We start from the raw sequence: 54,512 nt of genomic DNA on the forward strand, positions 1-54,512 counted from the left end.
TTGGGAGCGTGGCTGGAGCGACCCCAGCCATGACCAGCACCCCATCCCTGGGGCTGACGGGAGCACTGTCCTGTGCCGGAGCCAGGCGCCGGGGGCTGGGGAAGGGCTGGGGGGAGAGTGTGTGAGGGTCGGTGGCACCAGGAAGGCTGGAGGCCATGCTGTGGGGTGACATGTGGGGGCTTTAATGACCAGTGTGTCCCCAGGAGCCTGGGGGACCATGATGGAGCGGGTGACGATGGTGCCCATGGGTGTCCCTGGGGTCCAGCCGTGGCGAGGCTCATGGGACCCTGCTCTTCCTCCCCCAATAGCCAGCTCTGGCCCTGGCTTCGACACGGGGGCGGAAGCGATGCCGAGCGGCTGCGCCCGTCACCGCTCCCACCCCGGCCACGCGGACCGAGAGTTGGGAGCCTGGAGCGTGGCCGGGCGTCACCGTGGGGCCATTGTGATGTCACTGATGAGGTCAGCCCATGTCACACAAGGCGGCGCCCCTACAAAAGGGGACGGGGTCGCAGAGCTGCAGTCCCCCTCGGCAGGACACGGCAGCTGCACACCAGCGTCACCCGCCCCACCATGGCCCGGGCCCAGCACACCAAGACACGAAGCAGGAGCCGCCGCCGCCGCAGTCCAGGCCGCTACGGGCGCCGTCCTCGCCGCCAATATGGGAGGAGCCCACTGCAGGCTGTGGCACAAAAGCGCCGGCACACAAGCAGCCGTCGCCGGCGGGTGACACGCAGCCGCCGCCGCCGCTGAGCTGACCCCAGCACTGGGGGACTGCGGAGCCAGGGTCGCCGAGGTGCCCGGCCACCACCTCCGTGCCACAGCACCAGTGTGGCCCCGGCTCCAGTAAAGCTGCAATGAACAAATGAAGACTCTGTGTCCCTGGTGTGCCTGTGCGCCGGCTGTGTGTCCCCTGGTGTCGTGTCCCCCATGGGTGGGTGTGCGTGCCTGCTGGGGCTCTTTGTCCCATGGGTGGTTTTCTGTGTCTGCTGGAGGTGTGTGTCCAACGGGTGGGCATGTCCAGGACCAGCACACGTCTCTAGAGATTCATATGCCTCATCCTGCCTGCTCCTTGACTGAGTCTCCTTGTCCCAGCCCATTTCCATGTCTCCAACCCATCTCCACGTCACAGCCCATCTCCAAAACCCAGTCCATCTCCATGTCCCTTTCCATCTCCGTGTCCTCATTTCCTCTCCATGTCCCCACCCCATCTCCTTGTTCCCAGCCCATCTTCAAGTCCCCAACCCATAGCCATGGCCCAAACCCATCCCCATGTCCCCAGCCCATCTCTAAGCCCCAACCCATCTCCACGGCCCAGCCCTTCTCCATGACCCCAGTTCATCTCCATGTCCCCAGCCCATCTCTGCCTCCCACGCACATTTCCGCCTGCAGCCCATGGAGGTCCCTAGTGGAGCGAAATCCACCTATAGCCCATGGAGCTCCATGGTGGAGCAGATATCCACGTGCAGTTCATGGAGGACCCCATGCCGGAGCAGGGGGATGGGCCCAAAGGAGGCTGTGACCCTGTGGAGAGCGCGCGCTGGAGCAGGCTCCTGGCAGGTCCTGGGGCCCCCTGGGGGAGCCATGCTGGAGCCGCTGTGGGAGGACTGTCTCCCATGGGTGGACCCCACTGTGGGGGAACACAAAATGGCAGATGAATATCTCAAAGTTTGCAGTTGTGTACAACATTTTCTGAACCAAGAAGTTAGTCGTCAACTAGGGGTGAGTGACGTCTCCGCCCTGCAGCCCTCCACCCTCTCCGGAGAGACCCATCCGGGATATCGGGGAACAGCCTGGCAATGGGCCAATCCTATGGTGCAGGAACCAGACCTGTCACGCCCTCGGGATTGTGAGTGGTGCGAACTGTGGCTGGCGGCTCCACGTCAGCGTGACTCTGCAAAAATTCTCTAAAAAAGAGGCCGTTTTGCCCCGCCACGCGCGCGCCCACCCCTGACAGCCGAGAATCAACGAGGACCGACGGCACACCGCTGGGTCCGTGGTGGTGACTAGCCCTGCTGCTCTCTCCGCTCTCCTGCTTAGTTTTCTCCTCTCACTTCCCAACTTTCCTGTCGCTTCATTTTCTCTCTGCCCTCTCGTTCAATAAAGCGGTCTGAGTGGCAGCATCTGACCTCGTTTGTGTCTCAGTGTCGCTCTCTGGGGTGGCAAAGAACCTTCTCAGAGCCCAGAATCTAACTCGGGCCCTGACACCCACGCAGGAGCAGGGCACGAGTGTGAGGAGGAGGGAGCGGCAGAGACAGCGTCTGACAAAGTGTCCACAGGCCCCATTCCCCATCCCCCTAAGCTGCTCGGGGGGAGGAGGAAGAGAATTGTGGTGGGAAGCTGAGCCCGGGAAGAAGGGAGGGCTGTGGGGAAGGGCTTTGTGGGTTTCTTCTTATTTCTCATTATCCTACTTCACAAGAAATTGCATTAATGCCCTCGAGTCGAGCCTGTTTTGCCGTGACAGCTTCTTGGGCAGTGTCTCCCTGCCCTTGTCTCCACCCACAAGCCGTTCCTCGTGTTTTCTCCCCCATCTGGCTGTGGAGGGCACTGACGGAGCAGCTGGGTGGGCACCAGCGCGCAGCCAAGGTCAACCCACCGCAGCGGCTTTGCCGGCTGCGCCAAAGCCCTCGGCATCACCCTCCGGTCATGGCGGTGCACGGTGTCCCCCAGCAGCAGCTCCCCGCTGCCCCCCGCCCCCTCTCTCCTCCCTGCCTGCTGGGTGCAGCAGCCCCCGCTTGGGAGCGTGGCTGGAGCGACCCCAGCCATGACCAGCACCCCATCCCTGGGGCTGACAGGAGCACTGTCCTGTGCCGGGGCCAGGTGCCGGGGGCTGGGGAAGGGCTGGGGGGAGAGTGTGTGGGGGTCGGTGGCACCAGGAAGGCTGGAGGCCATGCTGTGGGGTGACATGTGGGGGCTTTAATGACCAGTGTGTCCCCAGGAGCCTGGGGGACCATGATGGAGCGGGTGACGATGGCACCCATGGGTGTCCCTGGGGTCCAGCCGTGGCGAGGCTCATGGGACCCTGCTCTTCCTCCCCCAATAGCCAGCTCTGGCCCTGGCTTCGACATGGGGGCGGAAGCGATGCCGAGCGGCTGCGCCCGTCACCGCTCCCACCCCGGCCACGCGGACCAAGAGTTGGGAGCTGGAGCGTGGCCGGGCGTCACCGTGGGGCCATTGTGATGTCACTGATGAGGTCAGCCCATGTCACACAAGGCGGCGCCCCTACAAAAGGGGACGGGGTCGCAGAGCTGCAGTCCCCCTCGGCAGGACACGGCAGCTGCACACCAGCGTCACCCGCCCCACCATGGCCCGGGCCCAGCACACCAAGACACGAAGCAGGAGCCGCCGCCGCCGCAGTCCAGGCCGCTACGGGCGCCGTCCTCGCCGCCAATATGGGAGGAGCCCACTGCAGGCTGTGGCACAAAAGCGCCGGCACACAAGCAGCCGTCGCCGGCGGGTGACACGCAGCCGCCGCCGCCGCTGAGCTGACCCCAGCACTGGGGGACTGCGGAGCCAGGGTCGCCGAGGTGCCCGGCCACCACCTCCGTGCCACAGCACCAGTGTGGCCCTGGCTCCAGTAAAGCTGCAATGAACAAATGAACAGACTCTGTGTCCCTGGTGTGCCTGTGCGCCGGCTGTGTGTCCCCTGGTGTCGTGTCCCCCATGGGTGGGTGTGCGTGCCTGCTGGGGCTCTTTGTCCCATGGGTGGTTTTCTGTGTCTGCTGGAGGTATGTGTCCAACGGGTGGGCATGTCCAGGACCAGCACACGTCTCTAGAGATTCATATGCCTCATCCTGCCTGCTCCTTGGCTGAGTCTCCTTGTCCCAGCCCATTTCCATGTCTCCAACCCATCTCCACGTCACAGCCCATCTCCAAAACCCAGTCCGTCTCCATGTCCCTTTCCATCTCCGTGTCCTCATTTCCTCTCCATGTCCCCACCCCATCTCCTTGTTCCCAGCCCATCTTCAAGTCCCCAACCCATAGCCATGGCCCAAACCCATCCCCATGTCCCCAGCCCATCTCTAAGCCCCAACCCATCTCCACGGCCCAGCCCTTCTCCATGACCCCAGTTCATCTCCATGTCCCCAGCCCATCTCTGCCTCCCACGCACATTTCCGCCTGCAGCCCATGGAGGTCCATAGTGGAGCGAAATCCACCTATAGCCCATGGAGCTCCATGGTGGAGCAGATATCCACGTGCAGTTCATGGAGGACCCCATGCCGGAGCAGGGGGATGGGCCCAAAGGAGGCTGTGACCCTGTGGAGAGCGCGCGCTGGAGCAGGCTCCTGGCAGGTCCTGGGGCCCCCTGGGGGAGCCATGCTGGAGCCGCTGTGGGAGGACTGTCTCCCATGGGTGGACCCCACTGTGGGGGAACACAAAATGGCAGGTGAATATCTCAAAGTTTGCAGTTGTGTACAACATTTTCTGAGCCAAGAAGTTAGTCGTCAACTAGGGGTGAGTGACGTCTCCGCCCTGCAGCCCTCCACCCTCTCCGGAGAGACCCATCCGGGATATCGGGGAACAGCCTGGCAATGGGCCAATCCTATGGTGCAGGAACCAGACCTGTCACGCCCTCGGGATTGTGAGTGGTGCGAACTGTGGCTGGCGGCTCCACGTCAGCGTGACTCTGCAAAAATTCTCTAAAAAAGAGGCCGTTTTGCCCCGCCACGCGCGCGCCCACCCCTGACAGCCGAGAATCAACGAGGACCGACGGCACACCGCTGGGTCCGTGGTGGTGACTAGCCCTGCTGCTCTCTCCGCTCTCCTGCTTAGTTTTCTCCTCTCACTTCCCAACTTTCCTGTCGCTTCATTTTCTCTCTGCCCTCTCGTTCAATAAAGCGGTCTGAGTGGCAGCATCTGACCTCGTTTGTGTCTCAGTGTCGCTCTCTGGGGTGGCAAAGAACCTTCTCAGAGCCCAGAATCTAACTCGGGCCCTGACACCCACGCAGGAGCAGGGCACGAGTGTGAGGAGGAGGGAGCGGCAGAGACAGCGTCTGACAAAGTGTCCACAGGCCCCATTCCCCATCCCCCTAAGCTGCTCGGGGGGAGGAGGAAGAGAATTGTGGTGGGAAGCTGAGCCCGGGAAGAAGGGAGGGCTGTGGGGAAGGGCTTTGTGGGTTTCTTCTTATTTCTCATTATCCTACTTCACAAGAAATTGCATTAATGCCCTCGAGTCGAGCCTGTTTTGCCGTGACAGTTCTTGGGCAGTGTCTCCCTGCCCTTGTCTCCACCCACAAGCCGTTCCTCGTGTTTTCTCCCCCATCTGGCTGTGGAGGGCACTGACGGAGCAGCTGGGTGGGCACCAGCGCGCAGCCAAGGTCAACCCACCGCAGCGGCTTTGCCGGCTGCGCCAAAGCCCTCGGCATCACCCTCCGGTCATGGCGGTGCACGGTGTCCCCCAGCAGCAGCTCCCCGCTGCCCCCCGCCCCCTCTCTCCTCCCTGCCTGCTGGGTGCAGCAGCCCCCGCTTGGGAGCGTGGCTGGAGCGACCCCAGCCATGACCAGCACCCCATCCCTGGGGCTGACAGGAGCACTGTCCTGTGCCGGGGCCAGGTGCCGGGGGCTGGGGAAGGGCTGGGGGGAGAGTGTGTGGGGGTCGGTGGCACCAGGAAGGCTGGAGGCCATGCTGTGGGGTGACATGTGGGGGCTTTAATGACCAGTGTGTCCCCAGGAGCCTGGGGGACCATGATGGAGCGGGTGACGATGGCACCCATGGGTGTCCCTGGGGTCCAGCCGTGGCGAGGCTCATGGGACCCTGCTCTTCCTCCCCCAATAGCCAGCTCTGGCCCTGGCTTCGACACGGGGGCGGAAGCGATGCCGAGCGGCTGCGCCCGTCACCGCTCCCACCCCGGCCACGCGGACCGAGAGTTGGGAGCCGGAGCGTGGCCAGACGTCACCGTGGGGCCATTGTGATGTCACTGATGAGGTCAGCCCATGTCACACAAGGCAGCGCCCCTACAAAAGGGGACGGGGTCGCAGAGCTGCAGTCCCCCTCGGCAGGACACGGCAGCTGCACACCAGCGTCACCCGCCCCACCATGGCCCGGGCCCAGCACACCAAGACACGAAGCAGGAGCCGCCGCCGCCGCAGTCCAGGCCGCTACGGGCGCCGTCCTCGCCGCCAATATGGGAGGAGCCCACTGCAGGCTGTGGCACAAAAGCGCCGGCACACAAGCAGCCGTCGCCGGCGGGTGACACGCAGCCGCCGCCGCCGCTGAGCTGACCCCAGCACTGGGGGACTGCGGAGCCAGGGTCGCCGAGGTGCCCGGCCACCACCTCTGTGCCACAGCACCAGTGTGGCCCTGGCTCCAGTAAAGCTGCAATGAACAAATGAACAGACTCTGTGTCCCTGGTGTGCCTGTGCGCCGGCTGTGTGTCCCCTGGTGTCGTGTCCCCCATGGGTGGGTGTGCGTGCCTGCTGGGGCTCTTTGTCCCATGGGTGGTTTTCTGTGTCTGCTGGAGGTATGTGTCCAACGGGTGGGCATGTCCAGGACCAGCACACGTCTCTAGAGATTCATATGCCTCATCCTGCCTGCTCCTTGGCTGAGTCTCCTTGTCCCAGCCCATTTCCATGTCTCCAACCCATCTCCACGTCACAGCCCATCTCCAAAACCCAGTCCGTCTCCATGTCCCTTTCCATCTCCGTGTCCTCATTTCCTCTCCATGTCCCCACCCCATCTCCTTGTTCCCAGCCCATCTTCAAGTCCCCAACCCATAGCCATGGCCCAAACCCATCCCCATGTCCCCAGCCCATCTCTAAGCCCCAACCCATCTCCACGGCCCAGCCCTTCTCCATGACCCCAGTTCATCTCCATGTCCCCAGCCCATCTCTGCCTCCCACGCACATTTCCGCCTGCAGCCCATGGAGGTCCATAGTGGAGCGAAATCCACCTATAGCCCATGGAGCTCCATGGTGGAGCAGATATCCACGTGCAGTTCATGGAGGACCCCATGCCGGAGCAGGGGGATGGGCCCAAAGGAGGCTGTGACCCTGTGGAGAGCGTGCGCTGGAGCAGGCTCCTGGCAGGACTTGAGGCCCCCTGGGGGACCCATGCTGGAGCCATTGTGGGAGGACCAGCACACCATCCGTGTTCTTCCTTTAGCCGGGGAGCACACCCAGCATGCTGAGCATACAGTGTCACAATTTAGCTCCTGGCTAACCAGGGACGTCTCAGTTGACTGGAGGTTAGTAAATGTAATGCCCTTCTACAAGAAGGGCCGGAAGGAGGGTCTGGGGAACTATAGGCCTGTCAGGCTGACCTCGGTGTTGAGGAAGGTTATGGAGCAGATCATCTTGAATGCCATCACATGTCACGTACAGGACAACCATGCCATCAGGCCCAGTCAGCATGCGTTTATGAAAGGCAGGTCCTGCTTGACTAACCTGATCTTCTATGTCAAGACCCGCTTACTGGATGAGGGAATGTCTGTGGATATTGTCTACCTGGACTTTAGTAAAGCCTTTGACACCGTCTGCCACAGTATTCCACTAGAGAAACTGACTGCTCATGGCTTGGACGGGCATAAGCTTCGCTGGGTAAAAAAACTGTCTGGATGGCCGAGCCCAAAGAGTTGTGGTGGATGGAGTTAAATCCAGTGGGTGGCCGGTCACAAGTGGTGTTCCCCAGGGCTCAGTGGTGGGGCCAGTTCTGTTCAATATCTGGATGAGGGGATCGAGTGCACCCTCCATAATTTCACAGACGACACCAAGTTGGGCGGGAGTGTTGATATGCTGGAGGGTAGGAAGGCTCTGCAGAGGCATCTGGACAGGCTGGATCGATGGGCCGAGGGCACTGTATGAGGTTCAACAAGGCTCAGTGTTGGGTCCTGCGCTTGGGGCACAACAACCCCACGCACCGCTACAGGCTTGGGGAAGAGTGGCTGGAAAGTGCCTGGTGGAAAAAGACCTGGGTGTGTTGGTCGATGGCCGGCTGACTATGAGCCAGCAGTGTGCCCATGTGGCCAAGAAGGCCATCAGCATCCTGGTTTGTATCAGCACTAGTGTGGCCAGCAGGACTAGGGCAGGGATCGTCCCCCTGTACTCGGCACTGGTGAAGCCTCACCTCCAAATCCTGTGTTCAGTTTTGGGACCCTCACTACAAGACAGATGTTGAGGTGCTGGAGTGAGTTCAGAGAAGGGCAACAAAGCTGGTGAAGGGTCTGGAGCACAAGTGTGATGAGAAGTGGCTGAGGGAACTGGGGGTGTTTAGCCTGGAGAAAAGGAGGCTGAGGGGAGACCTTCTCGCTCCCTACAACTGCCTGAAAGGAGGGTGTAGCGAGGTGGGGCCCCTTCTCCCAAGTCACAGCCGACAGGAGAGAGGAAACGGCCTGAAGTTGTGCCAGGGGAGGTTTAGATTGGAGACCAGGGAGAATTCCTTCAATGAAAGGGTTGTCAAGCATTGGAACAGACTGCCCAGGGCAGTGGTAGAGTCTTAAAGGTCCTTTCCAACAAGAGTGATTCTATGATTCCTGGCCTCTACTGCCAGAGGGAGGATGTCAAATCCCCAGCAGCAGAGAGCTCCTCACCACCCTTGGCCAGCAGCTCCCCGCTATGAGGCCAAGCAGGTCAGTCGCCTCGGGGCCCCTGGGAAGCCTCTGCTGTGCCAGGGCTGGGCTGGAGGTCCCCTTGTGGGGGTGGGACTACCTCTTCCAGACCTTAGAAGAGGAAAAGTTTGGACCATAGGGATGTTCCTCGTTCCTTCTCTATGGCCTGGAGAACTTTGTGAGCCAGTGGAAAAGGAGAACCACGTCAGCCTCTCCGTCTTCTCCTTATCCAGTTTGGGTTACTTCGGAGTAGCACAACATGTCAAAAGACCAGCTGGAAATGTAAGAATAGGAGGTCCTGCTTAGGAGTATGGAGCCAATGGCTCCCGTGTTAATGACAGGGGTTTTCTGGATGTGCTCCACAGCTGACAGCTCATGAGAACTGCAGCTCTCCTCACAGCTGAACCAGGAAGCAGGCGCATGCCCTGTAGCTGGCCAGGACTCCTGACAGGCACCTGACAAAGTGTTTTGTCCTGCTGTGGGGGAAGCTGAAGTCCTGGGGAGCAGCCCCAGGCTCCACCAGGGTAGATACTCAAGAGCTTGGTGCATGTTGGAGGCAGGTCCATGCCCAGTAGCTCTCTGGAACTCCTCCCAGGAATGTCCCAGTGTCTTTCAGTTTCCTCTGGAAACGAGCAAATTACCAGGAAGAAGCCCCAGAATCTTCTAAGGCAGATAGCCAAAGAGCATTGTGTGTGTTGGGGGCAGGTCCATTCCTGTTTTCTCTTCAGGACCTTTCCCGTCCATCTGCCAGAGAGGTTTGATTATCCATGCAGACAGCTGCAGTCCCAGGTCGCAGCAGCACGGGCTAAGGGTTCCTGTGATGTACCGAGGCGGGAGAGGGGAAGCCTTTCTGTGTCGTCATGAGGCAGCACAGGGAAAGCCTTTCTGAGTCTGAATCCGCAGCGTGCGGGAAGCCTTTCTGTGTCATGGGGAGGCAGCGCAGGGGGAAGGGGCTCTGCACTTGTTTGGCCACCTCACCCTCACGTGTCCCCTCACCCAGCCAGAGCCCAGGTCCAAAACGGACACCCACCACCTCGAGCTCCCGCACCCAAGTGGCCAGCACTGAAAGCTGTTGCTGACTGTAACCGTCCCACAGCAGCCCTTTCACGGCCCCAACAACAACGGGGCTCTGCACTTGCAGAGGTCTGTTTTGGACCCCTGTCAGCAGAGACTGGGCCTTGTCCCAGTACAAACTGAATCCCCTGGCCCCCTGCAACTATAGACTGGGCTCCCTCCCAGTACTTTTTGGACCCCCTGGCAACTTCCCAGTACAGACTGGGCTCTGTCCAGTACAAACAGGATCTCCTTGGCATGTCTTAGTATGCACTGGCCCCCTCCCAGTACAAACTGGATCCCCTGGCCCTTTCCTGGTACAGACTTGGCCTCATCCCTGTGCTAACTGAATGCCCTGCCCTTGTCCAAGTATAGACTGGGCCCTGTTCCAGTACAAACAGGATGCCTTGGCCTTGTCTCTGTACAGACTGGGCCCTGTCCCAGTACAAACTGGAACCCCTTGGCCCCCTCCCAGTACAGATTGGACCCCATCCCAGTACAAACTGGATCCTCTAGCCCCTTCCCAGTACATTCTGGCAGCTGTAGCCCCAAGCCTGAGGCCAGCACAGAGGGTGCTGATGTTTGGTTCAGTGTGAGGCGTGGGGCTCTGGGATGTTTAGCTACGCAAATGTCCAAACCTTTCTCACGCTCTCTAAAAACCAAAAGAGCCGAGAGCCCAGTTCAAGGGTGCGAACGTCCGCAGATTGCTCCCCCAACAAAGGTGCCAGCCCTGAAAGCTATTCCCGGCTGTAAGCATCCCCTGGCAGCCCTTTCACGGCCCCAACAACAACGGGGCCCTGCGCTTGCAGAGGTCTGTTTTGAACCCCTGTCAGCAGAGACTGGGCCTTGTCCCAGTACAAACTGAATCCCCTGGCCCCCTGTAAGTATAGACTGGGCTCCCTCCCAGTACTTTTTGGACCCACTGGCCACTTCCCAGTACAGACTGGACTCTGTCCAGTACAAAGAGAATCTCCTTGGCATGTCTTAGTACCCACTGGCCCCCCTCCCAGTACAAACTGGATCCCCTGGCCCTTTCCTGGTACAGACTGGGCCTCATCCCTGTGCAAAGTGAATGCCCTGGCCTTGTGCAGTACAGACTGGACCCTGTCCCAGTACAAATTGGATCCCCTGGTCTTGTCTCAGCACAGACTGGGCCCTGTCCCAGTACAAACTGGAACGCCTTTGACCCCCTCCCAGTACAGACTGGCCCATGTCCCACTACAACTAGATGCCCTGGCCTCATGCCAGTACAGACTGGGCCCCATCCCGGTACAAACTGGATCCCCTTTGGCCCCCTCCCAGTAAAGACAGGGCCCTGTCCCAGTAAAAATGGGATCCCTTGACCTTGGCTCTGTACAGACTGGGCCCCGTCCCAGTACAAACTGGATCCCCTGGCCCTTTCCTGGTACAGACTGGGCCTCATCCCTGTGCAAAGTGAATGCCCTGGCCTTGTGCAGTACAGACTGGACCCTGTCCCAGTACAAATTGGATCCCCTGGTCTTGTCTCAGCACAGACTGGGCCCTGTCCCAGTACAAACTGGAACGCCTTTGACCCCCTCCCAGTACAGACTGGCCCATGTCCCACTGCAACTAGATGCCCTGGCCTCATGCCAGTACAGACTGGGCCCCATCCCGGTACAAACTGGATCCCCTTTGGCCCCCTCCCAGTAAAGACAGGGCCCTGTCCCAGTAAAAATGGGATCCCTTGACCTTGGCTCTGTACAGACTGGGCCCCGTCCCAGTACAAACTAGATCTTCTATCCCCTTCCCAGTACAGACAGGGCCCAGCCCTGGTACAAACAGGATCCCTTGGCCTTGTCTCTGTACAGACTGGGCCCTGTCCCAGTACAAACTGGATCTTCTATCCCCTTCCCAGTACAGACAGGGTGTGGGGATCTGTTCCTTGTCCCCCTTTTTTATTTCTGCATTGTCTCAGAAACAGTCCTATCCCACATGCTCAGACGCCATCTTCTGGGGTACAGGACTACCTGACCTTGACGACATTTTGTGAGGCAAGAAGTTAGTCGTCAACTAGGGGTGAGTGACGTCTCCGCCCTGCAGCCCTCCACCCCCTCCAGAGAGACCCATCTGGGACATTGGGCGACAGCCTGGCAATGGGCCAATCCTACAGCGCAGGAACCGGACCTGTCCCGCCCTCGGGCCTGTGAGTGGTGCGAACTGTGACTGGCAGCTCCATGTCACATGACTCTGCAAAAATTCTCTATAAAGAGGCGGTTTTTGCCCGACCACGTGCGCGCCTGCCCCCGACTGCCGAGAATCAACAAAGGACCCACGGGACGCCGCGGGATCCAGGGTGGTGACTATCCTTTCCCTCTCAACTGATCTCTTTTCCTCTCTTCCTTTTAGTTACTTCTCTCTCTCTCTCCCTCCCTCTCTCTCTCTCCCTTCCTTGCTCACTAAGTTGCCTCATTGTTGGACTTAATAAAGTCAAAGTTAAGTTCATTGATACTGTGCCTCGGTTGTGCTTTGTCCGAACTCAAGGATCACGAATCTATTTTATTTCTGGTCAGGATTTTGGGGGTGCTTTACCTGCAGGCAGGTAAAGCATACCGGGTGATTTACACCAGGTGATTAATCAGGCGGATCCCATGTGGACTGACTACATTGAACCAGGCGGGTCCCACGTGGACTAACTGCACTGGAGTTACTAATCAGGCAGGTCCTTCTCAGGACTGACTGCATTTAATTTCTAGATTTACTTTTACTAATCAGGCGGGTCCTTTTCAGGACTGACTGCATTTAATTTCTAGATTTGCTTTTACCAATAAGGCGGGTCCCTATAGGGACTGACTGCATTTAATTTCTAGATTTACTAATAAGGCAGATCTTAATCCGGAACCTGTCACAGGGCCCAGCCCTGGTACAAACAGGATCCCTTGGCCTTGTCTCAGTACACACTGGGCCCTGTCAAAGTACAAACTGGAACCCCTTTGACCCCCCTCCCAGTAAAGACACAGCCCCATCCCAGTACAAATGGGATCCCTTGGCCTTGTCTCTGTACAGACTGGGCCCCATCCCAGTACAAACTGGATCTTCTATCCCCTTCCCCGTACAGGAAGGGCCCAGCCCTGGTACAAACAGGATCCCTTGGCCTTGTCTCAGTACACACTGGGCCCTGTCAAAGTACAAACTGGAACCCCTTTTACCCCTCCCAGTACAGACAGGGCCCCGTCCCAGTAAAAATGGGATCCCTTGGCCTTGGCTCTGTACAGACTGGGCCCCGTCCCAGTACAAACTGGATCTTCTGTCCCCTTCCCAGTACAGGCAGGGCCCAGCCCTGGTACAAACTGGATCCCCTGGCCTTGTCTCAGTTCAGACCGGGCCCTGTCCCAGTACAAACTGGAACCCCTTTGGCCCCCTCCCAGTACAGACTAGCCAATGTGCCACTACAACTAGATGCCCTGGTCCCATGCCAGTACAGACTGGGCCCCATCCCGGTACAAACTTGATGCCCTGTGGCTCCCTCCCAGTACAGACAGAGCCCCGTCCCAGCACAAATGGGATCCTGTTGGTGTTTGCGAGAGGGCACGGAGTAACTGCACGCAGACCAATATGATCATTAAGCTGATCTCGTTTATTTACGTATCTGAGGGTACATTTATACTATTCTATTTCCGTGCACGCTCCGTGTACGTGTCATTTCTATTATGATTGGTTAGTATACCTTACTTGTGCTAACATGATCGGTGAGCATGCTTTGTCCACGCGCCTCTATATTAGTTCTGATTGGCTTATGCTAATAAGCTATATCTTGCAGCTGCAGCATTCTTTCTTATTTTTCAGCTTCCCCATATCTTGTTTGTCTCATAGCCAAGGTCCTCAACTTCCCCATATCTTGTTGGTCTCATAGCCAACGTCCTTGTTCTGTATTATGATTGGCTAGTTCATCACCACGCCATTACCACCCCCTGGACATGCCTGGACATAGCTCGTTCAGTACGTGACCATTGTCTCGTGGGAACCCCACAAATCCCTCTTTTTGTTTTTGAACGAGCTATGTCCTATCTTGTCCTTTTTGTCTTTGTTTCTTACTCAAACCCGGTTCCCTGTGTCTCGCAGAGCCCGGTCAGAGAATCCCAGCCTTGGTTACCCATAAATCCTGCTCTCTGTTGTTGTGCCAAAAAGGCTGTATTGACCATTCGTCGTACAGTTTTCTGCAAACATGCAAACAAACAGGGTAACACAAGTAGGATAATGCCTATTATAAACAGTCCCATTAAAATCAATTTTACCCATCCCATTAACCAGTCTGAAATGCCTAAGTCCCCAAGCCACTCATCTAAGAATCCATGCCGTTCCCTTATTTTCTGTGTTGACTCCATTAGTTCCTCAATTTGTTTATGGATTGATTTTGAACTATCATTAATATTCATACAACACATCCCGTCAAAATCCTGACATCCATGACCGTGTGCAAGCAGCAAAAAATCTATAGCAGCTCTATTTTGTAACGTGGCATGTCTAATACTGTCTACATCATTGGCTAATGCTTCCAAAATCTTTGATGTTTGACTAACGCTTTTAATGCTAAAGCATGCTAACTTCTTTAACTGGGATATGGCATGAGCGGTAGCGACACCCGGGGTAAATAAAGAAGCAAAGATAATTTCTGTCTTAGACCATAGTTGCACATTAACATCACAACTCTCTTCCATTGGCCTGCTGTTTCTCCTCTGCCTGATATGATGTAGGTGAGTGTGATTTAGGATAAGCTTTTGCGAAGGCATTAGTAAACTTAACTTGCCTATGGTACACGGGCCTCCCACTTTTCTGCTGGGTAGCCCTGGCCAAGCCCTATCTCCACAGATTAGAAACAATCCTCTCGGTAATTTTCTGGGCCTGGCCAGATCCGGTGCGGGCTGTGCTCGGCTGCATCCTAGGTGCGTGCACCGGATCGATTCATTTTTCCACAATGAATTACTGGGCGTAACATCTTGCAATCCTAGCTCTTTACTCTGGTAAATATTTGCATGTGAGTTCCTGTACTCAAAAAAATACACAAGATTCTGCTCCTAGAGTCCCCAATATGTCAAGTTCCTGAGGTTCTAGAGGACTGACAGGTAAGCTATCCTCCCATGAATCCCAGTTTTCGACACATTTTTTTGCATTCGCACAGAGGTTCTGTGTCAGCCTACTCAACCCAGCCGCTATCTCTTGACTTTCAGATCCGTTTAGGGGAACCCCCACTAAACAAGTGTGAAAGGGTTGTTCAGGCTGAGCCAGGGAGGCACAAAAATGTGTCTGATTTAAGCTCTTCATCAGAGTCACCCAGATATTATTACTCCCTTCCCATGGCATTTCGGGGTGATGTATCACGCCTGATCCAAGGGTTGTGATACACAAGACCATCGCGATAGCTGTCGATCCCAGTCCTCGGGAGAAACTTCCCATGGTCGTGGTATGTTAATTTGTTCCCCACACTGTACCTTCACACCCGCCACTTATTTTCCCGCAGACACTACAGTTTTTTAGAATCCACGGTCTGCAACAATGTCCATGTCCATTGCAGCCCCGTGCCAATTTCTCTTCTTCTTCAGCTGCGGCATGTAAAGGTGGTAGTGATGTGTAGATATCCTCAAGGTGGCTGAACGATGGTGTCACAATCTCCAGAGTCTTTAGGTACGGAGCCAATATCCTCAGTGCTCGGTGCTGCTCTCTCTGTCGGATCTCTGGATCTGGTTTCCACCTCCACATATGGTTTAATACACTTGATCGGAAACCATCGTACGCCTGTGCCTGTAGAGACAGAAGCATAACCTTGACCCATTAGTAATAGTTCCCCTGGTCCCAACCACTCGTTAGTACCTGGTTCCCTAACCACGCTTTGCCTTTGTTTTGCACATAGCTTGCTCCCTGTCGAACTGCCTCCCAATGTATTACAATTGGGGGTCACTCCTTATCTCCTGTGAAAGTTAAATGGCTAAGTACATAAACAGCTTTTGTAAGTCTCTCAGAAGGTTCAGTCTCCTCTCCCCCTTTTTGTTTTTGCAGAAGCTGTTTCAATGTACCATGAGCACGTTCCACAATCGCCTGACCTGTAGGCGAATGAGGAATCCCAGTGACATGTGTAATACCCCATAGTTGACAAAATTGATGAAAAATCTGTGAACAGTATGCTGGCCCATTATCAGTCTTAAGTTGTTGTGGAACCCCAAGACTCCCAAAGCAAGCAAGTAAATGTCATTTGACATGATGACCGGTTTCCCCAGTTTGTGCTGTTGCCCATATTGCATGTGAAAACATATCAACAGATACATGAACATATTTGAGCCTTTCAAATTCTGCAATGTGTGTAACGTCCATTTGCACAGTTGCAACGCACTCAACCCCCGAGGATTTACCCCTATTCCAATTCCCATGCCAATTTTCTGACAACTAGGACAAGCACTGACCAATTCGCGTGCTTGTGCCATGGTGAGGTGAAATTGTTTCGCTAGCATTTTCACTGATTGATGAAAGAATTGATGGGATAGGCGCGCTTGTTCAAATAAATTTGGTGATATATGTGTATAGGACACAAGTGTATCTGCTTTATTATTTCCAATGCTCAAACCTTGATCAAATTGATGACTACGAATGTGAGTAACAAAATAAGGTACCTCTCTGAGGTTTATTGCTTGATGCAACTGTAGCAAAATGGTGTAAAGTCGCACATTTTTCACTGGTCGTATAAAAGCTCTTTCAATTCGATTTGCAATGCCTGCTGCATAAAGAGAGTCTGTCACAATATTTACAGATAAATCCTTCCACTTTACAAAAACCTGGTATATTGCAAAAAGTTCAAGTGTCTGCAATGAGTCCTCAGTTTGTCCTGAGAATTTGCAATGTTTCCAATGTCCATCCTCTTGCCAGGTAATAACTGCTGAATGTGATCGCTTCCCTGCATCAGTAAAAACAGTTAGTCCAGTCACAGGTAGGTATCTCTGATCTGATAGGTTGTTCTTCCCAATCCTGTTTGCAAATAAACTGTAGCTTTTTTCTTTTGGCAAATATGTTAACAATTGTCCAGTAAAGTCCTATAAGGCCACTTGAAAAATAGTTGACTGATTTGTTAACCACTGTAGATATTCCTTTCTGATAGGTAAATAGATAGCATCTGGGTCTAGTCCACCGATTTCTGTAATTCTTTTACGGACTTTAACAATGAATTGTGCTATTGCTTCCACTCTGGTACAGATTGTCGTTTTAGGATGAAAACGTGGAAAAACCTATTCTATGATTTTGAGAGTCGGTTTTAACTGAACTATTAATGCTTTCAAATGCTTATTTTTCATTGATGTATTTGCTATAATTGCTGAGAGTGGCTCATTCTCAGTAATTCGAGCCACGTCCTGTGTCGCCACCTTGTGTGCAATTTTGTCTATAGCTGTTTGTTGGTCTGCAGTGAGAGTATGGCTCACAGTGACATCAGGGTTTTGACCAAGCAATGGCATTAATGGTGCAATATCATCATTTGTAATGCCGCAAGTACTGCGAACCCACTGCAATTCTCCTAACAATTTCTGAGCATCAGCTAATGTTGATATATCAACTTTCAAACTGATTTTTTTTGAGGTCGTATTGTTTGCTTAGTTACCTCCCAGCCTAAGTACCTCCAAGGCTCTGATCTTTGTATTTTTTCAGGGGCAATTTTCAGTCCTCGTCGTTCTAGCATTTTTTCTAACATTGGTAACACAAATTCCACCTTTAAATCCTGACCAGCAATTAGAGTATCATCCATATAGTGATAAATCAAAAGATTAGGAAACTTTTGGCAAAAAGGTTGTAAAGCCCATGAAACATATAATTGACATAATGTAGGAGAATTTTTTATACCCTGAGGTAAGACTACCCATTCATACCTTTTAGCAGGTTCCTGTTTGTTGATACTCGGAACCGTAAATGCAAATTTGGCACAATCTTTTTCATGTAAAAATATCGTGAAAAAACAATCTTTTAGATCAATTACTAAAATTTGCCAGCCTTCTGGAATCATGGTAGGAGTGGGTAGTCCAGGCTGTAATGCTCCCATATCTTCCATAACATCATTTATGGTCCACAAATCATGAAGCAATCGCCATTTGCCCGATTTTTTCAGAATCATGAAAATTGGAGTATTGTAAGGGCTTGTGGACGGTCTGATATGTCCTGCTTCTAGCTGTTCTTGGATTAACAGTTCAATCTGTTCCAGCCTGTCTGATCTAAGCGGCCACTGATCCACCCATACTGGTGTTTCCATTTTCCATTTTAAAGGTAGGACAGGCCCTTTTTCAGTGACCGCTCCTAAAAAGGCGTTACCAATCTTGCACCCAATTGTGTTAAGACATCCCGTCCCACAAGTGATACTGGCACCCTCATGACATAGAGTCTAACATTTACACAGGCTCCATCTGTAAATTGCAGCTGTACTGGTTGTTGGCTCATCATTGGCAAAGTACAACCTCCAACTCCAGCTATCGCTACTGGAGCCGCTCGCACAGCCCAAGCGTGTGGCCAGTGCTGCTGCGCAGTGATTGTAACATCGGCTCCTGTATCGATTAGCATAGAGATCTGTCTTTCTTCCCCATTCTGATTCCGCAATGTTATTCTTTCATGCGGTTGGTTTCTAGTGATGTCAATAGCAAGATTAACCAATGCCCGTCCCGTTGATCCGAAACAACCCTCCCCCCTGTCTTTGTCTTCCGCGTTCGGAACACAGCCCTTAAAGGGGACTAATTGAGCAATTTTCTGACCCTTTGGAATAAATACGGGCGGGGATAGGGTGTATACCATAGCACATATTTGACCCATATAATCTGCATCAATAATCCCTGGCAGTACAATTATTCCCTGCTTGGAAATAGATGATCATCCAAGAAGTAACGCACTCAAACCATGTCCTAAAGGTCCTTTCATGTTAGTTTCAACTACAGTTACTTGTTTGTCTGTTAAGTATATGTCTAATTTTGTTTCCACATCCACTCCGGCACTTCCTCTTGTGGCTGCGGAGTGGCGGTCCAAGCACCCTGACTTGTTGTCTGCGCGCGCGGGCACGGCGCGCTCAGCCAGGAGTTTCCCTGCAATCGTCTACACTCTGCTGTATTGTGATTTGACTTTCGGCAGTTAGTACGCCACTTCCCTGATCCTTCTTTGCAATCTTTTTTAAAATGCCCTGTCTGTCCGCACTTGAAACTTTTTTGATCTTTGATCTTCGCTGCGAGCAGAGGCTTCACTGCTGCTCTGACTGCAGCTGCCATAACTTGAGCCTGTTCCATTCCTAACATTCTTTCTACTGCTTCCAGCATAGCCGCCACACCCGCACCTCTCGGTAAATGTGCCAATGCTTTTCTAGTTGTCTCATTTGCATTATCGTAAGCAAGAACATCCAGTAACTTGTCTCTAGTACTTTCATCTAAATCAGGCATGCCTTGCAATGCTGCATACAGACTATCAATAAATTTACCATATGGTTCTCCTTCCTTTTGAAAAACTCTGGTATACGCTTGTTGAACACCTTCACTAGGAACCGACATTAAAGCTTGAAATGCACCGTCTTGAGCTTCCGCTAATGCCTCAACAGCAAACTGCGCTTGCCAATTTGCAGACGAAAAAGGACCCTCTCCTAACAGCATTTGCGCCGTAACATTAAAGAGAGGATCTTCCTGACCCCTGGGTGTATTAGCTATTTTATTACAAGCACTGGACCAGGCATTAAGAAAATGTAATACTTGAGAAGGAGAGAGCAGCACAGACATTAGTTGTCGAATATCATTTGCCGTGAGAAGGTTAGTTGCAAAAATATGTTTAAGCAAAGCTTGTGTATACTGAGAGCCTAAGCCATTTGTCTGTACAGACTGGCGTGCTTCTTTTACAGTTTTCCAATCTAATGGTTGCCAAATATTTCTTCCCTCAGGACCCGCACCCACAATCACCGGATACACTTGTGGAATTATAACCCCTTCTAATAACGCATCTGGAATGCTCCCTTTCCATTTTACTCCTCCCCCCTCTTCCCCTGTATATGCAGGTGGACGCTGACCCTCTCCCCCACCTCCCACATTACCAGATGGACGCAGACCTCCCCCCCAGCCCTGACCTAAAGGTGGAGTAGGGAGTTGTAAAGGAGGTTGAGGTGGCCCTAATACTTGTCCCGAACACAGAGGGGGGTTTGGGGGAGACATAGTCATGTGTCCTGAGGCGTTAGCTGGATGGTGCTGCTGCAATTCCTTCTTTAATTCTTCCAGTCATCTACCAAGCTCTGCCATGTCAATTTCGCCTCCATTTCGTGATGGTAACGGTCCTTTAAATCCTTGTGACTCTGATACTGCTGAGTCCGTAAATGTCAAATCCGGTAAAGGTGGATACGAAGCAGGTTTACCCTCCTTCTTGTCCTCCTGCTCAGCCTCATCCATAGAGAGATCAATGAGAGGAGGGGGTTTCGGAGGAGGTTTCTGCCAAGTCTCCTGTTCAGCATCTGAATCAATTAGTCCAAAACGAGCTCGTGTTTTAGGGCGCACTAGCAGTTCTGATGGATCTGTATCTATTTTACTTGCTCCCCGCTCTTCAGCATTTTTCGGAGCCGTCTGTACCCACGGCGGTAAAGGAGCTGCCACTGGTACAGCCACCGGAGCCGTGGGAGCTTTTGGTCCCGCAAACAGTGAGGAAGTAGTAGGCGCCTGCGGTCCTAAAGCCATAAAAGCTGTATGTGTGACTTCTCTCTCTGCTTTTATTCCTTTTAACGCTTCGCTAACCAGCCTCCATGTAGTAGACACTTTATTGGCTTCCTTATCACCACTTGACACCGCATCCCAGAGAGAGTCACCAATCTTCTCCCATAAAGGCACTTCAAAGACATCATTAAAGGTTGTAAAATGTCCTTTATCCTTTGCCCAGGACAGTAACTGCTTTAACGCAGCTTCATCGTATTTAATTCCTCTCGCAGAGAGTATATGTTGGAGGAGTTTCACCACTGCCACTTCTGTCTTGGTCAGGGTAGACCCCATCTCCTCCCCCAGCTGCCTGGGAAGCCCTACCCAGGTTTTCCTCTGCTAGCAATAAAACTCGGGCTTACCGCATCTCTTTCTTTTTCCCGGTGCGAAAATTCCAGTGTCGGGGCAACACTCTACAGCTGGCTTCCTCTCATCCCCCTTTCGGTCCGTTGTCCGCTGCTTCTCCGCAGTCTCCGGGCCGAAGAGTCCCTGTTCGGGCGCCACTTGTCAGTGTTCGCGAGAGGGCACGGAGTAACTGCACGCAGACCAATATGATCATTAAGCTGATCTCGTTTATTTACGTATCTGAGGGTACATTTATACTATTCTATTTCCGTGCACGCTCCGTGTACGTGTCATTTCTATTATGATTGGTTAGTATACCTTACTTGTGCTAACATGATCGGTGAGCATGCTTTGTCCACGCGCCTCTATATTAGTTCTGATTGGCTTATGCTAATAAGCTATATCTTGCAGCTGCAGCATTCTTTCTTATTTTTCAACTTCCCCATATCTTGTTTGTCTCATAGCCAAGATCCTTGTTCTTTATTATGATTGGCTAGTTCATCACCACACCATTACCACCCCCTGGACATGCCTGGACATAGCTCGTTCAGTACGTGACTGTTGTCTCGTGGGAACCCCACAGGATCCCTTGGCCTTGTCTCTGTACAGACTGGGCCCTGTCCCAGTACAAACTGGAACTTCTATCCCCTTCCCAGTACAGACAGGGCCCAGCCCTGGTACAAACAGGATCCCTTGGCCTTGTCTCAGTACACACTGGGCCCTGTCAAAGTACAAACTGGATCCCCTTGGCCCCCTCCCAGTACAGATTGGACCCCACCCCAGTACAAACTGGATCTCCTGGCCCCTTCCCAGTACACTCTGGCAGCTGTAGCCCCAAGCCTGAGGCCAGCACAGAGGGTGCTGATGTTTGCTTCAGTGTGAGGCGTGGGGCTCCGGGCTTGTTTAGCTACGCAAACGTCCAAACCTTTCTCACACTCTCTAAAAACCAAAAGAGCCGAGAGCCCAGTTCAAAGGTGTGAACGTCCGCAGATTGCTCCCCCAACAAAGGTGCCAGCACTGAAAGCTATTCCCGGCTGTAAGCATCCCACGGCAGCCCTTTCACAGCCCCAACAACAACAGGGCCCTGCGCTTGCAGAGGTCTGTTTTGGACCCCTGTCAGCAGAGACTGGGCCTTGTCCCAGTACAAACTGAATCCCCTGGCCCCCTGCAAGTATAGACTGGGCCCCCTCCCACTACTTTTTGGCCCCCCTGGCCACTTCCCAGTACAGACTGTTAAGCATCACTGAGGCTTAGTAATAAAATGCAGTAATGCTGTATATATATAAATGGGATCATGGTTTAAATCCCAGCACTCTTGACTTCACATTTATGGAAGATAGTCCCATTTTGTACAATACAGAGCATACACTGTAACTCTGGGAACCACAGCTGTGACTTAATGATCTTAATAAATCCTACTAAAGCAGGGACAAGAAGAGAATTATGCAAATGACTATTTCTGTACTTGATAACTGAGGACATACCAAAATAAGCTTCAGCATACAAACACCAATACTTTTTTTAACCCACATACGTGAAAAATACACAAGAGGGGGAACAGCTTACAGCATTTTATTTCAGAAGAGCTGCAGTTGCAGAACATTTATTACAAACTGGATATCAAAGGAAGCATACAGAAGGCCTATGCACAGAGAGGGACAAAGAGGTTAAATTAAAAACCCAAGAAAGATGACAGATTTTTCAAGTACAATGGGGCGAAGAATTACTTTTCTAAACAGACCTTTCTAAAAAATTACAATTAAAGCCTCAGTATGAAACTGCTGCTTTCTCAGCACATGCATCAGGCAGTCACACTCGGCAGCTAGATAAGATGTCTTCCATCAGTCTCTTGTAGACCCAGGCATCACCTTTAAGCCGTTGTCGCCGGACACCCGCTACTTCACGTTTACTGAGTTGACACACTTCTAACTCAAACGCCATAGTTACTTTGCCAAAATCTGACCGTGTTTGACATTTCAGGGTGTAACTGTACAAAACAAAGGAAAAACAGAGTAATCATTGAACAGTTTAATGTTCGTTTTGCAATGCAATTTTGAAGTAATAAAAGCACAAATTATCCCATTGCTATTCAGAATTTTGGGAAACAACCCAGAATTTAGTCAACTGAGATCTTTGAAGACTTTAGTCCCAGAACACTATCGCTATGCCCAAGGACCAACATGTAGCACCAATGTCCTACCCAGCCATAGGAAGCACTGCTAGCCACAGAGCGCCATTCTCAGAGCACAGAGCTGGAAGGATGGAGGTGTTCCCACATTTTTCCTACAAGACCACTCTCCTCTCTGCAGACATCACTGCTAAGAGGCCGGTTACAGCTCAGCTGGTATGAAAAGTGGAAAAACTGGATATGTGAAGTTTAAACTATTACAATGGGAGAAGGTCCTTCTGTGCCATTCAGCACCCTTCCAGATTTTGAGCTTGAAAATGCAGCAGAGGTTGAAGTATACTCTGGCGTTCTACAATGCCAATCACTTAAATGTTCCAGAACTTCAGAAAACGCACGTTTAAAAGTGAGCACATTTCTTTCATGCATTGGGAAATAACAGACGTTAAGCTCCGACCAGAACTAGGAACCAATCCTACTCTCAGTACCTTAGTCCAGTAAGTAAATCCTACAAATTAAAATACAAATCCTAAAAACTAAAATGAGCCACACAAAGGTGTGTGGATTCTGTGCAGCTTTTAAAATGTACTCATCTCTTGGCTAAATGCTAATGTCTTTTAACCACCAAGAATGAGGGTTGAAAGGTATCCACATTATCTCACAAAATTGTCTGATCTGGTCACGTGACCGAACCCTAACAAACTTTTCGTATTTACAATTTCACAAGAGAGGGACAAAATTCACGTCAGCCTCTAAGAGCCACCTCACTATTACCAGTTTGTATCTGTCAGTCCAAGAGCTCTGTTAGAGCTCCCTAAACATTGTTTTGCATTGTGTGGACAAAGTTTTTATTGCACATGGTCATTTAGTGCTCTGTACACTGTCTATAAAATTATTGTAGTTTGCAATATGGGGCTGAGAAAGTAAGTTTAAATACTTTGCTTTATCAAGGATTGGAGTATTGACTATTTAGACAAATACAAGCTGAAGAAATAATCATATTTTACACTTACCCCTTCTGAACATATTCCACATGCTTCTTTGAAAGAACAGCGATGATTTCATTCAACAGTTGGTCTGGATTCAGTAGCTGAGTGGTGGTAACATTATAGTGTGCCTAAAAGTAGTCAGCTCATTAAAAAGGGTCGGGGGGGGGGGGGGGCGCGGAAAAAAAAGAAATCTTTCTCCTAAAACTGAAGACATTATGAAAAGTTTCTATAAATAAAGCTTCGGAACAGTAACCATAGTTACAAATGCTTCAACTTCCAAGTATTACCATAAATAGGACATTTATTGCACTCTACAACTACCTGAAGGGAGGTTGTAGTGAAGTGGGAGTTGGCCTCTTCTCCCGGGCAACTAGCGATAGGACAAGAGGGTACAGCCTCAAGCTTCGCCAGGGGAGGTTCAGGTTGGATATCAGGAAGAATTTCTTTACAGAAAGGGCTATTAGACATTGGAATGGGCTGCCCAGGGAGGTGGTGGAGTCACCATCTCTGGATGTGTTTAAGAAAAGACTGGACATGGCACTTGGTGCCATGGTCTAGTTGACAGGGTGGTGTAGGGGCAACGGTTGGACTCGATGATCCCTGAGGTCTCTTCCAACCTGGTTGATTCTATGTGATTCTGCAGTAGCCACAGGAACACTGAACAACTGCTGGACAATTAATATCAAAGCATGTCCAAACTATAATCCATTATAAAATCCAAAGTAGCAGCGATGGGCCAGGGCAGCACAGAGGCTATTTGAAGTCTGGTATGTAGCCAGAGACAATTCCTGGAGAGGACTATGGAAGACAGCCACAACACTGCTTAGAGCACCCTACTGCACACCCCACATTGGGAGGCTGCTCATAGCATGTTGCCTGGCTGAGACTGAGCACTTCTGATGTCAAGGAACAGGCATGGCACCATGCGGCTTTTCTAGGACTAAAGCATCACCACGTTTAAAGAAAAAAGTAACTTACTACTCACAAGTTTACTGTTATAGGGGGTCTTATATCACATCTAATGCTTCCTATAATGGACTTGTCTGACGAGTGACTTCTTGAACAACTTTCAGACACCCATATGTAACGAGAAGAATGTGTATGCCAACTGTAATGTTCCGCAAACGCTCTACCTAGCTTCCGAAGTCACAGCAGCAGATGAGAGAATACAAGATCATAAAAAAACCTTAGAAATTAACATAGGCTGAGGATGCAAAGTCAGAGTAAAAGGCTGGTTCTCACAGTTCTTATTCAGCCTGAAATGTATGCAACTCCCTGCCATAACTGCTGTAATGCTGTGAAATAAAATTCTGTCTTCCCCTATTGTACTCCAGTGTCCCTAGACATGCACCAGTCATTTTGCATATGCTATGGACAAGGGAAACTGATGCAGAAGGACAGAAGCTTTTAGAAACAGAAGATCTAGCTTTTGTTTCCAATTGCTCAGGTTCCTGAATTATTTCCACAGTTTGGACTCCTGTCTGATGAGTTGGCCAGGTTTGTAGCCCAACATACATCCTGAACTTGTAAGACTGCCACCCTGCCTCTGACATGTGCCTCTTGGAAAAGCTTTCACCTGGAATACAGCAGCTGAGTTCCATTTACACAGGCTGCAAAACACCAAGTGGTCATTTTACTGACAGACAGCCCTCCCCATCCCTGGAACCGTCCAAGGTCAGGTTGGATGGGGCTCTGAGCAACCTGATCTAGATGAAGATGTCCCTGCTGACTGCAGGGGGGTTGGACTGGATGACCTTTAAAGGTCCCTTCCAACCCAAACCATTCCAGGATTCTATGATGCTGACTGTATAGTAGGTGTCCTCACAGCTGCAGCTCTGGGAACTGGCCAGCTGAAGGTATCCATCACTTATTTCTATGGAACTGTTCATGCCTCAGTAACAGCCTTGCCTCTTTCATGTTAATCATCTTTTTCAAATATGTCATCTACAGATTCACACATAAGTTCCTCCTTGTATAACTTTTGAAGTACATTAGTTGCTTTTGAGTGATGTCTGCAGTTCTGTTCACTACACTACTATTATGCCAATGCCATTTGATGTGTATTCTACAAAGCTAATATTAACCCCATGAGTCAACTTTGGTAGGTACAAATTATTAATGTGATTTTAAAGTGCCCTGTGCAATGCACTAACTGAAGAACTGCTTTTTCTATGGCTACTTATAAGTGGCCAACTGGCTTGGACGCAGTGACATCAAAACTTTAAAAATCAAAATTATGCTGACAGCGACAGAAATTCTTTCATAAGGTGTAGTTATTTAGCCTTTAAGTTTAATGTCAGGTTCTCTTGACATCTAAAGGCTATCTCAGAACAGACATATCACTCCTGGGCTAGAAAAACCAAAGCCAGGAATGTTATCAAAATTTTTTTTTTTTTTTTTTTTTTTTTTTTGTGGGAGAGCTAGCGGTATCTCTATAAAAATAAAATTATTAACAATTTTCAGCTAGGGTTCCTTTAAAACTATCCTGCTTCCCCTCACATTTGGTTTAGATGGGATATAAAAAGCAATGGCCAAGGTCCTCCCTTGACCTGTTGGTGATGTGCCTGAGCCCAGACTAACATGACATCTCTTGGTGACAACTGCGACGTCATCATGTTATCAGATGCAGTAAGAGCAACTGCACTTCACTGTAGGATGCAGGCAAGTCAGATCACGGAAATTTTCACAAGACCGTTTCTAGAGGTATTGTATGTTTTCAATTATTATACTTCTTTTCATGTAAGATTCTTCTGGCAATGATACCTTAAGCTTCCTTGGACGATCTCTAGTGGATCGCTTCTTTTTGCTTGGCGTAAGCATTGTGATCACTTTATCTAGGCCTCTTTCAAGACTTCCGAATATTTTGGCTTTTCTCTTCTTTTGGCTGCCATCCACATGAGCTAAGTTGAGTTTTAGTTCCACTGAATGACACCTGTTACATGCACAAATTCATCGGTTATTTTTCCTCAGTGTTTAGAAATTAGTTATTTCAGATACATCACTAAAATACCACCAGACCTGACAGAATGAAGAAAACCAAAGTAAGTGGAGTGTATTATGAGAGCTTCTGTTTGACAGTCCGCTGAGATTTAAACCCAGAGACGTATAGAGAAAGTGCAGCCCTCTGGGGAACTGGAATAAGATGGAACTTACATTATGGAAAATAGGAATATATTCTGAAGACAATTGAGTTACATAGTTTTAAAATTTTTCTCTGGCTTCAGTGTTCCCTAGTGAATGTAGAAAGAGGTTTAGAAAGGTTTTTAACCAAGAGAATGGAAATAACAGCATGCTGTTGTAACAAGGCTTCCTAGGCAGAACATGGATTAAGGAAGTCCTGCTCTAAATCAGAAGTGTACACAAATAACTGGACATTTACCTTCTTTCATGAAGAATCTCGTCTGCTTTCAATTCATCTGTGTTTGTTGGGTTTGTGGGTTTCCTAAGTGGGGTGACTGCAGTGAACTGGCTCTCTGAAAGAAAACATCCAAGCCAAAGCAGGTATGTTTTTGCATAAAGGATTTTCTTTTCTTCAGCAAGGTTTTCTCATGATTAATAATTTATTTCGAAAACCAGCCCCCTTTTCTATCTCAGGTCTGTATCTTCAGAATGACGAAATGTGGTTTTAGTACATTAACAATGCAACCCCTACTCTACAAAGAAAAACTGTGACTGATTTCCCCAGGGCTCTACAAGTCAAGCCTTAGAGCGACCAGTGCAGTTCAGTATAAGAAACTTGGAAAGGAAGAGGAGTAGAATTGCTTTCTTGCTTTGCCACTGGTCCCAGAATATACACTGTGTCCAAATAGTTGCATTCTTCACCAAGCCATTTCACTCATATGAAGGGTGTGAGTTTATATAGCCATGTTTAGTAATACACGCTACATAACAGCCTAAAAAGTTCTACTACACACACATTAACAGAGTTCTGCAGTGCATGGTTATGAAGGTGCAGAAGCAAACACCAAGTGAAACAGTCAGCAAATGAGTTGTTACAATTAAATCCAACTTCAATGTTCAAGGTTTCAGCTCTCCACAGAATTGCACATGGCCCCAGACAGACAATGATGATCTCAAAATTCCCAATGGCTACTTCCACATTTCTGTCTCTAAGAGAGTATTAATACCACCTTGTCTGAATCAAAGATCTTTCCATGAAACAAAGAATTAGCTTTTAATTGTTTAATCCTCAGAAATATCTCACTAAAATGAGCTGAAACACTGCTTTTGCATTTCCCATTTCAGAAAGAGTACCTACTTTTGCTTTTCAAACTTACCATGAAGTCAAACTTCACAAGTTACCACATACAATCTTAAGACAAAAATCAAACTCAAACAACTAGCCTTTGTAGTGCACTTCCCTAAGTCCTTCACAAAGGATGTCATTGAACAGCAGTAAGTCCAGGATCCCTTATAACTTGATTCAGCTTGCAAAGACTTACTGTTTCTGAACAACGTTCCTTAGCATCTGGAACAGAAGAGTCTCCTATTGTAAGGAGTCCTTGGCATTTGAAGGACAGACAGCATCAACACCAAAACTTTTACATTAATGGTTGAAGGGAATGATACTGGACGTACAGGATCCATCATTTATCATAAAAATGAACTAGACAGCATGAGGACAGAAACTTCTGGGAACTCAGAAAAGCTGACATAATTTAGACAGATTTCTGTGGTCTATCACATAACTAAGATCTATACGCTGTTAACAGAAGTATTTTCACTGTCACACTGGACTGTTACTGTGAAAATGCTGATACGCTACCAAGAGAAATCTAAAAGTTTTTTTTTTAGAACCAGCAAAAAAAGCAGACTTGACTAAAAGTATACCTTTGTTTTCACTCAAGGTAATAACAAACGAAAAACAGTGTTGAGGAAATCGCGTTCTCAGCCCTCATGGAAAAGTGGAACCAGATGCAATTTTTAGGAGCACAGCACTTGGGTCCATGTCAGAGTGTGCCAAAGGCATTGCAAGCAGCAATGACTTCTGTAATTAACATACAAGTAACATGCCCTGGTGTTAAACCTCTTGCAGCACTTTACCAGACATACTAGAAGAAGCAGGCTGGTGAATATGGCAAAAAAGTTAAGTCTTCCAGAAACAGATGTGTTGGATACACAAGTATTATGTTCATATTTGAATTTACAATAATTCCTATGCAACCTCTATGTTCTAACTCCTCATTAGTTACATTTGACATACCTTTGAAGGCAGGTGCCTGAAAGGGTATGGTTTGTACTTGTGTCTCAATCTGACGCTTCGCAAAAGGAGTCTTTGGAGCAGGAAGCACAAAGGGCATTTCGTTTCTTAAAGCTGACTCTGTATCAACATTTTCTTTGTTTTCATGCTTCTTTGATGCCATTTTTCTTGTCACTGGAGTTGACAGTGTGAATTCTGTATCATCCAGTTGAGCATCATGCCTTGAATGCTACGAGAGTTGTAACAAAAAACAAACAAATGAAAAAAGACATTCTTTGCTGTATTCTGATCACATTCAGGAATGTTACAGGCAAGGAAATTCTAAAATTGAAGCAGGTTAAAAATACCATACAATGCCTGACCTATTGAGCAAAATAGTTTAAAACTCTTCAATACTTCTGATTCCCTCTATAACTTGCTAATAAACATCTCAAGTCATTTGCCATTTCTTTATCTGCTCTTCTAAATTATTCCGCTTGCACAATTAAGACTATTCCTCACCAGCTTATCTAAACATAGCTAAGAATTTTCATTTTGGTTTAACTGTATAATTTTAATTGCTTCATTGGATTTTCTTGTCCAATACAGACAGGTTGAATATCTTCAAAGACTTGTCCAGCTCTAGCCTAGCTCCAAGATCTTGGTTGCTGTACCTTGTCGTTTGCTGTACCTTGTTGTTTTCTGTTAGTTTTAAAATCCTCATTGCCTCATGTACTCCTTCCCTATACGCTGTTTTTATGCAAATCAAATGTCAAAGCTGAAGTTCTCATCAAATGAATCATGACCTACAGCTAGAAGAAGCCACAATTTATGCTCAGCTATATATTTAAAACATTTCTTTACTCAGTTTGTAACTCCCCTTGGCCAGGGTCCACCAAACATTTAAATACGTAATAAGTTTTATGTACAATGAGAATAAGATTTTTTGGATTAAGAACAGTATATATATTTTTTTAAGGAACTAGTATTTATTCTTCAAACACCTGCTTTGTTCTGCGAGTATTTAGAACAAATTCTTCTAATGGAGATTCTTCAAACAGTGAAGCTGCATCAGAAAATTCCATGGATCCAAAAGCATGTGGCACTTCATTGCAGTCTGGCACATCTTCATATGTCATAGTGTTTTCAAACTGGAAAGAAAGATTCAATTGAGATTCCACTGCACGATTAAAAGGAACATTTCATCAGAAAACTGTCATTAAAATCTAAATCTTACTTCTTTCTAAGTTCCTTATTATGGTTAACAGCTAATGGAAGTTCCCATGCCAGCGATCCAAGTTTTATAATATGACTTTAATATTGTCAGTGTGGATTTGTCATTTGTATCAAAAGCAGATGTGAAATTATTCTCATCAAAGAACCATTACCAAGCCATCTTTCATGACCTGTGCCAAGAAGAGAAGCAACTCACAAAAAAACCCTGCCTTTGATTTCAAAACTTGGACCACAAGCTCTTTTTACCAAGAGCCAAATAATAAGCTGGATAGAACCCAAGAAAAGAATGCAGGAAAGTCTGAAAAGGGGACAGATAGAGGTAAACATGTTACATCCAAAACATGATTACGGAATCTGCAACAGTACCTGAAACAGCATTCAGAACCCTTCATCTAATTGCTAGCCCTGAAAAAGGTTGTCATTTATTAATTACAGGATTCATAACTTCAGCCAGCTTGCTAACCTTCATGGCTCACACCACATACAATCAGATGTGTATCACAGTATCCTCAGTTTCTAACACCTTTTGCTATTACCAGGAAACTCTTCCCAAGGACTTGTTTCATACCGCTTCCGTGAAACTGCATACGGTTGTTTTAAATTATCAGTCCTCAGCTGGAATGGATACCTTTGTAGGAAGTTCTGCTGGCAGTAAGTTTCTCTTGGCCTGTGATCGAGGATATTGCAATGAGCAGATCTCTCATTACTACTGGAATAGAAACAGAGCTTCCTGGTATGCTACCAGACTATGACTTATTACAAAGGCCTTACAGGAGGGCTGCTAGCTACAGCCAGGAAGCTAACAGCCCAATATCGTAGTTAAAATCACATTCCATTACAACACTGTCCTGGTCTGGCCTAAACCAGGCCAATTTTCCTTTCAGTCATTTTTACTTTCAGCTGTCTCTTCTAAGTAACTGCACTTTCTGAAACTAACTACATGTTTTGCAGACAGTGTCTGCTTCTAGGACTGATAACACTCAAAGTTTGTAGTTATCACTGAGGCACCGGTAGGGATATTATGCAGAAAGGCTCTTGCTGTACTTATTCTTAGAGAAACCAAGGTCACTGCTGAATTCCTCACTGCTTACAAGTGAAGAGCCACAGGGGGGTCGCACCTCCAGGGAGGAGCGGACAGGACAGGTGACCCAAAATTGACCAGCGAAGGTATTCCATCCCATACATGTCATTCTCAGTATAAAGTGGGGGGACCACGAGGGTCTCGGCCTGCTGTTTTTGGGGCCCTCTGCCTGCTTGGGCTGCTTCTGCTACTTCGAGCTGCTTCTGCGGCATCAGCCTTTGGCCACTGTCCAAGGAGGACTCTGCCCGTTTTCCTGCTGCCCCCGATCCCGATCCGTCCATCCCTGAATCCAGTTGTCGACCGCCACTGGGCCCAGCCTGGGCCTTCCGGGAGCCTGCCCTGCAGTGCCGGTTGTGACGTGGCCGACATCGGGGGAGCTCAATCTTGGGTTTGTATATATTTGTATATATTTGATTATTCCAATATTATTATTATTATACTCTTTTTCATTATTATAGTTTATTAAAACTGTTTTAACTTTACAACCCGTAAGTCTCTCTCCCTTTTCCCTTTCCTTTTGGGGGGTGGGGGGGGGGCGGAGGCGGGGTGGGGCCTGAGGCAGGGTGGGGCCTGAAGGGTTAACAGAGAGAGTCTGCCACAGGTTTAATAGCCGGCCCAGCTTTAAACCACCATGAGAAACAACGAATGCCTGAATAGGATTCCTTGGCTACTGCATTCCAGATGAAATTCTTGACATAGTGAATTTTTCAGAATATCATTTTACAGTGAACGGCTTCAAATAAGGCAGCACTATGTACCAGTTTGGGCCACCAAATTCAGAAACTGGCGAAGGTAAAGGTTCTGTTTTCTTGGTTGTCTTCATGTTAGACCAGCTCTAGCTAGAGAACTTTGCTGGCTCGGTATTTCAGCAAATTCAGTTGATATTCACTCACAGTATCTACATGCAGGTAAGTTCAGTGTGTCCTGAGCGCTGTAGAAGGACTAATGGATTGCTGTGTTGTGTAGACATGATTTTCACAATCACCTGTGAAGGCGTAATGCATATGTTAAATAGTAGCATTAGCCAGACCAATTTACCTGGGACACCACTGGAGATGAAGTAACTTCACAGCTTCAGCGCTACTGAACCTAGAGAACCTCCACCTTCAAGTCATCTGAGTGTAGAAGACTAACCCACCACCATCATGCAAATCACATTATGCATATTCAGCAACTTATGACTCATGATCTGTTATGCAGCACTGGTAATCTTAGAATTCTCATCCGTGTTTCAAAACAGTTGTATGAGTGAACTGAAGTTATTTACATGCGATTGATTCAGATGCATAAGGAAGTATTTATTCTGAGTGCTTGTCACTATGCAGAGAATGGCACATTCAGATAGCTAGTTAACAATTTTACACAGATTTCTATGGTTCAAGTGGGAATGGCTAAAAGGAAGTCTGCAATGTCTCCATGTCACCTCAAAGTAGGCCGCCCAGACGACATGCCAGAATGTTTAAGAAGACTCTCCTTACTAATACACGTTCAATGCAACTAGCAAGGTATAAAAACATTTAAAGACAACGTGGAAGAGTGCAGTAAGAAGAGAAGAGGCATCACAGAGGAAAATCTGGAACGATCACATAGGCCAGAAAATGGGCAGTTTTAGTCCATTTCCATAAGCAGCCAAGGGGAGATTCTGTGCGGGACTCATAATGCACCATGTTCTCCCAGATAGTTGTTCCATTAGTGTCAATTCATAGAAGCAGCCCGGCTCACTACAACACGTTAATGAGGAGACCGAACTGTCTAATGACCAAGACTTTGGCTGATTGCACACGTGCTCTCTTACTGATATCTACGGCACCAGTTTGTTTTCCCAGGCAGAGCTTTGTTAATGCAGAGCAGCATTTTAAATCAGCAGGTTGTCCTGTTGAATTCAAAAACTTACCTCGAGGCCTGCTGATGGTGTTGTACTGGCGTGCCCTGTTAGACACGGAACCCTTAAGCAAATGCTCTTGCCACGAGCCTTCTTGGATTGAAGCAAGAGATATGTTGCCGACATTTGGTCATATTTCCACTAGAGGGGGGGGGGGGTGGGGAAAAAGAGTATTTTAATCTCCTGTTTGGAAACATTGTAAGTACAAAACAAGCTCAGCCTTCTGAAAGTTTCTGCAAGTTTTTCTACCTGATCTGCATCCCTAATGTTTGAGCACCAAAGTGTAATTTCAGACTTCAGTTGATTCACATTATGTGTTTGAGATCAAGAGACAGACTGTGGTGGTTATTCTTTGTAAGTTGGTTTGTAGTACGCTCACTAGGGTGAAAACTAATGCTGGGGCCAGAATCTGTCTACTGAAGCGAGTGGCAAAGCTATCAATTCAGTTTAGCCAATATTTCAGCCAAAGTCTCAATTTTTTGGAAGTCCCCTCCATTCTTCCCCCACGAGCAGCACCAATTTTTTGCACGATTTTCAGCAACTCTGCTTGTGTGATGAACATGGGTACAATGCTTGACAGGCTTGCAGCATAGTACAATTTGTTGAATTAGTCATAAGGGATTAGAAGTCCTCCAGTAAAGGACTATATGCAAATGACAGAAACCTATTTGGAAGGACTCTTCCCCCTGTAGACAGATTATTCAGATTATTTTCTATAACTGAAGAACAAGTAGCATTAACTCCACAAATCCATCTTAAATATCACACACATTTTAAAAGTCTGTTTCTACTAGAGTTACGTGGAAAATCTAACAGTTCTTCCAAAGCAAAGAACTATGTTACTGCTACTATGTACAATGAAGCAAAAAATTCAATTTCAAGGGAGAATTTTCAGATTCAGGTTGAAGCTGGAGTACGCAGCATGTTTTAAGTCTCCTTATTTGTATTCAAAAGTGACTAAACATACTCACTTTCTAAAAAACACTGCAAACAGTGACTCCAAAAACCATATTTTATAGTCTGTCTGGGTGATGTTCTGATATTTTTCTCTCGCTCTTTTTTTTCTTCTTACTTATTGAACAATTTCAAAGCAAAGAGTTAACCCAGTTGTTGTTCTGCTATACATTTCTGTAAGCCTATTTTGACTTTAAGAGATTCAGAAGGATTTTACCATGGTGCGAAATAACAGTAAGGTTTAGGAAGCATCACGAGAACAATTAAAGGAGGAAAAGTAAAGAACAAACTTGAACTTCGGAGCTGTAGTTAGGAGCTACAGCTAGATTCTGGAGTTCTGCAGGGGTTCCTTAAGTCTGAAAAGTATGAAAAATTTCATACTTGAGAATAAGTGAGCATTACTCTTAATACAGTAAGTTTATTTACTGTATTACTGTGTTTACTGTAAGTTACTGATATATACTTCTTACCTCTGATATTAATTCCAATATACTCTCCCTGCTCTGTTTATGAAACACAGAAAGCTCTGTTACGCAGTCTTCGTCAAGATGGCCCAGCTGCAAGAACATGGCAGATATTGAAGCATGAGGCTTTCAAGTTGTCTCATAACCCATATCTGACTGTGACACTGTCATGAAACACAGTGGGCTGAGTCAATAATCAACCAGGATTTTAGATCTTGTATTTTAAATAGTTAGCATCATAGCTAAATATTGTAGGGAACAGACTGAAATAGTCACACAACTTCAACAGCTTCACAGTCTGGCCCCTCCTTGGTGAGAGGTTGCAAATTTAAATAAGAAAGCCTGACAGTAGATGAGATTTTTACTAGAATGGAAGCTACGCTTTCACCTCTCCATAAATATTCAAAGCTATCAGACATGCACATCTTTTCTAGAGCCGGTTAGAACTGACGCAGCAAGCACAGTAGAGCTGTTCTTTATCTAGAGAAAAAGTGGCATCCAGTGGCCAATGGGAAGCATTGCCTGCAAACGTGCAGGAATTTCTCAGTACTTTCTACTGACAGCTAGTTTATTTTATTTCTTTTCCTACATTATTTTCTTTACTTTCCACACTACCTTAGTCTCTCACATGAGTACAACAAGTGATAGAGAGACGGGACAAACATACCTTCAGCAAAGTCAAATTTTTCTTCAAACTAGCAATTTTCGGTGAGGTCTAGACACAAGGTAAACCATAATCATGTCTAACATGCTCTCCAGAACATTTGCGGTTTGCACCTTAAACAAAGTATTGACCAAGCAGCCTGGAGAGTCAACTGGTCACTCATATGTGGAAATATTTCACATTTTGATGAGAATTCAGTTATTTTGCAAGTTAAGCATCAGCTGCAGAATACAAAGAAAACACATTCGAAATTCCTCCTCAAGTGAAATCGAGAGAAAGTAATAACATTTTGACACCAAGAAGAATCAGAAAGGAACCACAGCCATCTCAAAGTTCATCTTTGGAGAAATGTTTTCACACCCCCATACTGTGAGGACTGTAGTAAGCCAGTAAAGATTACATTAAATACTTTAGTATTCACCTGACAAGCGTACTTACTGGGTATTTACTTTGCCACCGAACAGCATCAGAATAACCTTGCATGAGCCAAGGGTGACTTAATAGATGTTTAACTGTGATCCGCTTCTTCGGGTCCACCTAGGGGGCAATAAAAATCCAGCTAATAAGTAAATCGTGGAGAAGAACCGAAGAAACTATTTGTCTTCTACTTGGAATTTTAGGGTGGTTAGAAGCTCAAATGGAAACCAGTACTGTTTCACAGCTTCACCAAAAGGAAGGTCAAACACATGAGCTGCAAAGAGCAGTTATAGAACCTACAGTTACAATAAGTGTTCCAGGAATATTTAGCATTGGCTAGATTGCTTAGATGTAGCCCAAATGCATATTCAGTACGTTTAGCTTCATTTATAAAACAGCTCTTATTTACATAGCACCATTAAGAACAACCAAATGCAGGCTGCTTGAAGACTGTTTAATCATTTAAACTTTGCTTAATTATTTCTATACCCCATCATTCTTCTCAAAGAATCTTCAGCAGAAGGCAATGCTAATCTTTTCTTCCAAAATTTGCAAGAATTAAACTTCGTGTTTAAACACTGAATATTTTTAAAGTATTTCATCGATGCAATGTTTTGAGCTACGCAATAGTACTTTCTAGACCTATTGAACAGAAGCAATACCTTTACCTGCAGCATTTGGTTAAGTAGTAGCGTACTGCTAGGTGAGAGCCACTTTGGAATACTGTATTTTCCTCTCTGCGGAAAAGAAAAGGATTTAGAACAAACCTTGAACGGCTAGCTCAAAAGGAACTGCTAAATTACCTGGGTGATAGTGACATCTGTATTCAGTCAAAAAGGAAGAGCAGCAAGCACATGCAAACTTCACTTTAAGAATGACTTGAATAAATTAAATGGTAGTACTAAAACCCAGCTGTATTAGTAAGGAAAATGCCATGTTTGAATTACCAGCTGCAGTTTTCACCCACTCAGCTTGTGTGACATTTCCACCTCTGTCCACTTTTACAGCTAACTGGGTCCTTATCTATTGCATTGCTTCATCATATCAACTTGATACCGAAGTTTTAGAAGTGCAGACATGTTGGAGCATGAATGACTGACATTAGTACTTTGAAATGTGAATATTAATTGAAATCACTACTTTTCAGACACTGGAAATAAACCATCCTCAACATTCAGCTATTCTTTTTTTGAATAGGCTACATCTAATGCTAGAGTTTCGATCTCTACTCATACTGCATACAGGAAAAAAAGGTTACAGATCTAACAGGTAAGTTTATTTCAAGCAAAGTATTTACTGGGGTTTTTTAAATTCTTGATTAGAAGAAAATCGAAAATGGCTTTCAGATCTGAGGTACAACAACAGTAGCTAAAAACCAAACCAAATCCACCATCAAGGACTTCTCAATGAAAATGGAGAATAAATAAATAAAAATCAGTAGACAGCCATTGTGAAATAACATAACTATCGATTTGTCATGGGAGTTTTCCTTCTACAAACAAATGCCCCAATAACAAAACAGTTGGTATTATATGCAACATATATTTCTAAGCAGAGTATGTATTGCTTTGATCACACGTTAAAGAATTTAAGTTACATCTTTGCAGACACTACTACTGAGCTATTTATAGATCGTTTCTAGGCTGTTTCATAATGCAGCTTTACTCTGAAACTAAGCCAAGTCAAGCAACACATGTAGTCTGCATTTTGTTTTTAGTATATTGCTACAGAACATGAGACAAGGAAAAACAAAATTAGCATCTACTTGACTGAGGGCGATGCTAGAAGGTAAATAGCTTGCAATAGCTACCAGATGCATAAGACCACATCAGAAACAAGTTGGGTTTTTTTTGTTTTTTTTTCTGGTTTTGTGGTTTGGTTTTTTTTTTTCAGAATTTACATCACATGCTTAATTTTTCATTCAAAAAGTAGAAGTATTTATTCAAGTATTCCCAAACGAAGATATGTGGAATATTCCAAGGAAAGAAACATTGCATGTAAGTCATACGATACTAATTAGATTCAAGCAGCAGATTATTACATTGACTTGGAACAATGGGTCTCAGTTGAGATTACAATAAATTTTCTATAATGTGTGAAATTAAATTCCACAATACTGCACAAATGTCCTCATTTCAAGTGATTTTCAGTCCACAACCACATAAAATTAAAACAAATTCAGAGTGGAAGTAGCAAGTCTGCATCTTAACACCTGTGACATCGGTTTTCGACTGCACCCAGACTAAGTTTTAAAACTTGGTCGTCTCAGTTCTTTTAAACACATTTCACTGGCCAACATTCTGTCAGTCCGAACAACTCAGCTTCTCTTTCCTATGCATGTCAGACAACTATAACTATGTGGAAGTCATCTTTGATGATCTTAAGATCTCCGTTCCACATCTAAGCTCTCTGTTTGTGTTTCAACTATCGACACTAAGAGAACAAATACCTTAAGTAGTTAGATCATTTACCAGGTTCTGCATCTTGGCGTAACGACCAGCATCAAGGATTTCTGTCGTCCTACAAAAGTATGCTTATAAATGGACAGGTTCTCAATGTATACTAACCTTATGGGTAGACAACACAGTTCACACCACAAGCAGAGAGGGAAAGGTAACTCAAGTCTGACTGATGACCTAGTTGATTCCCCTTTACAGCGATTTTCCTGAGAAACTGCAAGTGCTTGCTAACATTATCTGGACAATGCTCTTAGTCATGTGGTTTAGTTTTAGGTAGTCCTGAAAGGAACAGGGAGTTGGACTCAATAGTTATAGGTCCTTTCCAACTCAAGATATTCTATGATTATGCAAGTAGGAGTCATATCATTTTAATGGTGACTCATCTGAATATCAGCACCGTCACATGATCTCTTTGGATCACTTAGCCATTGCTACTTTTTTTAGTTCTTTACAACAACTCAAACCGAGCTTCCTATGGATCTTCTGTTAAGGTACTCATGTCCACTCCAATTCCAGACTAAAAAAACATGCCGTTTGATGAACTAATCCTGAACTTTATAGAGCTGTGACTGCTATGCACCCTGAAAACACTCCCTGTATAGATCAGCTGTCAGGTGCCTCCTGCCAGAGTAGTCATTGAACACTCTCAAGGAGTTTTTTGGGGTTTTTTTTAGACATATCAAACTCTGGGTGAAAGAAGAAGGAAGAGGTAGTAGAAGCCAAAGCCCTAACCCAACACGGCTACTCCTCACTCCACTCACTTGGTGGAAGCTTTACCAAAATAAATTTTATGGCAGCTTAGAAGTGGTTGGTAGAAGTGTGTGTATGGTGTGGAACAGAAGCTGTTCAGCTGCATCAGGAGGAGTTTACAGGGAAACAGAACCAATTCCTGAATTCTATTACTTTTTCTGTTGATTATGGTATCTTACATTTCCTCCTCATTTGGGAGGTAGATGCAGAATCCTGCTTTTCCTAGACATGAGAATAGATGACATTTAAGAACACTCTTTTTGGTAAATCAAATTACATATTTGCAATTCTATTCCATAAAATACAGGGAAAAGCCAGATAAAGGCTCAGATACAAAAAACCAGCCCCCCAGCAAGAAAATGCTTCTCCTGAAACTCAATTTCCTATCATATTATAGGACCAAGCTAGAGTGCTGCAAAGGCCAATCAAAGATGGAAACAAATCCACAAAATATTGATAGGAAAAGTAGCAAAGTATAACATAATTCAGCAGATATGACTTCTGGCCCTAGGCACAGCTCAACAGGTTCTGCCATCAGAAAAGCAAAGGCCTCTCATAATGCTTAGCAATGCCTGTTCCTAGTGTATTCTAGCACCATCAATACCTACCATTATCTTCCTGTAGAGAGCCATGACATTGTCATCATCAAAGGGGAGAAAGCCGCACAGCAGAGCATACAGGAGTACTCCCATGCTCCAAATATCTGCCTAAAAAATAAAAGTGAGTGGAAGTTCATGAACCTGATCTATCTAAAATGGCTTAGAGGCAGGTAATATTGTCCCCCCTTTGGCCAAGCCCACATACAACTCATGTTGTAGGCTCCTTAATTCTGGACAGAGTTCTTATATTCCAAGTGAAAGCACAAAACCCGAATTCAAATTTCAATTCACTCATTGTAGAGCACTAGTAAAACCAATATCCTCTCCTTAGGTTACCAAATTGCTGCATTACCTTCAATCTACAAGGATTTCACTGGCAAAAATGAAATCAAACTCATCACAAGGGATTTTGTACAGTAACGTATTACCGATTACAACAGCTGTCAGCACAGTTACAATCAACTGTAAAGCCCTACTGCTGCTTCTCTACTTCTACAGGCACAACAAGGTCCACATGCCTCATACTGCATCATACTGCAATTCCCACTTAGACCATAAAGAAAAAGGAAGCTTGAAAAGCACTGGACTTCATGGAAAACAAACAAAACAAAAAAAGCAAGCAGGAGTCAGAGGCCAAGGACAGTGGTGCAAAAGTACGTAAAAGGAAAAAAGACTGACTCCATCCGACAGCACGGCAATTTAGGAAGTTTGAGGGAACTGCAATTACAGCATTTTGGATGGATTGACAAAGGCAAGTAGCAGGTCCTAATGTTCCAGACATGGAATCAAAGCTGGATAAACTCCACATTTTTTTCTTCTCTCATATTTTACTACACTGCGCAGTACAAAGAGAGTAAGTTTTCATACATAAAATTTCAAGCTAAAGACAGGACTGGCAAAGCATACAAGATACTGAGACTGCACAAAAATTTGCAACAAGAGTTGCATAATTAACAAATTGCTGCATAAAAGAATGTGCAGTAGAAGGAAGGGGTTTAAGTTACTGTTTCGTAGGGCACTAAAATGTGGAGTAACAAATAGAGATAGCGAAGGATTGGCCAGAGATAAACTAGCCAGCTACATGATCTGTGGCCAAGAGCACTGTGTGCTATTCCAGGCTGTGACTGTTGAGGCTAGTCACACAGCTTCTGAGAGTTACCTGGGCAATGTTATCCAGCGGAATCCGAGAGAGAAACCAAGCGAGCATATCTGAACCTCACCACCTTTAAATACGTGGAGCGGGCAAGGCAAAAAAACAACCCTACCCCAGAACTGCACTACATACCTCTGAGCCAATATATGCTTTGCCCTGAATCAGCTCTGGTGCTGCATAAGCTGGGCTTCCACAGCATGTGTTCAGATGGTAATCAAGGCCACCCTAGAATAACACAGAAAACCCATCACACAGAAGCATTGGCTTTAACACAGCTTAAGTCTTCTAGCAACAACATATTAGAGGCCTCAGAGGCTTCATTTTCCTCTGCTGTGCATCTATATTCACCTTATATTTTGCTTGCTTTGGTGTAATATAGGGCTTCAGTAGGCAAAAATTGTCTAAGACCACGAGTATCCTATAAACGTTCAGATCCCAAGCTGCTCGTTCATCTATTATCCTAGCAGTCTTTTCCTCAGCCCCTCTTCTGATAAGAATGTATTGAGAGCAGCCCTGAGGAGAAGGACTTGGGGGTGATGGTTGACGAGAAGCTCAACATGAGCCAGCAATGTGCGCTTGCAGCCCAGAAGGCCATTCATATCCTGGGCTGCATCAAAAGAAGCATCGTCAGCAGGCTGAGGAAGGGGATTCTGTCCCTCTGCTCCACTCTTGTGAGACCCCACCTTGAGTACTGCATCCAGCTCTGGGGCCCCCAACATAAGGACATGGAGCTGTTGGAGTGAGTCCAGAGGAGGGTCACGAAGATGATCAGAGGGCTGGAGCACCTCTGCTATGGAGACAGGCTGAGAGAGTTGGGGCTGTTCAGCCTGGAGAAGAGAAGGCTCCAGGGAGACCTTCTAGCAGCCTTCCAGTACCTGAAGGGGCTACAGGAAAGCTGCAGAGGGGTTTTTTACAAGGGCGTGATAGGACAAGGGGGAACGGTTTAAAACTGAAAGAGGGGAGATTTAGATTAGATATTAGGAAGAAATTCTTTCCTGTGAGGGTGGTGAGACGCTGGCCCAGGTTGCCCAGAGAAGCTGTGGATGCCACCTCCCTGGCAGTGTTCAAGGCCAGGTTGGATGGGGCTTGGAGCAACCTGGTCTGGTGGAAGGTGTCCCTGCCCGTGGCAAGGGGGTTGGAACTAGATGATCTTTAAGGTCCCTTCCAACCCAAACCATTCTATCATTCTGTGATAAGAGTACTCTTCTTTGCAGCTGCGAAGAGAAGAGATATGAAATTTGGGAAGTGATCCAAGAGCTACTGGGCATGAGGCTAGCTGGTTATTTATACCAATATTTAATGCAATAACTTCATGAAGAACCACTAAAGAGACTTCCTTATTAAAACCAGGTTATTACTTTGCCTGGGTTTTGTTCTAAGCAGATCAGAATAAGATGACGTTATAGCACCAAGATGATGGTCTAATAGTCTTCATTGCCTGCAAGATGCTCTAACTTGAGTCAAGGAAAACTATCTGAGGACAAGTAACTCCCTTCAGATCAGTAAGAACTTCTTCCCATTAAATTGCTTCTTAACAGCACCTACCTTACGTGTTAAGCTGACAAATGGAAAGGGCTCCTAGAAAATAATTTTAAACTCAGGAAACAACTCAGCACAAGCACATGGCACCAGAGAGTTTGTAAACTTAACTGGAATAGACTATTTGATCCAATCCACAATCTCCACATACATACAAATCTTTTGAAAAAAGACATATACCTTATGTGTACATACAACTTATTAGGGAAAAATGCACATGAGCATAAGCGTTATATTACAGGCCTTTACACGTGACAGCAGGTCCTATACATGCAGGATGATCTCTGCCTTAGATTATGATAAAAGATGAAGTGTAAGAGGAGAAAACAATCTTAACATTTTGGTCATAACATGCAGTTAACTGCTCTCTGGCACAGTTAAGGCCCTAACAAGTAATTAGTGATTGGATGACAACTATGCAAACAGTCTAAATTTAGGGTCTTTGGGCAAGTCTCTGCACTGCACTCTGACGTCAAACTTGCAATTTTTATGTGCATGCAGTAGCGGAATTAGCTCTACTCCGTGAAAGCAACTGATACTCTTACCTTTGGCTTTGCACAAAGTCCAAAGTCTATCAGCTTCAAATTATGTTCCTTGTCAATCAGCAGATTTTCCTGTCAAAAGAGAAAGTGGTAATGAAGGGTTCTATAACTTAAGTATCCAAGGAACCACATTTTCTTCCACCTTATTTCTTCTTGTCATTAGCAGCTAGAATTTACCTAAAGCTCTCCTCTGGAGATTCTGATAGGTTGCTAATGAATACATCCCATATTCCAGATGGGGAATACTAGTTCCCATCTGCTAAGAAGGGCCTGGGGAAGCTGGGGGGTTGACAGGCAGCAAGCTGAACACGAGGCAGCAGTCTGCTCTGGCAGAAAGGGCGGCCAGCAATATCATGGACTGAATTAAAAGGAGCACAGCTAGTGTATTGGGGGAAGTTAGGTCTGCCAGCACAGGAGAGACATCAAACTGAAGTAAGCTCAGTGGACGGCCACAAGTCTGCTCAGGGGGCTGAAGTGCCTGCTCAATGAGGAGAGGCTGAGGGAGAGACATTCGTTCAGCCTGTGGAGGAAAAAGCTTCAGTGGAGACCTCATGGCAGCCTTTTAATACCATCAAGAGGTGTTCAGACTGCGAACAAGGAAAAGTCTTTCTCCTCGTAAGGACAGTGGAGAGCTGAACAGGTTGCCCAGAGAGATTGTGGTGCCTCATCCTCGGGAGAGGTCGAAGATGTGGCTGGATAAAACCTCAAGGAGCTTTGTCTGACACTGCTTTGAGGAGGAGGTTCAAGCAGAAGCCTCTAGTAGTCACTTCCCATCCAAGTTATCGCATGATCCTATGAATCCATCAGCTCTCCAGCTACCAGCCAAAAGGTATGTACAATGCTTTGTTTGGGGAGAAGTTCTTTGGAGACAAAGGGTTCATAAGCTGTCTAGGAAAAGGCTTGTGCACTAAGAATTTGCTTTTCTCAGAGATGTCAGCTTATCTAAAAATGCAAATTTCTAACCCCTCAAAGGAAAAATGGACTCAAGTCTTCCATTCCCTACACCTATGTTTAAACTCTGCAGTGACAGCAAAGCCACAGAATGGGTGCAGTAGCATGCATCTCCCCCTACACCCTCTGTCCAGCCATCACTTGTTTAAACTATTGGTGTCAGTTTTTCCTTTGGGTGTGAAAACAGAACGGTTTGCACAACAGAGCGGTACCATAAAGACTCTTTCCATGTACAAGCTGGCATAAAAGGGATAACAAAAACACCTAAGCGACATTCAAAGTCAGATTCCATGCCTCTGCTCCACTCCCAGCTGGAGCGTGTTGTTCCGCTTCTCTTTCAGAGAAAGCTCCTTCCTCAGATACAGCCGCATCTAGCTCAGCTGAGGAGCGTAGTAGGAAGTAGAAATGATGCTCTTTTAGAAGATGTTAGATAAAGAGCTCTAAGCACAAGAGAAGGGAGAAGGCATAACTTACTCCAGCTCCTAATAGAGAAATAAAAGGGGGTGTTCATTATTATTTATGCAAATCTGTCTCCTATTCAGCCTTACTGGTTTGAGATCCCTGTGGGCATATCCCTGACTGTGAACATAAGCAACTGCCGAAACAATCTGCCGAAAAAATACTCGAGCTTCCTCTTCTGAAAGGCGGTCCTTGGAAATTATGTAATCAAACAGCTCTCCTCCAGGGCAGTACTGCATGAAGACAGGAAAAAAAGGACATGTTTAGAATACAGTAATTAAATCTAAACAACAACGAGAGCACTGGACAGCAAGTAGAGGAGACTCTTCCATTCCCTCTATCACAGTAGCGCCCCAGTGCCCCCAGGGGTGCTCGATGGCAGCACTGCAGCAGACCAAACAAGACGAGAAGTCTGACTTTTGCCTGATGTGTTGCAACAGATACATCACACTAACATGACAGGCGATACAAATTGCCCAGGAGGTGACAACCACGCAGGAGTTCCAGGGTCCCGTGTATCCTTCTGACACTATTTTAAAATAACAAGAGCGGCTTTTACAAGAAGACAGGACATAGAACGTATCACCAGCTTCATTTTTAAACTAAAGCATCTTAACCACGCTCATCATGGAGATAACTTTTTAGGAATTGTTTCATTTGAACTCTGTTATCATCCAGAGCTACAGCTAAAACAAGGAACCTTTGCCATGGCAGAAACACCATTTCTTACCTCTAAGACCATGAATATTTTCTTGGATGTCTCTATCACATGATACAACCGGCAAATATGCTGGTGACTTAAGTTCTTCATGGCATCAATTTCTAATTTAACACGAGGCAAGTCGTCCTAAGAGATCACAACAGCAAGCTATGAAATTGCTGACTGCTTTGACAGCCTGTACATCACAGTAACCATCAGACTATTGAACAACACAAAATTTCACAGCACGTGTATGACAGCATACAATTCAACTGCTCAAACTCAATCCAGCAACAGCTCTGCTGTTACTCCCCTACAGTTCTGCCACAGTGATCAGCAAAACCCAGAGGGGCAGATGTAAAATAGCCAATATTCTCATCAGCATCCTGTTTGAATTACTGTAATCTTTAGCTTCCTCAATTTTACAGCCAGAGAATGTTGCCCTCCCCCCAAGAGGGCACAAGATTTGTGGTCATCTGTCAAAATTCTTCCAAGTCTACAGCATCCGTCAATAATACAGGACAAGCAAGCAGCATTTTGACATGTCGCACCCCTGTGTTCTTGAGAACTTCACAAGAACAGCCAAAGACGCTACCAACTTGTAAGTATCTTTTGGCTTACCCTTAGAGCAAGTTTGTCCATGGTTTTTATTGCAACCTTTTCACCAGTGAGAAGATGTCGGGCAAGTTTTACCTTGGCAAACCCACCTAGATTTTGAAAAAGAGACATTTAAAGCTCAGTGTGATGACATGCTTTCTCACCCATAACCTCAGTTACGCTGGAGTATGCAGCGCACACAGCGCGCAGTGTCTTCATTAGAGGAAGAAGCAGTCACTGCTACCAACTTCCAATTACATTTTCAGAGTTCTGCCTCCCTTGAAAAGACACACTTGAAACAGGACCCATAGATTCTGCAGTAACAGTGAATCTATACTCCGATAAATACTGACGTGGCTATGTGGCAAATACTCTGATAAAATAATCAAGAATTGATCCTATAGAAGAGTCACGTTTGAAACAGGTAACCATAGGCACTGTTAGGTTTGAAACAGGTAACCAGAGAAGCCTCACCAGGAAGTTACTGGAGTTTTCTATGTTTTGTTTGAAAAACTAAGGAGAGCATCACGGACACTACTTATGCTGCTTGGAAACCCCCCCCTTACCCTTCCCATCCTGATTTGAATATCAGGGATAGTTTCCAATCAGTAGAGTAGAACTAACCAATGATTGCTTTAGAATAAGAATATTGATAAGGTTACAACTAATGGAGTGAGCATACTAAAAGAACCTATGTAATAATGACTCGACAGCAAAAGTGTATAAAACCTGATGGATTTTAATGTTTGTCTGGGCACATATGGAGGAGCTATCCCCTGTGCCCCCGGCACTGAAATAAAGAAGTGCCTGCTTATCTGCTTCGTGTGGATGAGTTTTCTGCCCAATTGCTAACAATCAGATGGATCCCACACATCTGTTTGCATTCACAGATGAAGCCTACCGGTTCCAATTGTTCCATGTAACTCGTAGTACTTGAGAAGCTCCTCGTAGTCACCCCCAGCCATTCTGAGGGGAACAGGCAGCCTGCAATTATTCCCAGCGCCTGCGAGGAGAAAGCGTAGCCGGGGTTCTTGCTTTTCCGCTCTGAGCAGCCTTGCAGCTCTCTCAGGTGCCCGTGCGGGGCTGAGCAGCCCCTCCAGAGACCCCAGGGCCTCTCACAGCCCTGCCAGCGGCCCGTGCGGGGCGGCACCGGAGGGCAGCACTCGCCGGGACCGGAGGGCGCGGGGGGAGCAGCACCGGGGGGGCGGCACTCTCCGGGGCCGGGGGAGCGGGGCGGGGGGGACCGCCGGGGCCTGGGCAGCGGGGCGGGGGGGATCGCCGGGGCAGCGGGGAGCGGAGGGGCAGCACTCACCGGCTCCGCAGCAGCCACCCAGCGCGGCCGTTGCCGTTCAAATCCCCCTGCCGCGGCGCCCGCTTCCGGCCAGGACGCCCGAGGGGCCAATCACCGCGCTGCGCTTGACCGGAACAGGCGGGGCCGCCGCCGTGCATGACGGGAGAGAGGTCGAGATGGAGCGGGGGGGGGGGGGCACCGCCATGGCGAGAGGGTCTTCGCTGCCGACGGAGACGACCTCGTCCACGCCCGGCCCCGACAGAGACAAGAAACGGTGCCCGCTCCCATCGCGAAGCCTGCCGCCTCCTACAGCCACGGGGACTGGAGTGGGGCCCGCGCCGCCGGGCCTGCCGCCACGCACAAGATGGCGGCCCGGCCTGCCGCCATGGGCAGAGCACGCCTCCCATCATGCTCCGCGGGGCCGGCTTCCGAGGCGTGTGGCCCTGGCAGCCGCCGGGCCCCACCGCCCCCGCCCCGGGCACCGCACGGCCCCCGCCCCCGCTGCGCCGGGGAGCAGCCCGTGGCTGGTGCAGACAGCGAATGGAAAGACCGGGTTCGCTCCGTGCCGCAGCCGGCCGTTCCCCGGGCAGGCCTGTGGCCTTTGTGCGTACCGAACATCTCGGCCTGAAGCCACAAGCTACAAAAGGGAAAGAAAAAAAAAAAAAAGTTTGGTGGAACATCTTATTTCTGTAAATATTCCTTTGGAATCCTCCCAGACAATCCTGCACTTCAAGAAAGATGTTGAGGTGTTGGAGCGAGTCCAGAGGAGGGCGACCAAGCTGGTGAAGGGTCTGGAGGGTCTGAGCTACGAGGAACAGCTGAGGGAGCTGGGGTTGTTTAGCCTGGAGAAGAGGAGGCTCAGAGGTGACCTTATTGCAGTCTACAACTACCTGAAGGGAGGTTGTGGTGAAGTGGGAGTTGGCCTCTTCTCCCAGGCAACTAGCAATAGGACAAGAGGACGCAGCCTCAAGCTTCGCCAGGGGAGGTTCAGGTTGGACATTAGGAAGAATTTCTTTACAGAAAGGGTTATTAGACATTGGAAGGGGCTGCCCAGGGAGGTGGTGGAGTCACCATCTCTGGATGTGTTTAAGAAAAGACTGGACGTGGCACTTAGTGCCCTGGTCTAGTTGACATGGTGGTGTCAGGGCAATGCTTGGACTCGATGATCCCTGAGGTCTCTTCCAACCTGACTTGTTGATTCTGTGAATTAAACCTTTCCTGAATAAAGAGAAAGAGCTACGTTCCCCAGAGTAACGTTCAGTTCTCTCTCGAATAAAAGAAAGGAAGAGGGACGTTTCAGCGAGAGCGAATGGGGCTGTTCCTTCTGGGCGAGGCAAGCGGTGGTTTACTTTCCCGGAGATGTCTCTTCTGGGTGGGGTGTCATCACCAGATTAATCAGCCGATTAACAGTTCCTTGTGTCCTGATGAATACAGTCACCCGTGATGAAAACCACGGATTAATTTCACTCCTATGTTTTCAGTCATTCCCTATGTGACTATCGCAGGCTAAAGGCCCTGAATGGGAGAGGCGAGTGTAGCTCCTTGCCGGTGTTGACTGAAATGAGGCGGGATACCTCGGTGCTGAGGGTTAACCCTGGCAGTCTGCAAAGCCCCGCACAGCCCTTTGGTTGGGGTGGGGGAAGAGCAAAGGGGGAGTAAAAGCGAGTAGCTGGGTGTCAAGATGAAAAATGTTTCACAAGCAAAGGAGAAGTGGAAGGAGAGAGAAAACAAAGCAAGTAATGCGAAGGCAAGAGGCAAGCAGCTACCACCACCCGTGGGTAGACCTGCATCCAGCCAGTTCCCAAGCAAAAGCTGGCTAACCTCCCAAAACCCCCTCCCCACGCTTCTTGTGGTTCAGCATGGCATGGTATGGCACGGAATATCTGGGTAGTTGGGGCTGATACCAGACGGTTTAGTAAAAGTAGGCCTCAAAGCAGGCCCTCAAAAGACTAACCTTTAGACAAAATCAGCTTTTCTTTCAGCATTTTTCCTTTCAACTATAATGGTACATTCTGAAGCTAACAGCATGTTTGAAGACAGGGTCTGCTTCTGGGACTGATAACAGAGTTATAGTCATCACGGATTCTTGCTTGCACATTGTCTTAGAGAATCCAAGGTCTCTGTTAAATTCCTCACTAATTACAAAGAAGGGCCAGAGATAAGCAAGACTGTGAATAACATCTTTGTAGCGTCTTAAATGACTTGACTCTAACCCCTAAATGACAGGGTTAGAGATGTCTCAAGTTTAACCATTAGAGATTTTGTGCATGTGAATGAGCTAATGCTCTGCTTTAGGCTGAACTTTTGAGTTATATTTCATCAGAATAATCCTATTTTCCACAAAGGTTAGAGGGAAATAGGGGATTTCACCTATGCTACCATATGCTTCACATCCTGGATCAAACCTCCAAAGAGCCTGGAGGAAGGAAAAAAATATAGACTGTTCTCCTGGAAGACCACCTTGAGTTTTCTTTGCTGTGGAAGGGCAATCACAAGCATAGAGTAACTTCCATTGCTAAAAAGAAGCAGCCTCCTTCTCCCTTTTTATACTCAGTAGAAAGTGTGGCACACAAAAAAGCCCTCCAATACACACACAAAAATGACCTAACCTGAGAGCCCACCCCCTCTTATTGCAACAGTCCCTTGCTTTGAGAAGCAGCAGAGCTCTACCTGGAGGTATTTACACATCTGCTTCCACCCCAAATCAAGAAAACCTGTGTGCAATGATGCTGTGGCTGAGCCTAGCTGCCCAGATCTCCCACCTGCCCAGCCCAGGGGACAAAGATGATCATGTGGAGCCCCTTCACTGAACCAACTAACCCCAAAAACCTGCTAGGAGGGAAGGTGCATGCTCAGATTTTAGAGACAAACAGAAAAATAACCCATAGTATTAAAGCTCACACCTTCCCGTCTGCTCCAGTTCAGGACCAGTGTGTTTCGCCAGAGAGCTCCTGGCGTCTTCCTTCTTTCCTGTTAATGTGGAAACAAGATAAAGATATGTATTTGTAACCACTGGCTTGCTTTGCTTCTGGGCTGGGTGTGTGACTGTGTCAAACGGCGACCTTGAGAATTGGGACCCCTGAACAGCATCCCCGGCCGTGCTGCTGTCCTGCCCATCCCCCTCGCGCCTTCTCTGCCGCAGCACCACCTGCGAAGGGACGTTTTTCAGGGGCTCGATTCGGATCAATGGATCCCACTCTCCTGGTGGCAAGACCGTGACCTGATCCAGGAACTCGTCGATGCTGGCCATGAGGTCAGCCTGGTTCTTGGCTTTATAGGCAACATCATGGAAAACCTGCCCATAGGAGACAACCTGGTGAGACGACAACCCCTCTCAGATGTCCTAAGCACTGCAATAAGCTCTTGGCTAAATGCAAGAGAGTTTTCCCCAAATTTCCTGCTGGAAATGGCAGGAAAGATTCCCCCAAAAGGAAAAACCTGTGCATCATGGTACTTGTAATCATCTCCACGAGGCTCTCGTCCCCCGTGGCACATCACAGCCTTTTGCTTGATGAGGAGAGGTTTTACTGGCCCTGGAAATGCCAGCACTGGGGACAGCGTGCTGGGGACCCCGGGGAGAAGGATGAGGTGCAGGATGCACCCCGGGTGGGATTTCAGCCTCTGGGATGTGGAGTGATGCAAATCCGTGTGTTTGCTTTGGGGTGAGCATGAGGGATGGGCTATTTGGAGAGCTGTGGGCAGCTGGGACAGCAAATCCTCTTTCTTCCTCACTACTACAGAGACAGGGAGAAGTGAAGAAAGCCAAAAAATGACCCGGAGATCTCTCTTATCTTGTTACACCTCATCCATCATGATAGTAGCCATGGACCTGCTGATCTCATGGTACTGATGGGCTTTTCCTTCTGGTCCAAGCAAAACAAACAGGAACCTGGTCAGGAAAAACAAAGGCAGAAGAACATGTCCTTGCTCAAAGGGTGCTCAAGGAAATTCCTGGGAGCTCCCAGCCCAGAGCAGAGCTCGAGAGGGGATGCGTAGGCTCACTGACTCCACGATGAATTTGAAATTCATCAAAACCAATCGCAAGTTTCATTTTTGGGCCAACTTTCGTGAAAATCTGCCAACAGGTTTAAAGGCTACAGCAGGGAAGGGAGAAACAAAGTCAAGACAATGTGGGTGGGAGAAGTGAGCTTGCTCCCACTGGCCTTGTTCCCTTGGGACACAAAACTGATGCATGCAATTTGATGTTTTGTTGAGTTTGTTATTTTTTAAATAAAAAGTTTGTGCTTTTCATTCTGACCTTGTTGGGATGGGAACCTCCGTCACGCCCGAGAGAAGGACAGCTGGGGTCAGGCGGACAAATGCCATGATGGGCTGACAAAGGAAAGCCAGCTCTCCTACGAGCATGTTGGACACTTCAGCCCTGGTGGGAAGTTTCTTCGTGAAGTGCAGCTGTGCCTGGGCATGACAAGCAATTTTCAGGCAATTACCCTAAAGCAAAGCCTGCAGCACTCTACAGCACACTCTGCAGCCAAGTTTGCAAGAGCAAATCTGGCCCTAAAAGCGTAAGAAAGCTACGAGTGTCTCACCTTGATTAAATCCATTGCGCTGGTCTCATGGTTCACCCCAGTTTTATCTTCTGCAGTGGTGGGAGAAGGATGAGGGTGAGTGTTTGGGCTGGTAGGAAAAGGAAAGACAGGGAAGACACTCAGAAAGATGGGCAAGGAGTAATTGGGACACTTCTCCTTTGCCAGGACAGGTCTAATGGGGCCAAAGCCTGGCAGAAACCCACACCTGGTGCCAAAGCCCCACAGGAACCTTTCCCTGGTGCCAAAGCCTGTCAGAAACCCTCACCTGATGCCAAACCCTGCAGGAACCCTCACCAGGCTTGTCAATGAGGTGCAGGTCCTATTGCTTTGTGCTGGCATCAGCAAAGGAGCGGACAGTGGGGAGAAGGCTGTTTCTTTTTTTCTCGTTCTGATGGTGATGCTTCTGCAAAAACACCTCTCGAACTTTCGCCCACATGTGCTCATCAAACTCCATGGACTGCTCTTGCTGGCCCACGATCGTATCTGGGGATGGCAAAGGGAAATGAGGCCATAAGAGCAGAAATCACCCAAGTCCCGACCCCCAATACCCCCGGGGATGGCTGCACCATGCAGGATAACCTAACATAATAAGATAATTATTCCCCATTCTAAAGAATGCCATTTTCTTGCCTGATCTGGCCTTTCTGTCTGACTTTACATATTTCACCAAATTATAAGCAATCTATAGCACAGAATCTCCGAGAACTTCCTTGGCCAATCGACTGCAATTTTTCCAAGCCCACGGAGAAACATGCTAAGAACAGCTCCGACTTCTCCAGCTCTTGAAAGGGATGAATGGAGACCTGCCAGTCAAAGAGAATTTCTCCAAAGCTGCTTTTTCAATTCACTTCAATTATATTCCCCACAGAAATACACTGCTTGGTCATCTGCCAGATAAACTCTGCCTTTCAAACTCTTAAATCCTGGATGTTAGGGCAAAAGAAAAAAAAAGAACGTGAAGAAATGCCTTTTAATAAATAGTTTATTTAAGGAGGTTCAGCTGTTACGCAGACTCTGTGTTTCTAAGAGCAGCTTGCTAAGCTCTGCCACACACTCCTTTTTGGCTGGAGAATATTCTCTACTCGCTTCTCTGACCCCACAGATTGCTTTCAAAAGGATCCAACATTGGAAGAAAAAGCTGCTGTGACTGTTGCACGCCCGGTCTACACCCAAAAACAACTCACAACTTAAAAACACAGCAGAACTTTGGAAAAGGACCACAAACTGAGCTTGACCATTCTCAGAGGGATGCGGCGTCCACAGTACCTGCAATCTCTTCGATGCTGTTGGCACAAATGTCCAGCAGCACCATGCCATTCATGATGCAGCTCCTCAGCTCAAAGAGGCTGTACAAGGACAGCGTGGCCACATAGGGCTTGCTCCAGCGCTCACTGCTCTCTTCCACATCCTCTTCAAAGTTCAGCCACCTGTGGACATCAGGTGTGATCAGCCCTGTTGCAAGAAAACAGCCCCATCTCTGCAATTCCTTTAACAGAGGTACAGGGTGGCAAGAGGAGAAGGCTCCTCGTATCGGCACCTGCAGCTGCAAAAGCTTTGCGTCCTGGAGAGCAGAAAGCAGAGCCCGCAGGCGCTGCTGGCATAGGGACTCCTCTCCCACCACAGCTGACAGCAAGGATTTACCTTGCCATTTCCTTCCACTTGGCACCTTCACCCTCTTTCATGCAGATCTCATCCAGCTCGGTGAACAAGTCGTGAGGGACGTGCTCCTCATCCTCCTCAGTCTCGAGGATGAACTGCACCTGCTGGGACAGGGTGTCTGGGGGCAGAAGACAAAGCCCCGTCCCGTTACAGCACTTGAATACAACCTGTCACGCTCACATGCAAAGTGGGCATCGCATTGGCACTAGTTTAGTCATAAATATTGGGCTGGCCCCTCTCCCCTAGGTCTGTCCAGGTTGCACAGAGCCACGGAGAAGGAGAAGCGTCTGTTCCAGCTCTACATAAGGACAGGCTGCTTTCCTTCCCCACATTTCTGTCTTTAAAGCCAGGATCCCTCTGTGGAAGGTGAGCCTAAAGCCATTATGTATTTTACTGCTTTAAAAAAAGAAAAAAAAGAGAAAAGTTTGGAAAAAGTGGGTCTTGCTAAATAATGCCACTTTCCCTCGGAAGAACAGCAAGTCACTCAAACTAGCCACATGGACCTGCTTGCAGAAGACCCCAGCACCCACGTAGCCCTGAGGAGTTTAGTGAATGCCACGGCAGGACTTATAGTGGTCGCCCTGCTCCGTCAGGGCAGAGCCCTTCTCCTGTTCCCAGTTCCGATGCTTCAGGCTGTGTGGTCGGTGATGCCAGTGGCTCTGCCCCACCAGCAGCATCCACACGCCACGTACAGGGTCCGGTGACCTGTGAAAAAGCAGCATTTGCAGCACTTTTGGCATTGCACAATGGTCTCACTTTGTGAGTCCTCATATGCCTCCTTTTGCATCTCCACTTGTGCACCCTTTCCCCAATGGTTTCCACACTCTCTTTAATATGTTTGAGCTGAGGTACTATATGTCCCTCTGATTGCTTCAAATTTTGTCACAGTGTTTCACATTGTTGACCTGGCTGGAACCCACTGTGACTGGCACAGGTCAGTCTGTGACCTTCTCCCACAGAGGCAACCAGCCAAGGGCAGCAGTCCTCAGTTGCTGTACAGTATCTACAACTGCATTTGTAGCAAGGGATATCTGTTCATCTTGGAAAATCAGGAGCCAGGTAGCACATCCAGCCCGATGATCTGCCACCCATCTGGTCTTTGCCCTCATGTTGCTGATTTGTGAAGTCAGATCAATTATTTCAGCTTCCCACGACTGAATTTCCCACGCCTGGAAAAGAAGCCCCAGGAGGATTGAGGCCTTCTCAGCAACTCAGAGGGCTAGCGAAATCCTCAATTTTGTGAAACTGTGCCTTTCATTACAAAATACAAAGTAAAAAGTCTGTACTGGGTTTCCACAGCAAGGTTTTGGTAGCAGGGGGGCTGCAGGGTGGCCTCTGTGAGAAAAGTCCAGGGGCTGCCCTGTGCCTGACACAGCCAGTTCCAGACAGCACTGTGATGTACCCACCACAGGACACAGCTGAGCCCACCAGCCAAGCTGGTAGCACCTCTGTGAAAACATGTATAAGAAAGGGCAGAACACCGCATAGGCAGTGAGGAGTGAGAAAAACAGTGTGAAATACCGCCTTCAGAGCACCAAGGTCAGAGATTAAGGAGAGGGAGGAGGTGTTCCAGGTGCTGGAGAAGAAATTCCCCTGTAGCCCATGGAAGACTCCATGCTGGAGCAGGTGGATATTTCCTGAAGAAGCTGT

The 54,512-nt window shown here is 47.7% G+C and overlaps 1 protein-coding gene and 1 pseudogene across 3 annotated transcripts; both read right to left on the minus strand.

Moving 5' to 3' along the window:
* Nucleotides 1–22,243: 22,243 nt before the first annotated feature.
* LOC137668510 (maternal embryonic leucine zipper kinase-like) lies at nucleotides 22,244–46,759 on the minus strand. 3 transcript variants are annotated; one of them, XM_068410081.1, is made up of 18 exons: nucleotides 46,678–46,739; nucleotides 46,267–46,368; nucleotides 45,390–45,475; nucleotides 44,799–44,915; nucleotides 44,158–44,301; nucleotides 42,662–42,730; nucleotides 40,710–40,802; nucleotides 39,434–39,532; nucleotides 36,285–36,353; nucleotides 35,638–35,736; nucleotides 34,542–34,628; nucleotides 33,130–33,258; nucleotides 29,923–30,069; nucleotides 28,943–29,168; nucleotides 27,119–27,212; nucleotides 26,503–26,671; nucleotides 23,764–23,867; nucleotides 22,244–22,612 (listed from the first exon to the last, which is right to left on the minus strand). In XM_068410081.1, the coding sequence occupies exons 2-18, from the start codon at nucleotides 46,328–46,330 to the stop codon at nucleotides 22,435–22,437; spliced, it is 1,974 nt and encodes a 657-aa protein (XP_068266182.1). In that variant the 5' UTR covers nucleotides 46,331–46,368; nucleotides 46,678–46,739; the 3' UTR covers nucleotides 22,244–22,434. The 3 variants fall into 3 exon arrangements, with proteins under 3 accessions (XP_068266182.1, XP_068266184.1, XP_068266183.1); XM_068410083.1 differs by lacking the exon at nucleotides 46,267–46,368 and having other exon boundaries at nucleotides 46,678–46,759; XM_068410082.1 differs by lacking the exon at nucleotides 44,799–44,915.
* On the minus strand, nucleotides 46,715–53,649 carry LOC137668910 (electroneutral sodium bicarbonate exchanger 1-like; annotated as a pseudogene).
* Nucleotides 53,650–54,512: the final 863 nt, after the last annotated feature.

The sequence above is a fragment of the Nyctibius grandis genome, chromosome 11 (genome assembly GCF_013368605.1).
Source record: "Nyctibius grandis isolate bNycGra1 chromosome 11, bNycGra1.pri, whole genome shotgun sequence".
Lineage (NCBI taxonomy): Eukaryota > Metazoa > Chordata > Aves > Nyctibiiformes > Nyctibiidae > Nyctibius > Nyctibius grandis.

Excerpts from the sequence above, each read along its gene's own strand:
- LOC137668510 (XM_068410081.1), bottom strand. The coding sequence starts at position 46,330 with ATGGCTGGGGGTGACTACGAGGAGCTTCTCAAGTACTACGAGTTACAT. Across the intron at positions 30,070-33,129 it reads CACCATCAGCAGGCCTCGAG|TTTGAAAACACTATGACATA; the intron begins GTAAGTTTTTGA and ends CTTTCTTTCCAG. Across the intron at positions 23,868-26,502 it reads ATCGTCCAAGGAAGCTTAAG|GCACACTATAATGTTACCAC; the intron begins GTATCATTGCCA and ends GACTACTTTTAG.